The sequence below is a fragment of the Podarcis bocagei genome (assembly GCF_964188305.1).
Source record: "Podarcis bocagei genome assembly, chromosome: 16".
In the NCBI taxonomy this organism is placed as follows: Eukaryota; Metazoa; Chordata; class Lepidosauria; order Squamata; family Lacertidae; genus Podarcis; species Podarcis bocagei.
In genome coordinates this window covers 36,625,408-36,696,674 of record NC_138142.1, presented here as the reverse complement: position 1 = coordinate 36,696,674, position 71,267 = coordinate 36,625,408, and the positions used below count along the sequence as shown (strand labels likewise).

The 71,267-nt window shown below is 46.3% G+C and overlaps 2 protein-coding genes across 2 annotated transcripts; one reads left to right on the top strand and one right to left on the bottom strand.

Annotated features, from left to right (window-relative positions):
- Positions 1-43,642: 43,642 nt before the first annotated feature.
- On the bottom strand, positions 43,643-48,404 carry LOC308575263 (protein S100-A7-like). The gene is made up of 3 exons (XM_081173926.1): positions 48,323-48,404; positions 46,330-46,574; positions 43,643-43,869 (listed from the first exon to the last, which is right to left on the bottom strand). Exons 2-3 carry the CDS (start codon positions 46,552-46,554, stop codon positions 43,705-43,707), a joined length of 390 nt encoding a protein of 129 aa, XP_081030052.1. The 5' UTR covers positions 46,555-46,574; positions 48,323-48,404; the 3' UTR covers positions 43,643-43,704.
- Positions 48,405-59,824: 11,420 nt separating this feature from the next.
- Positions 59,825-62,549, top strand: LOC308575273 (protein S100-A12-like). The gene is made up of 3 exons (XM_081173940.1): positions 59,825-59,972; positions 61,180-61,342; positions 62,228-62,549. Exons 2-3 carry the CDS (start codon positions 61,190-61,192, stop codon positions 62,384-62,386), a joined length of 312 nt encoding a protein of 103 aa, XP_081030066.1. The 5' UTR covers positions 59,825-59,972; positions 61,180-61,189; the 3' UTR covers positions 62,387-62,549.
- Positions 62,550-71,267: the final 8,718 nt, after the last annotated feature.

Genomic DNA, 71,267 nt, shown 5'->3' with positions numbered 1-71,267 from the left:
CCTCCGGACTACGCAGCCCATATTAGCGTGGCTGCCCTTAGTCACTTGTAGAATCTGTCTGTGGGCGTTTCTTAAAGCGTTGCCAACATAAGAGTTGTTTGACGCCCAATCGTTTCCGCCTCTCACTGCGCGGGAGTCTCATGCGCAGGGTGGCCGTGGGCAGCGGGGTGCTTGGGCTCTCCTCGCTAACTTCCAATGAAGAGTCCTGGAGCCCCTGCACCTCCCTGTCCCGTTGCTCTCCTGGATCCCTGGTGTTACACTCATTCTCTTCCCCTTCTTCCCAGCTGAGTCTCCCCCTAGCGCTGGGACCTTCTCCTGCAGAATCAGAGACCCTCTCCTTCTCCCGTGCCTCTGATGGCAGTTCCCTGACATCCACCTCCCTCCCAGGGCCCCCTTCACTCCCCCTCCGACCCGGGGGCTCTATTGCAGCCTCTTCTCTGGTCGGCGAGCCAAGGAAACCCCTGAAAGAGCTCTCCTCCTCATCTGTGGGTGTGAACACCTCTTCCCACCTGCTAAGGTTCCCACCCAAGGAATGACTCTCCCAATCCGATTCTTCTTCGGATTCTGAAAACCCTTTGAAACTCTCTTCCTCCTCTGTGGTACCGAAGTGTTCCTTCCAGAATCGCTCTAAGGGCTGGGGCTTATCTGGGAACCGTCGGTGGAACACTTCCACCATATGCTCGTCGCCAACTGCCTCTGCCGGCACCCACGTGTTTTCCGACCAGGGCTCTCCTTCCCACGCCACCAAGTACTGCACCTGCCGCCCTCGCCACCTTGAATCCACTATCTCTGCGGCCGAGCTCTGGTGTTCCCTCTCTTCTACCTGTGGTTGTGGCAAGACTTCTACCTCCTGCCCCTCGAATTCCCGCCCCTCTCTGTGTGGTGAGAGCAAGGATCTGTGGAACACGGGATGTATTTTCATGTTGTTGGGCAACCTGAGCTTGAACGCCACTGGGTTTATCTGTTGTATGACTTCAAACGGGCCCAGTCTTCTGGGCTGCAACTTCTTGCACCCTCCCTTAAAGGGTAACCCCTGAGTGGACAACCACACGTGATCCCCCACCCTAATGGTTTCCCCTTCCCTCCGGTGTTTATCTGCTTGCTTCTTGTAACTGGCTTTAGCCCTTTCTAGGTTCATCTTGAGCTGTTGATGTAACGCTTCCATTTCTTCCACAAACTGTTCAGCCGCAGGCACACTCCAGCTCTGTTCCTCATTGCCCGGGAATGCCCTGGGATGACACCCATAATTGGCCAAGAAGGGGCTCATACCGGTGGACACATGTTCAGCATTATTGTACGCAAATTCTGCTAGCGCTAGTTTCTCTACCCAATCATTCTGCCTCTCGCTAATGTAGCAGCGTAAGTATTGCTGGAGTACACTGTTGGCCCTTTCTGCCTGCCCATTGGTTTCTGGGTGTCTCGCTGTCGAGAAGCTGACCTCGACTTGCAGTAGGCTCATGAGCTTCCTCCAGAACCGGGAAGTAAATTGTTTTCCGCGGTCAGATAAAACCCTTAAGGGGGCGCCATGCAGCCTAAAAATGTGTTCTACAAACAACCGTGTCGTTTCTTCCACCGTCACCTCATGGGAGCAGGCGATAAAGTGGCACATTTTGGTTAGCAAGTCTACTACTACCATCACTGCTGTTTTTCCCCTCGATTTGGGCAAATCCGTCATGAAATCAATTGACACCACCTCCCAGGGTTTGTTTGGCGTGGGTAAGGGTTCCAGCAAACCTGCTGGCATCGTGCGTTCCCCTTTGGCCCTCTGGCAGCGGTCACACCCTCTCACATATTCACGTACATCTTCCCTCACCCGTGGCCACCAAAATTGTCGGGTCACCAGCATCATGGTTTTGTGTTGCCCAAAGTGCCCCGCTGTGGGGGTGTCATGTAGTTGTTTGAGTACCCTTCTTCTTAGAGCCTCCCCCAGTACGTACATCGCCCCCCTGTAGTACAACACCCCTTCCTTCTCTTCAAACCCCTCTGGTGCTCCCCTCCCCTCTTGGAGTTCCCTGATCTTGGTCCGGGCGAATTCATCGTCCCTAGTGAGTCCTGCCAGTTCTCTCGTGTCCACTAGAGTACCCCCACACACCCATCGGTCCTCAGGTATGACGTGGCGGGTCTCCGGCGGCCCCTCTCCTTCGAAGTACTCTGGTTTCCGCGAAAGAGCATCTGCTCTCACGTTTTGCTCGCCGGGCACATACTGGATTTCGAAAGAAAACTTGGAAAACTCCTGCGCCCAGCGAATCTGTCTCTGGTTGAGCACCCGTGCTGTCCGCCAATATTCCAAGTTCTTGTGATCTGTGCAGACCTGGATCTTATGCTGCGCCCCTATCAGCAAATGGCGCCACCGACGAAAGGCGGCGTAAATTGCTAGCAGTTCTCGGTCGTACACGGTGTAGTTTTGTTCCAACTTGCTCAGCTTCCTCGAGAAGAAGGTGTATGGTTTCCATTCTTGCTGGTTCCGTCCTGGCTGCAACAGAACCGCCCCGATGGCTCTGTCTGACGCGTCCATCTCCACCCTCATTGGTTTCTCCAAATCCACATGTAGTAATTGTTCCTCCGACGCGAATGCCTTCTTCAATCTTTCAAAGGATTGCTGGGCTTCCTCCGTCCACGCAAACTTTCTTTTACTACTGAGACAGTCCGTGATTAGGGCCATCAAGTGTGCGAAGTTCTTGATGAACTTCCGGTAGAAATTGCCAAAACCTAGGAACCTCTGCACATCCTTTCGTGTCTTTGGGGTCTTCCACTCCAATACTGCTTGCACCTTGCTTGGGTCCATCGCTAAGCCTTTGTCAGATAGCATGTACCCCAGGAACTCCAGCTCTCAGGCATGAAACTGACATTTCTCTAGCTTGACCCACAACTGGTGTTTCTGCAAACGCTGTAGCACTTCCCTGACATCTCTCACATGTTGCTCCTCATTCTCTGAATAAATCAAGACGTCGTCCAGGAATGCTACACAGTTCTTGTAAAGCAGAGACCCCAACACGTGGTGCATGAACGCTTGAAAACAGCCGGAGCCTGACTGTAATCCGAAAGGCATAACGAGATATTCAAAGGCCCCCAGGGGTGTGCAGCTGGATCCTTCAGATGGAGAATGAATGACTCTTTGTTTAGAGATCAGGAGATTGTAAAGAAGGCCCAAAAAACGTTGAAAGATTACTTTGAAATAAATTTGAATACTTCGGTGGAAAAGAAAATAATCTGGGACGCGAGTAAAGCTGTTATGAGAGGGTTCCTGATACAACAGAATACCATCAAGAAAAAACTCTGGAATGGTAAAAAGGACAAGATTTTGGAGAAGATAAGCGACGGAGAGAAAAAGTTGAGACTAAATCCAAAATCAAAAGAAGTTTTAAGAGAAATAAAATTCTACCAAGCACAATATACGAAATTGATAAATCAAGAAGTTGAATGGAAAATTAAACAGATGAAACAAAGATCATTCGAATCGGCAAATAAATGTGGGAAGCTGCTGGCATGGCAGCTGAAAAAGAGACAAAAATTGAACTTTGTTACCAATCTGGAGGTTGAAGGAGAATGTATTCAGAAACCAGAAGAAATCAGAAAGTGTTTCCAGAGATACTTCAAAAAATTGTTTAGTCAAGGACCCCAAGTAGAGACCGAGATAAACAAATTTTTAAAAAGCCATGGCCTGCAAAAACTAACACAAGATAAACAAACAGCCCTGAATCACAAAATAACACAACAGGAAATTGAAAGTGCCATTCAGAATATGCAATTAGGCAAATCCCCAGGCCCAGATGGACTTACCTCCAAATATTATAAGACATTGAAGGAATATTTGACCCAGCCACTAATGGAGGTATGTAACCAAATTATGGAAGGGAAGGGGGCACCAGAATCGTGGAAAGAGACATTCATCACTTTGATACCAAAATTGGAATCTGAAAAGACTCAACTTAAGAACTACCGTCCCATCTCACTCCTAAACATGGATTACAAAATTTTTGCTGATATTTTGGCAAATAGACTGAAAAAAGTTTTAAACGAAGTAATTCATAAGGACCAAGCAGGCTTTCTCCCTGGTAGGCATTTGTCTGACAACACCAGGAATATTGTTGATGTTTTGGAGTTACTACAGACAAATTTGAGTACAAAAGCAGTTTTGATTTTTATAGACGCTGAGAAGGCCTTTGACAATATATCTTGGAAATTTATGAAGAAAAACTTGGAAGGGATGGGAGTGGGAAGGGCGTTCCAAAATGGTATTGAAGCAATCTATTCAGAACAAAAAGCTAAATTGATAGTAAACAATGTGGTGACAGAGGAGTTCAAAATTGAAAAAGGGACACGACAGGGGTGCCCCTTATCGCCCTTGTTATTCATTTCTGTCCTGGAGGTGTTGCTGAACTTGATTAGGAAGGATCAGCAGGTGGAAGGAATACAGGTCGGAGGAAAACAATATAAACTGAAGGCTTTCGCAGATGATTTGGTTTTGACATTACAGGAGCCAGAACCTAGTACAAAAAGAGCTTTAGAACTAATTTCTGAGTTTGGTCGGGTGGCGGGATTCAAGTTGAACAAAAAAAAAAACTAAGGTCTTGACAAAAAACTTGACACCTTCAGAAATAGATGGGTTCCAGAAGGAAACAGAATTAAATGTGGTTACAAAAGTGAAATACCTGGGGGTTAATTTGACCGGGAAAAATTTGAATTTGTTCAAAGATAACTATGAAAAATGTTGGTCTGAAATTAAAAAGGACTTAGAAACTTGGTCAAGATTGAAACTTTCCTTGTTGGGAAGAATTGCAGCAGTTAAGATGAATGTATTGCCAAGAATGTTGTTTCTGTTCCAAACCCTTCAGATCGTGGACAGAGTGGAGTGCTTTGGAAAGTGGCAGAGGGATATTATGAAGTTTGTCTGGCAGGGCAAAAAGCCCCGAATAAAATTTAAAATACTAACAGATGCAAAGGAAAGAGGGGGATTTGCCCTGCCGGACTTAAGGTTGTATTATGAAGCTGCATCCTTCTGCTGGATGAAGGATTGGTTTTTGTTAGAAAACACTGATGTCCTAGATCTGGAAGGGTTTAACAATGCTTTTGGGTGGCATGCATATCTGTGGTACGACAAGGTAAAGTTTCACAAATTGTTCAAAAACCATATTGTCAGGAAAGCTTTATTCATTGTCTGGACTAAATATAAGGACTTACTTGAAAATAAGACCCCGAGGTGGTTATCTCCGATGGAGGCTAAGACTAGAAAACTAATTAACATGGAGAGTGGCTGGGTAAAATACTGCGAGATAATAGAAAGAGTTGGCGATACTTGGAGGTTGCAGAGTTTTGAAAAATTGAAAGGAAAGGTGCGAGACTGGTTTCACTATGCCCAAATTCTAGAGATTTTTAAAAAGGATAAAAAAATTGGTTTCCAGGTGGAAAAATCAAAATTAGAGTCAGAACTACTTGAACCTAAGACAAAAGTGCTTTCAAGAATGTATAACTTGCTGCTTAAATGGAACACTCAAGATGAGACAGTTAAATCAGCCATGATAAAATGGGCACAAGACATTGGGTACAACATTATGTTTGAAGACTGGGAAAGGTTATGGACCACCGGTATGAAATTTACGGCATGTAGTGCCTTAAAAGAAAACATTATGAAAATGATGTACAGGTGGTACATGACCCCAGTCAAACTTGCAAAGATATACCATCTGTCTGATAATAAATGTTGGAAATGTAAGGAGGCTGAAGGAACATTCTTCCACCTCTGGTGGACATGCCCGAGGGTGAAGGCCTTTTGGGAAATGATTTATAACGAGTTGAAAAAGGTATTTAAGTATACCTTCCATAAGAAACCAGAGGCCTTCCTCCTGGGCATTGTAGGCCAGAGAGTGTCAAAGAAGGATAGAACTTTCTTTTTATATGCAACTACAGCAGCAAGAATCCTTATAGCCAAATATTGGAAGGCACAGGAGCTACCCACGCTGGAAGAGTGGCATAAGCAACTGATGGACTACATGGAACTAGCCGAAATGACTGGCAGAATCCGAGACCTGGGAGAAGAGACAGTGGAAGAGGATTGGAAAAAATTTAAAGACTATCTACAAAAACATTATAAGTTATATGAATGTTGAGAATTTGCTAAGTTTTGGGAAAAACATGCTTCAGTATTGAGATTTGAAAACGATGGAAATTAAGTTATGACTGTGAAAAGTTCAAATTTTAGAATATATAATTAGATGAAAGTACAAAAACACATGAAACAAGGTATCAATTTGCTGTTTATTTTTTATTGTAAAGAAAACAGGGGATGGAAGATGTGGGGAAGTCCAGTTGATTATGAAAAAAGATTTGGAAAAGTGAATTTTAATTTAATTTCTTCTTCCTTTCTGTAAAACCGCTTTTGTTGTGTTATTGACGATGTATTCTGACCTTGGGAAAAAAGCAAATAAAAATATTATTAAAAAAAAAAACAAAGGCCCCCAGGGGTGTGAACATGGTGGTCTTCCATTCATCCCCCTCTCTCATCCGGATTAAGTTGTAAGCCCCCCTCAGATCTAGCTTGGTGAAGATCTTTCCCTTCCTCACTCTTGTCAGAATGTCTTCGATTCTGGGCATCGGGAAAGTCACAGGTTCTGACACCAAATTTACCCCCCTAAAGTCCACGACCAGCCTCGGTTTATCAGTGTCCTTTTTGTCCACAAAAAATACTGGACTGCCCCCCACTGCTTTTGACTCTCTGATAAACCCTCTCTTTAGGTTCTTGTCAATGAAGTCCCGTAACTCCTTCATCTCTCTGTTTGACATGGCATACAGCTTACCCACCGGCAGCTGCGCCCCAGGGAGCAAATTGATCTGGCAATCGAACGGCCTGTGGGGTGGCAGTCTATCTCAGTGTTTCCCAACCTTTTTTGGGCAAAGGCACACTTGTTTCATGAAAAAAATCTCGAGGCACACCACCATGCCAGATGGGGAAAGGTCACTTTTTACTTATGTAAAAAAAAAATAAAAAAATAGTAACAGCATAGAAGGTAATGGTTAGGCTAGCATCCCTCTTCCAAATATGCTAGGTTTTTATTTGCAGGGACTGTTCTACATGGGAAAGCATTCAGCACTGTCATTCTCCCATCTGCCATCTGAATTGGTACTATTCTGGGTCAACTTACTCTGCTGCATGTGTAGATGAAAATGGCACCAAGTGTGGGGGAGGGGGCAGAACAGGTTTCAGATACAGGATATTAAGCATACACGTACTTCAGATTGAACTGGTTGCTTGCTTTGCAAGTTTTCATTTCCCAAATGACTGCCTTGGCAAGCGCAATACCTACCAGGCTCAACGCCGGTCTCGCACTGCCGCTTCCCGCGCTCTCAAGGACCCGGGAGGAGGAAGGCGTGAAGTGAATCCCGAAGGCGCGAAAAGCTCGCGCATGCGCAGGCCTTTCGCCTGCAACAGCCCAGTAGGCCGGCCAAAGCGAGCGGCGATGGGATGTGGGAGGGAGCTCGCTCGCCGCCCCGCGTGTGCCTATGTGGGGCACGTTACAGCCCCGTGACGTCAGCGCCACGCAGGCAGCCAGGCAGGCAGACGGCGAGAGCCCCGCGCTGGGCGGCCTCTCCTCGCCGCCGCTGCCCCGCCTCTCGCCGCCCGACTCGCCCGCCTCCCTCCCACGGCACACCAGGCAACGTCTCGCGGCACACTAGTGTGCCGCGGAACACCGGTTGGGAAACACTGGTCTATCTGCCTCCTTTTCACTAAAAACCTCCTTCAGATCAGTGTATTGCGGTGGCACCTTCCCTTTACCCTCCACTGCAGTGCTTGCCACTCGGGCTACGCTCATCCTTGGCGTTTCCCCTCCTAGGCAGTGCTGCAGGCAGTAGTCAGACCCAAAGCTGACGATCCTCTGATGCCACACCACCACCGGATCATGTTGCGCTAACCAGCTCATCCCTAATATTATCGGGGGACCCGCTAATGAGGCAACGTGGAAGGCGATTGTCTCTGAGTGCCTGGACACTCTCATTCTCATAGGTGGGGTCTGGTGCATAACTTCCTCCCCAATCAGTTCCCTCCCATCAATGGTGGTGACTTGCAGAGGTGCATCCAGAGGTAGCAGGTGAAGCTGATGCTCTAAGGCAAAGTCCCTGCTAAAAAAATTGCATGAGCTTCCTGAGTCCAGCATACCCTGAACCTTCACTGGGTGCCCATTTGGGAGTTCAAGCACCACCTCAATGGCAATTGCTGCTCTTGGAGAATCTGGCTTGGGCACATTTATTGGTTGTGCGCTCGGCTGCTGTGCCCGCTGATTGACAGCCAAGCGTTTCCGTTTCCCTGCTCCGGAGTCTGGGGTTCCTCCTCCTCGCCTCCCACGACCCCCACCATTCCTTGCCAGGCCTTTCTTTGTGGGCAGACTCTGGCAAAATGTCCTGGCCGTTGGCAAAGGAAACATTTCTTGGTCGTTTTTACATCCTTTCCCTCCTTTCTGCGACTCTCGCTGGAGTTTGAAACTTCCTGGGCGTGCGCACCGCCTATTTCCATTGGCTCCGCCGGCGGGGAAGGCTGCCTAGGCATTCTAGGAATGCGGTAGTCATGACAACGCTGCTCTCTCCCTTCCCGCCTCTCCTGAGCCCACACTTCCTGTCTTACTCCAATCGCAAGGACTGCCTTGGTCAGCTGATCCATAGACTCTGGGCGGGGTGCGCGCGAAAGCTCATCTTTGACCATTTGGAGGGTTTGGAATAGGTAGGTTAGTTTTGGGAGTGTGATCATTTTGATCATGGCTATTTTGTCTGCGAGAGTGAAATTCATGTTATTCTATCTCTTTAGGTCTTAGTTAATTTGTCGCCACAGGGGCTTGTAGTTGTGGAGGTACAATTTATTGAGGTTTCTGGTTATTTGTACCCCTAGGTATCTGAATTTGGTGTGGCAAAGTTTTGTTTTGGTGACCTTCGTGAGTTCTTTTTGGGTGTGAGGAGGGGTGTTGAAGCACATAGCTTCTGGCTTTGTAAAATTTACCTGTAGGCCCGACACCATTGCAAATGTGTTGAGTTCTCTGATTAGGGGGGTTGCTGTGCTTATGGGGTCTGGTGTTGTGACCATTAGGTCATCTGCAAAGAGCCCTAATTTATAGGTTCTGCCTTTTATTTCCACTCCCTTGATGTCTGTGGCTGCTCGGATGCGGATTGCTAAGGGTTCCAGAGCCAGGATAAATAAGAAGGGAGACAGTGGGCATCCTTGTATCGTGCCTCTTTGGATAGCTATAGTATTAGAATCCATATTGTTAGTTCTGCATTTTGCTGAGGCTTGGGAGTATATTTGTTTGAGGATTTGTAGGAAGTTGGGGCCAAATTTCATGTTAGTTAGTACTGCTAATATGTATTTCCACTCTAAGCAATCAAAGGCTTTGAGGATGTCTAGGGACATAATTGTCAATGGGAGTTTGGTTGCCTTGCTGTGTTCGATCAGGTTCAGTAGTTTCCTGATGGGGTCTGTTATATTGTGGCCAGGGACGAAGCCAGTCTGGTCTGGGGCTTCTAATGGGTGTCATGATACTTCTCGTTTATCCTACTAACATCCTGTTATCCCTGAGTGGACTTGCAGGAGCTCTCCAGGGTTCCAGGCTGTAGTCTTTACCAAGCCCTAACTGGGGATGCTGGGGATGCAACCTGGAGAATTGTAACCAAGAGAATTGTAACTGTAACCAAGGGAAGCGGTAAGCCAACTGAGGAACGAACAACCTTCTCACCCTCCTCACCATTGGCATGTCTGGAAGCTGGTCCTTTACCAGTTGACACAGTCCGCTCTCACTCAGCACACGGCGTTCCTTAGGCTGAAGCATTGCACACTCACTCATGCCCATTCCCCCTATTTCTATTGCATATCTAAGGAAAACATTGATTATGTCATTAAAGGAGCACTCCAGTTCAGTCTGGCTGCCTGACATGTTCTGTTACTGTGCTTCTGAAAAACACCACACAAAAGGTGATGGTTCTTTGAATCAAATAAATCTTTATTGTCTCAGGAGGGCATGAGCTTTAGAGATGGAGTTGAGTTGATGGATTCTTCACCTCCAGGTTGGTTCTTCATGGTGTGGAGTTCTCATAGGACATGATAAGCCATCTTCTTACTATATCTGTGAACTCCTTGAAGTCGACCACGCCATCGTTTCCTTCCAAAGCTTCATCAACGACAGAAGAGGCCTTTTTGTTGTGCAGTTGGGAGAGAATAAAGAAGGAAAGATGGTTACAGTGGCTGAAACCAGTGGAAAAAGGAAGCGGTCTGCTGATGAATTCAAGCACACACAAGAGTATGATACACTTAGTCATCCTTCCTGGGATGTTCTAGGAGAGCTGTGTCTCTCCTAATGGCTGCCCTTGTGTGGATCATTCTGCTAAATTAATAAAAAATGAAAAAGTACTTAACAGTTGACTAGTACCAGCCAGGACAGGGGAATGGTAAGTAATTGCTTTACAACTGAAGAGGAGATAGCTTCAAAATAAGAAATTTCTTAACCCCAAAAGGGAATAGCAAAGGGCAATCTGAGAAGTGAGAATTTTGAAAAGATGAAGAGAACAGAATTGCTTCCCCCATTGCAAGCAGTAACCCAACTGAGCAACAAACCACCCTCTCCTGCTCCTCACCATTGGCATGTCTGGAAGCTGCTCCTTTACCAGTTGACGCAGTCCTCTCTCACTCAGCACACGCCGTTCCTTAGGCTGAAGCATTGCACACTCACTTGTGCCCACTACCCGTACTTCTGTTGAATATTTAAGGAAAGTATCAATTGCGATACGAATGGCGCACTCCAGTAAAGTCCGTCTGCCTGACATGTTGACCTGTCAAGAGAACTTTCAGGTGAGTCAAGGAAGTGGAGGAAATGGGGACAGACTCCAGACTCCCTCTTGAATGGCGATTAGTTGCCACAGAATCATATTTAAGCTCCATGCTCAGAGGAATTTGGCAGAAAATCAAGCTGGGCAACCCATGCAGATGGGTGGAGTACAAGTAATATATTTAATATAGCATCATCGTCGTCGTTGACGTCATTGCCATCAAACAATCAATGTTAAGGAAATGGAGGAAATGGGGTTAGACTCTAGCCTTCCTCTTGAATGGCGATTAGTTGCCACAGAATCATATTTAAGTTCCATGCTCAGAGGAGGGTTCCAGAGGGATTTGGCAGAACATCAAGTTTCCTTAAACTTCCAGTGATGTCACTGTTAGGATATTTCCGTTCCACCTTAAAAGGGAGCAGGATGTTTGTGTCACAGCCTGCGTATTTCCTGTTCACAGGATGTTTATGTTTGCTGTTGCTTTCGTTTCTCAGTCTGTCGGAGACTCTGACGCAGGACAGTCATGTCTTTCTTTGTTCTGATCAACACTGAATAAAGCTTGTAAATAATGCTCTTCTGCAGTGCAACTTATGGCTGTGCTTTATCTGCTGATAGAGTGTGCATGAGCCCTAGAATGTGGCAAGGTATTTCCAGGAAACTCGTGTCGCTAATTGCTGAATCTGCGTGACTACGGGAGATCGGCGGACGTCCGGCAGCCGGCTTGGGGCCATGATGGACTATATCTCCCTGGCAGTATCCCAACAGTCACGCCATGAGAAGTGCTAAATTGTAATTTCTACAAAGATGGTAGATAAAAGGAGGACTCACCCAGGTCACCAGCTGTTCCCAATTGATGCCCCAGGAGTGTACAAGGAGCAGAAGGTTGGAACTGCATCCTGTATACCTGAAGAAAGTCTCCACCCCTGATTTCAGACAAGACACCGAGGTCCAGATCTGAGGGCCTTCTAGTGGTTCCCTCAATGTGAGAAGTGAAGTTACAGAGAGGGCCTTTTCGGTGGTGGTGCCCACCCTGTGGAACGTTCTCCTATCATCTATCAAAGAGATAAACAATCAAATGACCTTCCGTAGACGTTTAAGGCAGCCCCGTATCAGGAGGTTTTTAATGTCTGATGTTTCGTTGCCTTCTTTTCTGCTCTGTTGGAAGCGGCCCAGGGTGGCTGGGCAACCAATGCAGATAGGTGGGGGACAAGTAATATATCATCATCAACATCATCATTATTAAACAATCAGTATATCTATTTCTAAGTGACTCTAGAAATTATTTATTGCTTTCATTAGATGGAGCAATGGTCTCGTTAGTAAAATTCAGGTCAAATTGCTATTTTGGGGGGTGTTCTTAAAAGTTTGGAACAGATCGATCCATTTTGCATTACCTTTTATGGGAAAGTGTGCCTTGGTTTTGGTACGCTTTGGTCTTGGAACGCATTTCCGGATCAGATTAAATTTGAGAACCAAGATACCACCGTATAATCTTAATGCTCTTGCTAACTTGAAAACCCGTCTAAAGAAACAGTGTCCCATGGACCATGTTCTTTAGAGACAGGTCCTGTGAAGATTTTACTCTGAACATCCCATTTAGATACTCCAGAAGATTCTTTCTGAACCCGGGGATATGATGATCTTCAATTTGTCAATTAATTTGTCTGGCACAGGTATTTCATGGGGGGGTGGACACTGTATTAATTAGATTTAAAAATTTAAAGAATGTTTTAAAAACAAAGAGTGTTTTGCATCAATTTTCCTATGAAAAACATTGAGTTAACCAGCCTGGAATCGCCTGGATCCCCACTGGGGGCCATTTTTAAGAAACAGTGTCATGTGGACCATGTTCCAATCTTAAGAGGCAGTTCTTGTGAACATTTCAGTTCCTCAAGAGCTCATGCATAGAGCCCTTCTGGACCTGGGGATATGATGATCTTTGTCAGGCCCAGGGACCGGCACAATATCTTCTGCAGTGAAGGGTGAAGACTGATCCTAATAATTTATCCAGCTGCTCTACAATTTCCCTGTCTTCCTCTCAAAAGACCTTCTATTCCTCTTCATCCAACATTCCAGCTCCCCACGCACCACCCAGAACCAGTTTGTTCCTTCTAACAAAAAGAAACAGTATGTTATGTTGGTCTTTAAACAAGTTTTCTATTTTCTTACTAATATCTTTTTGACACTTCTAATAGGTGTCTTGATACTTCTCATTTATCCTACTGACATCCTCTTATCCATGAATGGAATGCTCCTGACCTGCAGTTTTTGCTGCAGCTAAGATTCTGTTACTGTGCTTCTGAAAAACACCACACAGAAGGTGATGGATCTTTGAATCAAATCTTTATTGTCTCAGGAGGACATGAGCTTTAGAGATGGAGTTGAATTGATGGATTCTTCACCTCCAGGTTGGTTCTTCATGGTGTGGAGTTCTTATAGGACATGGTAAGAAATCTGCTTAGTATATCCGTGAACTCCCAGAAGTCGACCTGGCCTTCATTTACTTCCAAAGCCTCATCAACGACAGAAGAGGCCTTTTTGTTGTGCAGTTGGGAGAGAATAAAGAAGGAAAGATGGTTACAGTGGCTGAAACCTGTGGAAAAAGCAAGGGGTCTTCTGATGAATTAAAGCACACACAAGAGTATGATACATTTAGTCATCCTTCCTGGGATGTTCTAGGAGAGCTGTATCTCTCCTAATGTCATGGGGCTCCCAACCCCCATTGGCCCCAGTTAGCACAGCCAGCAGTCAGAGATGACAGAGGTTGTGTTCCAGACACTCCTGGGGGAAAACACAATGAGGAAAGCTGGCTCAGAAAAATCCAAGGTTGGAAGCAGTGGTAGTTTCAGCCCAATCCTTCAATAGTTAGCAGGCTGATAACCAAAAATAACTTACAGGAGGGATGAGGAAACTGCCAACCCCACCCCCCACCCCCGAATATTGCTGGACTATCCAACTCACAGTGACCCCAGCAGTTGACAGGGAAATTCCTGCACTCAGGGACCAAAATGCATCGCAACCATTGGAACCAAGAAAACAGTAACTTGTAACATGAAATTTTTCACAGAGAACATTGTAATGCATTTTTTGTTCCAACACTGCTGGACTTTATAACACTTTGTTAAATTTTATGCCAGATTGATTCTAACAATGGTTTTCACTTTTTAAAAAGAAAGTTTGGTCTCATCTCGGGTAAACTGTTTAGAGGTCTTTGTAGATTAAACAGTAAAAGTGTTGCACCCAAGTGGGGTTTTCCTTTCCTTTTCTGTCTGTGGAACAACTTCTGCAAGCATAACAGAACATCCCCTCCTTCTCCTCAACGCAGTCACAGAAAATCCACTCTGGAAGGTTGTGGAGAGGGAGCAGAGGGAGGAGAGAGGGAGGAGGCTTGGCTGCCCTTGTGCGGATCATTCTGCTAAATAAATCAAAAATGAAGAAGTACTTTAACAGGTGACCAGTACCAGCCAGGATGGAGGAATGGTAAGTAATTGCTTTACAACTGAAGGGGAGATAGCTTCAAAATAAGAAATTTCATAATAATAATATTAATAATAATAATAATAATAATAATAATAATAATAATAATAATAATAATATTTATATCCCGCCCTCCCCAGCCGAAGCCGGGCTCAGAGCAGCTAAAAACAGTAAAACGATAAAGCATTATAAAATCATTTCATTATAAAATTAATCCCGAAAAGGGAAAAGCAAAGGGCAATCTGAGAAGTGAGAATTTTGAAAAGATGCAGAGAACTGAAGTGCTTCCCCCATTGCAAGGAGTAACCCAACTGAGCAACAAACCACCCTCTCCTGCTCCTCACCATTGGCATGTCTGGAAGCTGGTCTTTTACCAGTTGACGCAGTCCTCTCTCACTCAGCACACGGCCTTCCTTGGGCTGAAGCATTGCACAGTCACTCGTGCCCATTCCCTGTGGTTGTTCTGCATAACTATTGAAAACGGTGATTGTTAGATGAATGCAGTACTGCAGTTCAGTGCGGCTGCCTGACATGTTGACCTGTCAAGCGAACTTTAAGGTGAGTCAAGGAAGTGGAGGAAATGGGGACAGACTCCAGACTCCCTCTTGAATGGCGATTAGTTGCCACAGAATCATATTTAAGCTCCATGTTCAGAGGGATTTGGCAGAAAATCAAGCTGGGCAACCCATGCAGATGGGTGGAGTACAAGTAATATATTTAATATAGCATCGTCGTCGTCGTTGACGTCATTGCCATCAAACAATCAATGTTAAGGAAATGGAGGAAATGGAGTTAGACTCCAGCCTACCTCTTGAATGGCAATTAGTTGCCACAGAATCATATTTAAGTTCCATGCTCAGAGGAGGGTTCCAGAGGGATTTGGCAGAACATCAAGTTTCCTTAAACTTCCAGTGATGTCACGCCATGAGAAGTGCTAAACTGTAATTTCTACAAAGATGGTAGATAAAAGGAGGACTCACCAAGGTCACCAGCTGTTCCCAATTGATGCCCCAGGAGTGTACAAGGAGCAGAAGGTTGGAACTGCATCCTGTATACCTGAAGAACGTCTCCACCTCTGATTTCAGACAAGACACTGAGGTCCAGGTCTGAGGGCCTTCTAGTGGTTCCCTCAATGTGAGAAGAGAAGTTACAGAGGGGGCCTTCTCGGTGGTGGTGCCCACCCTGTGGAACGTTCTCCTATCATCTATCAAAGAGATAAACAATCACATGACCTTCCGTAGACGTTTAAGGCAGCCCCGTATCAGGAGGTTTTTAATGTCTGATGTTTCGTTGTCTTCTTTTCTGCTCTGTTGGAAGCTGCCCAGAGTGGCTGGGCAACCAATGCAGATGGGTGGGGGACAACTAATATATTTAATATATCATCATCAACATCATCATTATTAAACAATCAGTATATCTATTTCTAAGTGACTCTAGAAATTATTTATTGCTTTCATTAGATTGATCAATGGTCTCGTTAGTAAAATTCTTGTCAAATTGCTATTTTGGGGGATGTTCTTAAAAGTTTGGAACTGATCAATCCATTTTGCATTACCTTTTATGGGAAAGTGCACCTTGGTTTTGGTACGCTTTGGTCTTGGAACGCATTTCCGGATCAGATTAAATTTGAGAACCAAGATATCACCGTATAATCTTAATGCTCTTGCTAACTTGAAAACCCGCCTAAAGAAACAGTGCCCCATGGACCATATTCCAGTCTTTATAGACAGATCCTGTGAAGATTTTACTCTGAACATCCCATTTAGATTCTTTAAGAGTTCCAGAAAGATACTTTCTGGTGTTTTTTTTATAAAATATTTATTGCAAATTTTAAACAAAGAAAAATCACCAGACATATACAATACCATCACCAAGAAAGTACAGACAAAAGAGAACATAAGTAAACAAAGAAATAAACATAGAATAGACAAAGAAATAAACATAGAATAAAGAAGATTACAACTATCCATACATCATTTTTTCATGACCTTTGGACTTCCTCACATCTCCCTTTCCTGCGTTCTCGATAATAAAGTTAATAACAGCAATTTATTACCTTATTTCGATTCTTATTTTGTAGTTCTCATATATTATGCCTCAAACTTTAAATATTTTTATCAAGTACTTAACCGCTTGGTTTAGACATAATATTGCTTCAAATTTCATCTTTCTCTTAAACATCACTTATTCTCCTAATATCTTTCAACTAAATTGCTGATGCCATGTTGTTTTCAATCATGCATTCTCTTAACATTCATACAGCTTATAATGTTTTTGTAAGTAGTCCTTAAACTTTTTCCAGTCCTCTTCCACTGTCTCTTCTCCCAGGTCTCGGATTCTGCCAGTCATTTCAGCCAGCTCCATGTAGTCTATCAGTTGCGTCTGCCATTCTTCCAGTGTGGGCAAATCTTGTGTCTTCCAATATTTTGCGATGAGTATTCTTGCTGCTGTTGTTGCGTACAAAAAGAAAGTTCAGTCCTTCTTTAACACCTTCTGGCCGACAATGCCTAAAAGGAAGGCCTCTGGTTTCTTAGTGAAGGTATACTTAAATACCTTTTTTAACTCATTATAGATCATTTCCCAGAAGGCCTTAACTCTCGGGCAAGTCCACCAAAGGTGAAAGAATGTTCCTTCAGTCTCCTTACATTTCCAACATTTATTGTCATGCAAATGATATATTTTTGCAAGCTTGACTGGGGTCATGTCCCACCTACATATCATTTTCATAATATTTTCTTTCAAGGCATTACAAGCCGTGAACTTCACACCGGTGGTCCATAACCTTTCCCAGTCAGCAAACATGATGTTGTACCCAATGTCCTGAGCCCAGTTTATCATGGCTGATTTAACTGTTTCCTCTTGAGTATTCCATTTTAACAGCAAGTTGTACATTTTTGAAAGTACCTTAGTCTTAGGTTCTAACAATTCTGTTTCTAATTTCGATTTTTCCACATGGAAACCTTTTTTTTTTTCCAAATTAAAAGTCTCCCTAATCTGAGCATAGTGTAGCCAATCTCGCACTTTGTCCTTTAATTTCTCCAAACTCTGCAACCTCCAGGTATCTCCAACTTTTTCTAGTATTTCCCAATATTTCGGCCATTTGGCCTCCATATTGAGTCTTTTCCGAGCCTTAGCTTCCATTGGTGACAACCACCTTGGGGTCTTGTTTTCTAATAAGTCTTTGTATTTTATCCAGACATTAAATATTGCTTTCCTGACAATATGGTTCTTGAAAGCCTTATGAACTTTTACCTTGTCGTACCACAAATAACCATGCCATCCAAAAGCATTGTTAAACCCTTCCAGATCCAGGACATCAGTGTTCTCAAGAAGTAACCAATCTTTCAGCCAGCAGAAAGCTGCTGCTTCATAATACAACCTTAAGTCCGGCAGGGCAAACCCCCCTCTTTCCTTAGCATCGGTTAATATCTTAAATTTTATTATGGGCTTTTTGCCCTGCCAGATAAACTTGGAGATGTCTCTCTGCCACTTTCTAAAACAATCCACCTTGTCCACAATCTGTAGGGTCTGAAAGAAAAACAGCATTTTTGGCAACACATTCATCTTTATAGCAGCAATTCGGCCCAACAAGGAAAGTTTCAATCTTGACCAAATTTCTAAATCTTTTTTGATTTCTGACCAACACTTCTCATAATTGTCCTTGAATAAATTCAGATTTTTGGCAGTCATATTAACCCCTAGGTATTTCACCTTTTTAACCACATTTAGATCTGTCTCTTTCTGAAACCTTTCTGATTCCAAAGGTGTCAATTTTTTTTCCAAAACCTTAGTTTTTTGCTTGTTTAATTTAAATCCCGCCAACCGACCAAACTCATGAATCAATTCTAAAACTCTTTTCGTACTAGATTCTGGCTCCTGTAGTGTCAAAACCAGGTCATCTGCAAAAGCTTTAAGTTTGTACTGTTTGGCTCCGACCTGAATCCCTTCAACCAACCGGTCCCCTCTAATCATATTCAAGAGCACCTCCAGGACTGAAATAAATAACAAAGGGGAAATAGGGCAACCTTGTTGTGTTCCTTTCTCTATCTTGAACTCTTCTGTCACCACATTGTTAACTATCAATTTAGCTTTTTGTTCTGAATAGATTGCCTCTATACCATTCTCAAACCCCTGCCCCACTCCCATCCCTTCAAGATTTATCTTCATAAACTTCCATGAGATATTATCAAAGGCCTTCTCCGCATCTATAAAAATCAGCACTGCTTTTGTATTAATATTCGTTTGCAAAAGTTCCAAAATGTCAATGATGTTCCTAGTGTTGTCAAGCAAGTGTCTACCTGGGAGAAAGCCTGCCTGATCTTTATGAATTACTTCATTTAACACTTTTTTAAGTCTACTTGCCAAAATATCTGCAAAAATTTTGTAATCCACATTCAGGAGAGAGATGGGACGGTAGTTTTTAAGTTGTGTCTTTTCAGTTTCCAATTTAGGTATCAATGTGATGAAAGCTTCTTTCCACGATTCCGGTGCCTTCTTCCCCTCCATAATCTCATTACAAACCTCCATTAATGGTTGTGTCAAATAGTCTTTCAATGTCTTATAATACTTGGAGGTAAGCCCATCTGGCCCTGGAGACTTGCCCAATTGCATATTCTGGATGGCACCTTCAATTTCTTGTTGTGTTATTTTATAATTCAAAATTGTCCTCTTTTCTTGAGACAGTTTTGTTAATCCATTTCTTTTTAAAAATTGGTCTATCTCAATCTCTTTTTGCGGCCCTTGCATATAAAGTTGTTTAAAGTATCTCTGGAAGCACTTTCTAATTTCCTCAGGGTTCTGGATGTTTCTCCCTTCGATCTCTAAGTTTGTAACCGTGTTCAATTTTTGTCTCTTTTTCAACTGCCATGCTAGCAGTTTCCCACATTTATTTGCTGATTCAAATGTCCTTGTTTCATTAACTTAATTTTCCACTCAACTTCTTGATTTATCAATTTGACGTATTGTGCTTGATAGAGTTTAACTTCTCTCAGAATCTCCTGTGACTTTGGTTTCGATCTTAACTTTTTCTCGCCTTCCCTTATTTTCTCCAAAATCTTGTCCTTTTTCTCATTCTGTGCTCTTTTCTTTATCGTATTCTGTTGTATCAGAAACCCCCTCATAACAGCTTTACTTGCATCCCAGATTACTCTTTTTTCCAATGTGGTGTTCAAATTTATTTCAAAATAGTCTCTTAAGGTCTTTTGGGCCTTCTTAGTAATCTCCTGGTCTGTTAACAAGGTGTCATTCATCCTCCATCTGAAGGAGCCGATTGGAGTTAGTCTCATTTCCATTTTCATTGCGTTATGGTCGGAGCAGGTTTTTGGGCAGATTTCCACTTTTCTGATCTTAGGTGCCAGTCCTCTAGTTATCCATATTTGGTCGATTCTTGTCCACCAGAAAGATACTTTCTGAACCCGGGGATATGATGATCTTCAATTTGTCAATTAATTTGTCTGGCACAGGTATTTCATGGGGGGGTGGACACTGTATTAATTTGATTTAAAAATTTAAAGAATGTTTTAAAAACAAAGAGAGTTTTGCATCAATTTTCCCATGAAAAACATTGAGTTAATCAGCCTGGAATCGCCTGGATCCCCACTGGGGGCCATTTTTAAGAAACAGTGTCATGTGGACCATGTTCCAATCTTTAGAGGCAGTTCTTGTGAACATTTCAGTTCCTCAAGAGCTCATGCATAGAGCCCTTCTGGACCTGGGGATATGATGATCTTTGTCAGGCCCAGGGACCGGCGCTATATCTTCTGCAGTGAAGGGTGAAGACTGATCCTAATAATTTATCCAGCTGCTCTACAATTTCCCTGTCTTCCTCTCAAAAGACCTTCTATTCCTCTTCATCCAAAATTCCAGCTCCCCACCAACCACCCAGAACCAGTTTCTTCCTTCTAACAAAAAGAAACAGTATGTTATGTTGGTCTTTAAACATGATTTCTATTTTCTTACACAAATCTATTTGCCACTTCTAATACATGTCTTGATACTTCTCATTTATCCTACTGGAATCCCCTTATCCTCGAGGGAATGTCCTGACCTGCAGTTTTTGCTGCAGCTAAGATTCTGTTACTATGCCTCCGAAAAACACCACACAGAAGGTGATGGATCTTTGAATCAAATCTTTATTGTCTCGGGAGGACATGAGCTTTCGAAATGGAGTTGAGTTGATGGATTCTTCACCTCCAGGTTGGTTCTTCATGGTGTGGAGTTCTCATAGGACATGGTAAGAAATCTGCTTACTATATCCGTGAACTCCCAGAAGTCGACCTGGCCTTCATTTACTTCCAAAGCCTCATCAACGACAGAAGAGGCCTTTTTGTTGTGCAGTTGGGAGAGAATAAAGAAGGAAAGATGGTTAAAGTGGCTGAAACCTGTGGAAAAAGCAAGCGGTCTTCTGATGAATTAAAGCACACACAAGAGTATCATACATTTAGTCATCCTTCCTGGGATGTTCTAGGAGAGCTGTGTCTCTCCTAATGTCATGGTCTCCCAACTCCCATTGGCCCCAGTTAGCACAGCCAACAGTCAGAGATGACAGAGGTTGTGGTCCAGACACTCCTGGGGGGAAACACAATGGGGAAAGCTGGCTCAGAAAAATCCAAGGTTGGAAGCAGCGGTAGTTTCAGCCCAATCCTTCAATAGTTAGCAGGCTGATAACCAAGAATAACTTACAGGAGGGATGAGGAAATCTGCCCCCCTCCCCGAATATTGCTGGACTCTCCAACTCACAGTGACCCCAGCAGTTGACAGGGCAATTCCTGCACTCAGGGACCAAAATGCATCGCAACCATTGGAACCAAGAAAACAGTAACTTGTAACTTGGATTTTCACAGAGAACATTCTAATGCATTTTTTGTTCCATCACTGCTAGACTTTATAACACTGTTAAATTTTATGCCAGATTGATTCTAACAATCGTCTTCACTTTTTAAAAAGAAAGTTTGATCTCATCTCGGGTAAATTGTTTAGAGGTCTTTGTATTTTAAACAGTAAAAGTGTTGCACCCAAGTGGGGTTTTCCTTTCCTTTTCTGTCTGTGGAACAACTTCTGCAAGCGTAACAGAACATCCCCTCCTTCTCCTCCTCAACGCAGTCACAGAAAATCTACTCTAGAAGGTTGTGGAGAGGGAGCAGAGGGAGGAGAGAGGGAGGAGGCTTGGCTGCCCTTGTGCGGATCATTCTGCTAAATAAATCAAAAATGAAGAAGTACTTTAACAGGTGACCAGTACCAGCCAGGATGGAGGAATGGTAAGTAATTGCTTTACAACTGAAGGGGAGATAGCTTCAAAACAAGAAATTTCATAATAATAATAATAATAATAATAATAATAATAATAATTGTCAGAGCCGCTTCCAGGTCCCAGCTCACAGAGGACCACGCTAGCCGGCAGTACTGTACAAAAGTCTTTATTGAGTTACAGTTTCCATTCTCAAGCCGCAGCGCGCAGCTCTACGTCTTAGAAGCTAGACCGGCGAAGCTCCGTCTGAGTCTCCGCCTCCTGTACACCAACTTAATACTCTAGTCTTACTCCACCTCTTCCGTCTTTCCTTCCTCCTCTGGGTCCCTCTACCCCCCGTGGTCTCTTCCTTCCTGGACTCTTCTGACGCGGACCCCCCGGACTCTTCTCCCTCCTTGCGGTGGGCTTTAGGACCTGGCTCCCTATCCGGGCTGCTTACTGTGCCGCCTTCCTGTGCATTTGAACTTGGCGCGCGCGCCCAGCCTTCAACCTTCCTCTTGACCATTTCCTCGCTCCCCGATGGAGGTGTGGCCACTCCTGACTCATGCCCTCCCACTTGCGGCGAGCCGCCAGATCCCGATACCTGGGACCCCTGCCCCCTACTGCGCTCTGGCGGGGAAGCTGGTCCCGATTTCCAACTGCTGCTCTCTGAGTCCCCTCTGGTCCCTTCTTCCTGGGGTGTCCCCCTAGGCGCCCCCCTTGCTCTGACCACTGGCGCCCCTTTCTGTGAATCTTCCGATTCACTGGAAAGACTCAGAGATCTCGGGCCGCTGTCATCGCTCATATTTCCTTCGGATTCCTCCCCCTCGCTCTCTGTTTCCTCCCTTTCCTGTGCCTCTGCTCCTGAACCCCTGACAATAATAATAATAATAATATTTATATCCCGCCCTCCCCAGCCGAAGCCGGGCTCAGAGCAGCTAAAAACAGTAAAACGATAAAGCATTATAAAATCATTTCATTACAAAATTAATCCCGAAAAGGGAAAAGCAAAGGGCAATCTGAGAAGTGAGAATTTTGAAAAGATGCAGAGAACTGAAGTGCTTCCCCCATTGCAAGGAGTAATCCAATTCAGCAACAAACCACCCTCTCCTGCTCCTCACCTGTGGCATGTCTGGAAGCTGCTCCTTTACCAGTTGACGCAGTCCTCTCTCACTCAGCACACGGCCTTCCTTGGGCTGAAGCATTGCACAGTCACTCGTGCCCATTCTCTGTGGTTCTTCTGCATAACTACTGAAAACGGTGATTGTGAGATGAAGGCACTACTGCAGTTCAGTGCGGCTGCCTGACATGTTGACCTGTCAAGAGAACTTTCAGGTGAGTCAAGGAAGTGGAGGAAATGTGGACAGACTCCAGACTCCCTCTTGAATGGCGATCAGTTGCCACAGAATCATATTTAAGCTCCATGCTCAGAGGCGGGTTCCAGCGGGATCTGGCAGAACATCAAGCTCCCTTAAAATTCCACTGATGCGACGCCATGAGAAGTGCTAAATTGCAATTTCTACAAAGATGGTAGATAAAGGGAGGATTCACCAAGGTCACCAACTGTTCCCAATTGATGCCCCAGGAGTGTATGAGGAGCAGATGGTAGGAAATGCATCTTGTATACCTGAAGAATGTCTCCACCTCTGATTTCAGACAAGACACTGAGGTCCAGGTCTGAGGGCCTTCTAGTGGTTTCCTCAATGTGAGAAGTGAAGTTACAGAGAGGGCCTTCTCGGTGGTGGTGCCCACCCTGTGGAACATTCTCCTATCATCTATCAAAGAGATAAACAATCACATGCCCTTCCGTAGACGTCTAAGGCAGCCCCGTATCAGGAGGTTTTTAATGTCTGATGTTTCGTTGTCTTCTTTTCTGCTCTGTTGGAACCTGCCCAGAGTGGCTGGGCAACCAATGCAGATGGGTGGGGGACAAGTAATATATTTAATATATCATCATCAACATCATCATCATCTGTAATGGGAATTGGGGTTGCTTGTGCGTAAACTGCAAACTTCTCCAAGCTATCCGTATAGCTAAAACTTTCCCTGGTTGACAGCCCTTGAAAAGCGACGGTCTTAGTCACTGGCAGAATCCGTGAGTGGGCGGGACCTAAATTTGCGCCAACATAGAAGTTGTTTGACTCCAAGTCTCCTCCTAGATTCCCTGCGTGGAAGCCTTCTGCGCGGCATGGGCGTGCCAAGCGGAGGTCCTGTGCTCTCTCCGCTGATTTCACTGGAACAGTCTCTGAGCCTCCCCTCCGCCTTGCTCTCGGCTTCCCCTTTCTCCCTGGTGTCCCCTGGATTTCTTTCCCCCGTGGGAACCCTCTCTCTCTCCTTGCTAGTTCCCTCCCCTGCATCACTGGAGCGACTTTCCTCTCCTCTTCCCTCTGATGGCAGTTCCCTGACATCCACCTCCCTCCCAGGGCCCTCCCCCTCTCCCCTCCGTTCCTCGGACAGCGATGCGGGAAACCCCTGGAAGGAGCTCTCCCCTTCCTCAGAGGATTCAAACACCGCTCTCCATCTGTTGCTATCTCCTTCTGCTGCCCAATCTCCCCAGTCGGATTCCTCTCCCTCGGCTTCCCCTCCTTCCTCCTCTTCTGAGGCTGGCCACCCCTCAAACTCTTCTTCATCCTCCGTGGTGCCAAATTGCTCTCTCCAGAACCTACCAAGGGGTTTGGGCTTCCTTGGGAACCTGCTATGAAACTCATCCTGTAGATACTCATCCCTGATCTCTTCCGCAGGAACCCAAGCGTTTTCCGACTCTGGTTCCCCTTCCCAGGCCACCAAATATTCCACCCTTCTCCCTCTCCACCTTGAATCGAGGATTTCTGCTGCCTGCCCACTGAATTCCCTTTCCTCCACCTGTGGATGCCTGGGGATTTCTCTTTCTCCTCCCTGCCATTCCCACCCCTCCCTGTACGGTGAGAGCAAGGACCTGTGGAACACCGGGTGTAGCATCATTTTGGTGGGCAATCTCAGTTTAAAGGTTACCGGGTTTACCTGCTGCGTTACTTCAAAAGGTCCCAGTCGTCTCGGTTGTAATTTCCTACACCCCCCTTTGAACGGTAACCCTTTGGTTGACAACCACACCTGATCTCCCACCCTTATAGTCTCCCCTTCTCTTCGGTGCTTGCCTGCCTGCCTCTTGTATACTTCTTTAGCCCTCTCCAGGTTAACCTTAAGTTGTTGGTGTAAAGCTTCCATTCCTTCCACAAATTGTTCGGCCGCCGGCACACTCCACCTCCCCTCCACCTCCCCTGGGAAGGCCCTGGGGTGACACCCGTAATTGGCCATGAAGGGACTCATCCCCGTGGACACATGTTCAGCGTTATTGTATGCAAATTCGGCCAGCGCTAGCTTTTCCACCCAATCGTTTCCCCTTTCGTTGACGTAGCACCGAAGGTACTGCTGAAGTACGCTATTAGCTCTTTCTGCTTGTCCGTTGGTCTCCGGGTATCTGGCCATTGAGAAGCTCACTTCAATGTCTAGCAGGCCCATGAGCTTCTTCCAGAACCTGGAAGTAAATTGTCTGCCTCTGTCGGACAAAACCCTCAAGGGTGCGCCATGCAACCTGAAAACGTGATCTATAAACAGTTTAGCTGTCTCCTCTGCTGTCACTGCATGCGAGCAAGCAATAAAATGGCACATTTTGGTCATCAAGTCCACTACCACCATGACTGCTGTTTTCCCCCTGGACTTGGGCATCTGCCCTGACGTTTTCCTTTCCCGGCACATACTGAATTTCAAAGAAGAACTTGGAAAACTCCTGTGCCCATCGCACCTGTCTTTGGTTGAGAACTCGAGCAGTCCTCCAATATTCCAGGTTTTTGTGGTCCGTGCACACCTGGATCTTGTGCTTCTCGCCTATCAGGAAATGTGTCCAATGTCGAAAGGCTTCATGAATTGCCAGTAATTCCCGGTCATACACTGTGTAGTTCTGCTCCGACTTGTTCAGCTTCCTAGAAAAAAAAGCACACGGCTTCCACTCTGATCGATTTCCTGGCTGGAGCAGCACGGCTCCGACCGCTCTGTCTGACGCATCTGTCTCCACCCTCATAGGCTTTTGCAGATCCACATGTAAGAGTTGCTCCTCCGAAGCAAACACCCTCTTTAGCTTTTCAAAAGACTCCTGAGCTGCTGCTGTCCATTCGAACTTCTTCTTGCTGCTGAGACAATCAGTTATGGGTGCCGTCAGGTGGGCGAAGTTCTTGATAACTTTCTATAGAAGTTGCCAAACCCCAGGAACCTCTGCACGTCCTCCCGGGTCTTAGGAGCCTTCCATTCTAGTACTGCCTGCACCTTGCCTGGGTCCATTGCCAGACCTTTGTCTGACAGCCTGTAGCCCAGGAACTCCACCTCTCTGGCATGGAATTGGCATTTCTCCAGTTTGACCCACAGCTGATGCTCCTGCAGCCTTTTCAGCACTTCCCTGACATCTTTCACATGCTGCTCCTCGTTCTCTGAGTAGATAAGCACGTCGTCCAGGAAGGCCACGCAATTCTTGTACAGCAGGGACCCCAGCACGTGGTGCATGAATGCTTGAAATGTGCTGGATCCCGATTGTAATCCGAAGGGCATAACGAGGTACTCAAAGGCCCCCAGAGGGGTGAACATCGTGGTTTTCCATTCATCCCCCTCCCTCATCCTTATCAAATTGTACGCCCCTCAAAGGTCCAACTTGGTAAAAACCTTCCCTTTCCTTACCCTGGCCAAAAAGTCATCAATCCTGGGCACTGGGAAGGTCACTGGTTCCGACACCCGGTTGACGGACCTATAATCTACGACTAAGCGGGGTTCCTTGGAGTCTCTTTTGTCCACAAAGAACACTGGACTGCCCCCCACCGCCCTTGATTCATGTATAAAGCCCCTCTTCAGATTCTTGTCAATGAACTTCCGCAACTCCTGCATCTCCCTGTCTGACATGGCGTACAGCTTACCCACTGGTAACTGACCCCTGGCAGTAGGTTGATCTGACAGTCAAAGGGCCGGTGAGGGGGTAGTCTATCCGCCTCTTTCTCGCTGAAGACTTCTTCCAGGTCTGCATACTGAGGTGGTACTCTCACCTTTTCTCCCACCGCCATCCCTGCCACCCTGGCTACTGCCATCCTCGGGGTTTCCCCTTCGTGGCAGTGCTCTACGCAGTGAGCTGACCCAAAGGTGACTGTTCGCTGGTGCCACCCCACTACTGGATCGTGCAGTGCTAGCCAGCTCATTCCCAGTATGATTGGTGGCCCTGCTAATGTGGCAACGTGAAAGGCAATTGTCTCAGTGTGTCTGGAGACCCTCATTTTCATGGGAGGAGTCTGGTGGGTCACTTCCCCCCCCCCAAGAGTTCTCTCCCATCAATGGTTGTTACTTGCAGTGGGTGTTCAAGAGGCACCACCTGGAGTTGGTGTTCTGGTGCAAAATCCCTGCTAAAGAAATTGCAAGAGCTGCCAGAATCCAGCAATGCCTTCACCTTAGTAGGGTGTCCGATTGGGAGCTCTAGCACCACCTCTATGGCTATGGCTGCCCGGGGGGGGTCTGGTTTGGACACCTTCACTGGTTGCTCGCCTGGCTGCTGTGCCCGCTCTCCTGCAGCCAAGCCTTGCCGTTTCCCTGCTCCTGCTCTCCCCCAGCGGCCCCCCTCCATTCCTTGCCACGCCTTTCTCTGAGGGCAGACTCTGGCAAAATGTCCCGGCTGTAGGCAGAGAAAACACTTCCTGGTCGTTTTCCCCTCTTTCTTGCGAACCTCGCCAGAGTTTGAAACCCCCCGCGCGCACACTCCTCCAATTTCCATTGGTTCCGCGGGCGGCACGGGTGGTGCAGGTGGCTCAGGCATGTCTGGAATGCGCTTGTCACGCCAACGCTCCGCTCTCCCTTCCCGCCGTTCCAGAACGCGCACCTCTTGGCGTACTCCCACAGCCAGCGCCATTTTAGTCAGCTGGTCCATCGATTGCGGGCGGGGCGAGCGGGAAAGTTCATCTTTTACCCAAGAGGATAAGCCCTCCTCAAATAGCATTTGTACTGGTTCGGAACCCAGCTCCCACCCGAGTTTGTGGATTAGCATTGCAAATCGTGACCAGTACTCTCTCACTGATTGGTTCCCTTGTTTGCACGCCATCAGCTCTGTGCGTGTCACGCTTTGCTCCACGTCACTTGAAAACATATGATCCATCGCGCTAAAAAATTTCCTCAAGTCCTTTAAGGCGGCATTCTCCGATGCCATTAAGGGCCTAATCCATTCTCTGGGCCCCCTCTTCCAGGTGCCCTATCACAAAAATGACCCTCCCCCCATCGTCTTCAAAGTCCCCATATTGCAAGTCCAGCGCATATTGCACTTCTGTCTTAAATGCATTATAGTCTCTGGGGTTGCCTGAAAACTTCTGTACAAGTCCCGGTACCTTCCTCGCGATGGGGGTGGGCTTTCCCCGAGCATCCTGAGTCCTCCTTTCATCCAGCCGTGCCGCTAGTATAGCCAGTTCCTGCTCCAACTCTCTGTTTCTCTCTTCAAGCGTTGGTTCCTTCCTGGCCCCCTCTCCGGTGCCTGCTCCTCCAGTTTGACTCATGACGCTGCCTCTGCTGCTCTCCGCACAAGCAACGAAGGGACTCACGGATTGCTGTAATGGGAATTGGGGTTGCTTGTGCGTAAACTGCAAACTGCTCCAAGCTATCCGTATAGCTAAAACTTTCCCTGGTTGACAGCCCTTGAAAAGCGACGGTCTTAGTCACTGGCAGAATCCGTGAGTGGGCGGGACCTAAATTTGCGCCAACATAGAAGTTGTTTGACTCCAAGTCTCCTCCTAGATTCCCTGCGTGGAAGCCTTCTGTGCAGCGTGGGCGTGCCAAGCGGAGGTCCTGTGCTCTCTCCGCTGATTTCACTGGAAGAGTCTCTGATCCTCCCCTCCGTCTTGCTCTCCTCTTCCCCTTTCTCCCTGGTGTCCCCTGGATTTCTTTCCCCCGTGGGAACCCTCTCTCTCTCCTTGCTAGTTCCCTCCCCTGCATCACTGGAGCGACTTTCCTCTCCTCTTCCCTCTGATGGCAGTTCCCTGACATCATCATTATTAAACAATCAGTATATCTATTTCTAAGTGACTCTAGAAAATATTTATTGCTTTCATTAGATGGATCAGTGGTCTCGTTAGTAAAATTCTTGTCAAATTGCTATTTTGGGGAATGTTCTTAAAAGTTTGGAACAGATTGATCCATTTTGCATTACCTTTTATGGGAAAGTGCACCTTATGGGAAAGTGCACCTTGGTTTTGGTACGCTTTGGTCTTGGGACGCATTTCCGGATCAGATTAAATTTGAGAACCAAGATACCACCGCATAATCTTAATGCTCTTGCTAACTTGAAAACCCATCTAAAGAAACAGTGTCCCATGGACCATATTGCAGTCTTTAGAGACAGATCCTGCGAAGATTTTACTCTCAACATCCCATTTAGATTCTTTAAGGGCTCCAGAAAGATTCTTTCTGAACCCGGGGATATGATGATCTTCAATTTGTCAATTAATTTGTCTGGCACAGGTGGACACTGTATTAATTTGATTTTAAAAATTAAAGAATGTTTTAAAAACAAAGTGTTTTGCATCAATTTTCCCATGAAAAACATTGAGTTAACCAGCCTGGAATCGCCTGGATCCCCACTGGGGGCCATTTTTAAGAAACAGTGTCATGTGGACAATGTTCCAATCTTTAGAGGCAGTTCTTGTGAACATTTCAGTTCCTCAAGAGCTCATGCATTGAGCCCTTCTGGACCTGGGGATATGATGATCTTTGTCAATTAATTTCTCAGGCCCAGGCTGAGATGGGAGTAATCAGCCTCCCAAATTCTTCCCGGTGTAAGGGAAGATGCAGACCTGCGCTATATCTTCTGCAGTGAAGGGTGAAGACTGATCCTAATAATTTATACAGCTGCTCTACAATTTCCCTCTCTTCCTTTCAAACGACCTTCTATTCCTCTTCATCCAAAATTCCAGCTCCCCACCCACCACCCAGAACCAGTTTCTTCCTTCTAACAAAATGAAACAGTATGTTATGTTGGTCTTTAAACATGATTTCTATTTTCTTACAGAAATCTATTTGCCACTTCTAATAGGTGTCTTGATACTTCTCATTTATCCTACTGACATCCTCTTATCCCTGAGTGGAATGTTCCTGACCTGCAGTTTTTGCTGCAGCTAAGATTCTGTTACTGTGCTTCTGAAAAACACCCCACACAAGGTGATGGATCTTTGAATCAAATCTTTATTGTCTCGGGAGGACATGAACTTTCCAAATGGAGTTGAGTTGATGGATTCTTCACCTCCAGGTTGGTTCTTCATGCTGTGGAGTTCTCATAGGACATGATAAGCCATCTTCTTACGATATCCGTGAACTCCTTGAAGTCAACCTCGCCATCGTTTCCTCCCAAAGCCTCATCAACGACAGAAGAGGCCTTTTTGTTGTGCAGTTGGGAGAGAATAAAGAAGGAAAGATGGTTACAGTGGCTGAAACCAGTGGAAAAAGCAAGCGGTCTTCTGATGAATTCAAGCACACACAAGAGTATGATAGATTTAGTCATCCTTCCTGGGATGTTCTAGGAGAGCTGTGTCTCTCCTAATGTCATGGGGCTCCCAACTCCCATTGGCCCCAGTTAGCACAGCCAGCAGTCAGAGATGACAGAGGTTGTGGTCCAGACACTCCTGGGGGAAAACACAATGGGGAAAGCTGGCTCAGAAAAATCCAAGGTTGGAAGCAGCGGTAGTTTCAGCCCAATCCTTCTATAGTTAGCAGGCTGATAACCAAGAATAACTTATAGGAGGGATGGGGAAATCTGCCCCCCCCCCCAATATTCCTGGACTCTCCAACTGACAGTGACCCCAGCAGTTGACAGGGCAATTCCTGCACTCAGGGACCAAAATGCATTGCATCCATTGGAACCAAGAAAACAGTAACTTGTAACATGGAATTTTTCACAGAGAACATTCTAATGCATTTTTTGTTCCATCACTGCTGGACTTTATAACACTTTGTTAAATTTTATGCCAGATTGATTCTAACATTGGTTTTCACTTTTTAAAAAGAAAGTTTGGTCTCATCTCGGGTAAACTGTTTAGAGGTCTTTGTATTTTAAACAGTAAAAGTGTTGCACCCAAGTGGGGTTTTCCTTTCCTTTTCTGTCTGTGGAACAACCTCTGCAAGCATAACAGAACATCCCCTCCTTCTCCTCAACGCAGTCATAGAAAATCCACTCTGGAAGGTTGTGGAGAGGGAGCAGAGGGAGGAGAGAGGGAGGAGGCTTGGCTGCCCTTGTGCGGATCATTCTGCTAAATAAATAAAAAATGAAAAAGTACTTTAACAGGTGACTAGTACCAGCCAGGATGGAGGAATGGTAAGTAATTGCTTTACAACTGAAGGGGAGATAGCTTCAAAACAAGAAATTTCTTAATCCCGAAAAGGGAATAGCAAAGGGCAATCTGAGAAGTGAGAATTTTGAAAAGATGAAGAGAACTGAAGTGCTTCCCCCATTGCAAGGAGTAACCCAACTGAGCAACAAACCACCCTCTCCTGCTCCTCACCAGTGGCATGTCTGGAAGCTGCTCCTTTACCAGTTGACGCAGTCCTCTCTCACTCAGCACACGGCGTTCCTTAGGCTGAAGCATTGCACTCTCACTCGTGCCCATTCCCTGTGGTTCTTCTGCATACTTACTGAAAATACTGAGTATGTTAAAAACGGCGCTCTCCAGATCAGTCCAGCTGCCTGACATGTTGAACCGTCAAGACAACTTTCAGGTGAGTCAAGGAAGTGGAGGAAATGCGGACAGACTCCAGACTCCCTCTTGAATGGCGATCGGTTGCCACAGAATCATATTTAAGCTCCATTCTCAGAGGCGGATTCCAGAGGGATCTGGCAGAAGATTAAGCTCCCTTAATTTGCCAGTGATGCCACGCCATGAGAGGTTACGAGTTGTACTTTCGAAGAAGATGGTAAATAAAGGGAAGAGTCACCAAGCTCTCCATCTGTTCCCAATTGATGCCCCAGGAGTGTACACAAGTATTATCTGTACTGAGTTTGTTTGTTGGCTCTCATCTTGTCCATTACCGAAGCAAGACATTGGTTCAGCACTTCCACTGCCCCAGCAGCATATGCAATGGAGAAATAGAGCTGAGTGTAATCAGCATACGTACTACGAACCTCCGGATAAACCCACCCAGTGGTATATATATATATATATACACACACACACATTTTTATTGGTTTTTTTACATATCATTTCCAAAAATCATTTAACATTACCGTATTTTTCACCCCATAGGGCGCACTGCCCCATAGGATGCACCTAGTTTTTTGGGGGGGGAATAAAGAAAAAAATATTATCTCCCCCCTAGGCGCAGGGCTGGCGCGGTGGAAGCCTGAGCTTCCCCCAACCCCAGCCCCGAGAACAGCCTGCTATCCGCAAGCCTAGGGAGCCCGGCGGGAAGTCGCGCCGGTCTCCCCAGGCTTGCGGAAAGCTGTGCGAAGCCCGGGCGCGCTCTTCAGCACACCCCAGACTTCGGAATGCAGGCAGCTCTGCGCAGCCCTAGGGAGCCCGGCGAGAAGTCCTGCCGGTCTCCCAAGGGTTGCGCAGAGCTTCCTGAAGCCTGGAGAGCGAGAGGGGTCGGTGTGCACCGACCCCTCTCGCTCTCCAGGCTTCAGCGAAAGCCTGCATTCACCCCATAGGACGCACACACATTTCCCCTTCATTTTTGGAGGGGGGAAAGTGCATCCTATAGGGCGAAAAATACAGTAACTTTGTGGATATTTCACCTCTCCCATTGCAAGAATCTACTGACAATGTTTTCAGAAAGGAGGGGGCAGAATCTGCTCATCACTTCTTCCGAGAGCCAGTGTGGTGTAGTGGTTAAGAACAGTAGACTCATAATCTGGTCAACCGGGTTCGCTTCCCCGCTCCTCCACATGCAGCTGCTGGGTGACCTTGGGCCAGTCACACTTCTTTGAAGTCTCTCAGCCCCAATCACCTCACAGAGTGTTTGTTGTGGGGGAGGAAGGGAAAGGAGACTGTTAGCCGCTTTGAGACTCCTTCGGGTAGTGATAAAGCGGGATATCAAATCCAAACTCTTCTTCTTCCTCCTCCTCCTCTTCTTCTTCTTTCTTCTTCTTCTTCTTCTTCTTCTTCTTCTTCCACTCCAGCCTGACTCTGTGGAAGTCTGAGTGTTATCTGTGTACAGTGGTGCCTCAGGTTACATATGCTTCAGGTTACAGACTCCGCTAACCCAGAAATAGTGCTTCAGGTTAAGTACTTTGCTTCACTGTAGAGATAAGATGACTGCTTAAGCAACTGTAACACTCATGCAGTCCAGTAGCCTCTGTTAGTCTTTAGTTTCTAGTTTATTTTTAGTTTGCAGCAGCTGTAAAAGAATACAGTGGTGCCCCGCAAGACGAACGCCTCGCAAGACGGAAAACCCGCTATACGAAAGGGTTTTCCGTTTTGGAGGCGCTTCGCAAAACGAATTTCCCTATGGGCTTCCTTCGCAAGACGAAAGCCCATAGGGAAATCTCCGGGACAGCGGGGAAGTGCAGCGCTTCTTCCCCACTGTCCTCGGACCTCCTCCGAAGGCTGGCAGTGGGGTGGAAAGCCCTTCTCCCCGCGCCAGCCTTCGGAAGGCTCCTCCGAAGGCTGGCGGTGGGGAGAAAAGCCCTTCTCCCCGCGCCAGCCTTCGGAAGGCTCCTCCGAAGGCTGGCGGTGGGGCGGAAAGCTCTTCTCCCCGCGCCAGTCTTCGGATGGCTGTCCTGAAGACTTGCGGTGGGAGGAGGGTTTTCCTTCCCACCGCCAACATTCAGAATGCTGTTCTGAATGTTGGCGGTGGGGAGGAAAAACCCTCCTCCCACCGCAAGCCCCGGGAACAGAGGAGAAGCGCTGCGCCCCTTCCCCTCTGTTCCCGTACCTGTCCTGAAGGCTTGCGGTGGGGAGAAAAGCCCTTCTCCGCACCGCCAGCCTGGCAAGCGGTTTCCATAGGAACGCATTAATTGATTTTCAATGCATTCCTATGGGAAACCGTGCTTCGCGAGACGAAAAACTCGCAAGAAGAAAAAACTTGCGGAACGAATTAATTTCATCTTGCGAGGCACCACTGTAAAGAAGATATGCTTCAGAGCCGTCATTCGTGTAGTTCATATTCTGCTGTGCTCTGCGGACTTTGGCACTGAGTTTGGTGCTCACAGCTCAAAGTTGTGAGTCCATAGCAGTTAGACCTGCTTCGCTTCAGTGGAAGGTCTCTGGAAGTGCTTTCCCAGCTCTCCTGGCCCAGTCGGGGCTGGGCACCGGCTCAAAGGCGAAGCTGACATCATTTATGGGGCCCAGTGGCTTCTGACGCTGATGCCGGATGGCAGAACAGAAGCTGCAAGTTGGATTTATTTGCGGTGCCCAGAAGCAGAGTTTTTGGAGCTGTTTTCCACGCTGCTGCTGCTGCTTGTTTTATGGAGGTATGTTGCTGGCTGCCAAGAAAAGAAGATAGCGTCCCTGTTTGACTGTTAATTGTGAGAGTGGAGGAAGAGAGTGGGAGAGAGAGTTGCTGAAGGAGTCCCAAGTGTAATGGCTTGGCTCTCCAACAGAAGCAAGACACGGGCAGTCATTATCTCAGGTTTATTGCTCAAACACATAAATCACTCCAGAGCTCCTTCACTCAGACTCTGTCTGACTCCAAGTTTGCAGTTGCCGAGCCTAAACTCCACCCCTTCCTCTTCTTCCAACAGGGGAAAAAACCCTTCGAGTTTTGGGGCTGGCTATTCCTGGCCTCTCTCCATCTGTTTCTGAGCTAAGATTGATATTTTGTGTCTCCCTGCTCTGGCTCCCCCTTCCTTGACCACTATCTGCTGCCTGCCCTCTGTTCTCTGAAGCCATGCCGCTAGGCTGTCCCTCCTCCCTCTCACATTCCAGTGTTCTTATCTCTCTTTCTCTGGCCTCATTCCCAGCCCCTGTCAGCTCCAGAACAAAGCTGTCAGGGGACTGCCATTGGCTCAGGGGCGAGAGGGGAAAAGCAGGGTGGATTACAGAGAGCCCCCAAAGATCGTGGGAAGCAGCACCTCCTCAGCGGAGGAGAGTAACCACGCCTCCGGTGGAGAGGAGCTTCAGGGCTCAGAGGAGGCGAGACGGTGCCAGGACACCTTGCCTGAGCAAAGCGGGTAGGAGAGAGGTCCTCCGTTACCCACGCTCTCCTTGCGCAGTAGGCTTCCGTGCAGAGAGGGGAAGCAGAGACTGGGCGTCAAGAAACTACTCTGCAGGGGAAGGTTTAAGGACTGCCCACTCTCAGATTCTGCCAGTGAATGAGTGAGCCACAGAATAGTGGAGCTCTGCATGGTGAAGGTTTTTTTGGCACCAATAACAAGGCTTTTTTAAGGGACGTGGGTGGCGCTGTGGGTTAAACCACAGAGCCTAGGGCTTGCCGATCAGAAGGTCAGCGGTTCGAATCCCCGCGATGGGGTGAGCTCCCGTTGCTCGGTCCCAGCTCCTGCCAACCTAGCAGTTCGAAAGCACGTCAAAGTGCAAATAGATAAATAGGTACTGCTCTGGCAGGAAGGTAAACAGCGTTTCTGTGCACTGCTCTAGTTCGCCAGAAGCGGATTAGTCATACTGGCCACATGACCCGGAAGCTGTCTGCAGACAAACGCCGGCTCCCTTGGCCAGTAAAGCGAGATGAGCGCCGCAACCCCAGAGTCACTCACGACTGGGCCTAATGGTCGGGGGTCCTTTTACCTTTACTTTAACAAGGCTTTACAGCCGACCAGGGAGGCATTTGCCTGATTGCTCTCGAGCAACCCCCTGATACCCTTACAGAAGCTGACACCAAGACTTTCTTTGTGTTGCACGTAGGGAAGTGTCTTGCTTTAATTAACAGCAGACATGGCCTGTGCACATTCCGGCCAAATGGCTCTATCTTTTCCTCTACTCACGCCCGAGACCTAGCCAACGTGGCAGGTCAAAATGAAAACGCTTTTACAGAGGGAAATGCTATTCCACACCATAGAAGATGACCCCCCCCCCCAGGAGGATGCAGATGAATGGCCTGAGTGGCACGTTGCAGACATGAGAGCCCAGGGGACAATTGTTTTAAGTGTCTCAGACCACTTGTTGGTAAACTTAGAGGGTCAATTACAATTGCTTTTCAAATAGTTCATATATTTACTCCAGTCTTCTAAGAATCTCTGGTTCGCAGGTTTCGAACCTTTCCTGTTAATTTATGTAATTCTGCACAGTCCATTAATTTCATCCGCCATTCTGCTTTCATCGGTAATTCTTCTTGCTTCCATTTTTGTGCCCCCACCCAGTGGTTTCATGTAGATGTTAAACAACATGGGGATAGGATTGAGCCCTGTGGAACCCCACATTGAAGGTTCCATGGGGCTGAAAAGCATTCCCCAAGCAACAATCTCTGGGAACGGCCATTCTAGTTGGACTGGAAGCAGCACAAAGCAGTGCCACCCACTTTAGTTTGGAAAGTTGCTCCAGAAGGAAACCATGGTCGGTGGTATCAAAAGATGCTGAGAGGTCGAGGAGAATTAACAGGGACATGTTTCTCTTCTCTCTATCTCAACAGAGGTCATCATACAGGGCGACCAAATCAGTTTCTGTGCCTAAACCCCGATTGAAATGATCCAGAAAATCAGTTTCTCCCAAAAAGCACCTGGATCTGGTCTGCGACCACTCACTCCAGAACCTTGCTAGGAAAGGTAGATTAGCAACTGGCCCGTAGTTAGTTAGGTTTTTCGAATCCGGGGAAGCTTTCTTAAGGATTGGCTTTACCACCACCGCCTCCAAACAGGGAGAGACCACCCAATCTCGCAAAGAGGCATTGATCAACTCCCTGGACCAGCCAGCTGTATTTCCTTTCCTTCGATGGACTTCCAACTTCACTCTTGCAGTTTAAATGGGAACACTTCTTACAAATTTTGTCAGTGTTTTTAACTAAAAGCTAAGGATGGGGCAATGCGCCCTATGTGGGGCTACCTCTGAAGGTGCCCCAGAAAATGCAATTAATCCACAATGTGGCAGCTACGCTGGTGACTGAGTTAAGAGCTCCAGAAAGATTCTTTCTGAACCCGGGGATATGATGATCTTCAATTTGTCAATTAATTTGTCTGGCACAGGTATTTAATGGGGGGGTGGACACTGTATTAATTTGATTTAAAAATTTAAAGAATGTTTTAAAAACAAAGAGTGTTTTGCATCAATTTTCCCATGAAAAATATTGAGTTAACCAGCCTGGAATCGCCTGGATCCCCACTGGGGGCCATTTTTAAGAAAAAGTGTCATGTGGACCATGTTCCAATCTTTAGAGGCAGTTCTTGTGAACATTTCAGTTCCTCAAGAGCTCATGCATAGAGCCCTTCTGGACCTGGGGATATGATGATCTTTGTCAATTAATTTGTCAGGCCCAGGGACCTGCACTATATCTTCTGCAGTGAAGGGTGAAGACTGATCCTAATAATTTATCCAGCTGCTCTACAAATTCCCTGTCTTCCTTTCAAACGACCTTCTATTCCTCTTCCTCCAAAATTCCAGCTCCCCACCCACCACCCAGAACCAGTTTCCTTCTTCTAACAAAAAGAAACAGTATGTTATGTTGGTCTTTAAACAAGATTTCTATATTCTTACTTAAGTCTTTTGGCCACTTCTCGTTTATCCTACTGGAATCCTCTTATCCTCGAGGGAATGTCCTGACCTGCAGTTTTTGCTGCAGCTAAGATTCTGTTACTGTGCCTCCGAAAAACACCCCACAAAAGGAGATGGGTCTTTGAATCAAATCTTTATTGTCTCAGGAGGACATGAGCTTTAGAGATGGAGTTGAGTTGATGGATTCTTCACCTCCAGGTTGGTTCTTCATGCTGTGGAGTTCTCATTGGACTTGAAAAGAACTCTTCTTAATATTTCCGTGAACTCCCAGAAGTCGACCTGGCCTTCATTTACTTCCAAAGCCTCATCAACGACAGAAGAGGCCTTTTTGTTGTGCAGTTGGGAGAGAATAAAGAAGGAAAGATGGTTACAGTGGCTGAAACCTGTGGAAAAAGGAAGCGGTCTGCTGATGAATTCAAGCACACACAAGAGTATGATACACTTAGTCATCCTTCCTGGGATGTTCTAGGAGAGCTGTGTCTCTCCTAATGGCTGCCCTTGTGTGGATCATTCTGCTGAATTAATAAAAAATGAAAAAGTACTTAACAGTTGACTAGTACCAGCCAGGACAGGGGAATGGTAAGTAATTGCTTTACAACTGAAGAGGAGATAGCTTCAAAATAAGAAATTTCTTAATCCAGAAAAGGGAATAGCAAAGGGCAATCTGAGAAGTGAGAATTTTGAAAAGATGAAGAGAACGGAATTGCTTCCCCCATTGCAAGCAGTAACCCAACTGAGCAACAAACCACCCTCTCCTGCTCCTCACCATTGGCATGTCTGGAAGCTGGTCTTTTACCAGTTGACGCAGTCCTCTCTCACTCAGCACACGGCGTTCCTTGGGCTGAAGCATTGCACAGTCACTCGTGCCCATACTCTGTGGTTCTTCTGCATAACTATTGAAAACGTCGATTGTGATGTAAAGGGAGCGCTCCAGTTCAGTCCGGCTGCCTGACATGTTGACCTGTCAAGAGAACTTTCAGGTGGGTCAAGGAAGTGGAGGAAATGGAGTTAGACTCCAGTCACCCTCTTGAATGGCGATCACTTGCCACAGAATCATATTTAAGCTCCATGCTCAGAGGCGGATTCCAGAGGGATCTGGCAGAATATCAAGCTCCATGCTCAGAGGGATTTGGAAGAACATCAAGGTCCTTTAAACTTCCAGTGATGCCACGCCGTGAGAAGTGCTAAATTCTAATTTCTACAAAGATGGTAGATAAAAGGAGGACTCACCGAGGTCACCAGCTGTTCCCAATTGATGCCCCAGGAGTGTACAAGGAGCAGAAGGTGGGAACTGCATCCTGTATACCTGAAGAAAGTCTCCACCCCTGATTTCAGACAAGACACCGAGGTCCAGATCTGAGGGCCTTCTAGTGGTTCCCTCAATGTGAGAAGTGAAGTTACAGAGAGGGCCTTTTCGGTGGTGGTGCCCACCCTGTGGAACGTTCTCCTATCGTCTATCAAAGAGATGGTTACAGTGGCTGAAACCAGTGGAAAAAGCAAGCGGTCTTCTGATGAATTCAAGCACACACAAGAGTATGATACATTTAGTCATCCTTCCTGGGATGTTCTAGGAGAGCTGTGTCTCTCCTAATGTCATGGGGCTCCCAACTCCCATTGGCCCCAGTTAGCACAGCCAACAGTCAGAGATGACAGAGGTTGTGGTCCAGACACTCCTGGGGGGGAAACACAATGGGGAAAGCTTGCTCAGAAAAATCCAAGGTTGGAAGCAGCGGTAGTTTCAGCCCAGTCCTTCAATAGTTAGCAGGCTGATAACCAAGAATAACTTACAGGAGGGATGAGGAAATCGCCACCCCACCCCCCGAATATTGCTGGACTCTCCAACTCACAGTGACCCCAGCAGTTGACAGGGCAATTCCTGCACTCAGGGACCAAAATGCATTGCAACCATTGGAACCAAGAAAACAGTAACTTGTAACATGGAATTTTACAAGTCAGTGTTTTTAACTAAAAGCTAAGGATGGGGCAATGCGCTCTACGTGGGGCTACCTTTGAAGGTGACCCAGAAAATGCAATTATTCCACAATGTGGCAGAGCTAGGCTTGCGACTGTGAGTGGCTGCAGGGACCATTTAACACCTGTCCTGAGAGATCTGCATTAGCTCCCAGTACGTTTCTGAGCACAATTCAAAGTGTTGGTGCTGACCTATAAAGCCCTAAACAGCCTCGGTCCTGTATACCTGAAGGAGCGTCTCCACCCCCATCGTTCTGCCCAGACACTGAGGTCCAGCGCCGAGGGCCTTCTGGCGGTTCCCTCATTGCGAGAAGCCAAGTTACAGGGAACCAGGCAGAGGGCCTTCTCGGTAGTGGCGCCCGCCCTGTGGAACACCCTCCCTTCAGATGTGAAGGAAATAAGCAGCTATCCTATTTTTAAAAGACATCTGAAGGCAGCCCTGTTCAGGGAAGATTTTAGTATTTAATGCTGTATTGTTTTTAGCACTCAATTGGGAGCCGCTCAGAGTGGCTGGGGAAACTCAGCCAGATGGGTGGGGTAGCGTGACTGGTTTCAAGAGAGATGACTCCCAGGAAAACATTGCATTGCGCTACCACCAGGCTGCCCTAATAAATTGGGTAGCGCATTAAATATTGCTGCTTGTGTGTGTGGGTGTGTGGGTGTGGGTGTAAAATAATGGATCCACAAAATTCCTGGACTCTTCTTGGTGGTGTTATCAGCACCTTAAACAATTCAGCAGCATCAAGAAACTTGGCTATCTCACTGCTTGCTCCTGCCCCCAGGTCAACGTGTCTAAAAGTACAAGTCCCAAAACCGGCAAGAGTATTGGAAACAAGAAGAAATTCTGATGAAAGATTACTGTTGAAAATGATATGTTAAAAAAACTAATAAAAATTATATTAAAAAATAATAATAATAAAGTACAAGTCCCAAGACCAATCCTTCTTGCACGCCTCCTTTGGAAGAACAGCCCATTAATCAAACATCCTAGCCGAGCTCAATGCATGTACCTTTTGCACCATCTAGTGGCTCAGATTGTTGTCACGGTATGATGACAATCTTGCACAAAGCACGCAGTTTCCTTGATGCTTGTCATTAACCAAACGAGCCTCCTAATTTCCTGATCTGCAGCACACGTTCTGCCTGCTCTTCTGTTGCTCTTGGTCAGGGCTGGAGTCAGATGCAGGTCAGCAATAAAGGAGGAAGATCTCCGTTGTCAGTGAAATTAACTCTTTATCCAAGGAAACAAACGTACAACTTGGCCTCTTGGCCTCAGCAACATTTCTCAGTAGGTCTTGCCCCTATGGAGCAGTTGCCAGGACTGGAGGTCCCGGCCTTCCACACCTCCCTAAGGCTCTGTCTCTCCCAGATGTTTCCCTTTTATATATATATAAATTCATCTTTATTGATTTAAAATACAAGCGGGATGGTAAACGGCATTCTGTGTGCTGCGCTGGCTCGCCAGATGCAGCTTCGTCACGCTGGCCACGTGACCCAGAAGTGTCTGTGGACAGCGCTGGCTCCTGGCCTCTAGAGTGAGATGAGCGCACAACCCTAGAGTCTGGCAAGACTGGCCCGAACGGGCAGGGGTACCTTTACCTTTACCTTTACAATCTTACAATAAAGGTAAGTACAACAAAAGTTAAGCACAGAAAAGGAAAAGGAAAGGAAAAAAGAATTCTCCACATCAAAAACTACAAAAAGTTTAAAAGTAACAAGAAAAGAAAAAGAAACAATTAAAAGTACCCAGATATTTATACAGCATCATGTCGTAAGGTTCCCCTGACTTTTCCAGTTTGCTAATTGGAAATACTCTATCATGAGTGTTTGCCATTTCTGTTATTGTTGGTGTTATTTCGCCTTTCCAACTTCTGGCCGCCAGTATTCTCCCAGTGCTCTCTCCCAGATGTTTCCCAAGCAGCCTCAACATGCGTCTACACACCTCTGGTCCCTGCTCTGCCTTCCTCATTATCCTGCACATTCTTGGAGACCAAGGGGGAGAGGAACTTGTCTGTGCTAGTCCCAGGGGCTAACCGAGAGCCGAGGTCTGAGTCCAGTCCTAGGTCGATGGTGCGGTATGGAGGCTGTCCGTCACAGCTGTAGCTGGTCCAAGGCGGGGAGTCGGGTGAGGTCAGGAACTCTGGCAGAAGAGCAGGACAGGGTGCAGGCAGGAACAGGCTAGCAACAACGTTGCTCCCGCAACCTGGGACTGGGCTGACTGGCTTTTATCTGCCCCAAGGCATAGGGCAGCCCCGGTCCACAGGTGACTCGCCTCTCCTGGCCTGAAGGTGAGCACTCCTCCTACAGGAACTTAGTTCCCTCCGTCTCTCTGCCCTGAGCCTCTGCAGCTCAGGAGAGGCTGGAGGGTTACCGGACCCAGAGGCAACCTCCTCTTCCCCTGATGGGGCTGAGAGTGGAGCACCTGCAGGCAATGGGTCCTCCATCACCTCAGGAGCCAGAGCAGACTCAGATGGTGCCTGCACCTGAGGATCCAGCACAGGTGAGGACCCTTCAGGATCATGCCCCAGCCCCAGGTCAGCTGGTTCTGGAGGCGGGGACTCCTGTGCAGGCTGGGATTCCTCAGGTTCAGCCTTTGAGTCCGAATCCCAGGCCATCACACCGTCGCAGCAAGAGAGGGAGACTTCCTGGATTTTTCAGCAGCCCCTTGACCCACCCACCCCCTTCTCTTCTTCAGCCTTGGAGTCTGAACTGCTCCCTATCACAGGCTCTTCCCGCACACTTCACCCTGTTGCCCCTTCAAGTATCTGGCACCTCCTCCCAGTCTTCTCCCTCTGATCTCTCCTTGGTATCCCATTACCTCTTCTGCACATGCTTCTGCACATGCGCAAAGTGCGATTGCAGAAACCCAGAAGTAACCCATTCTGGTATTTCTGGGTTTGGCGCGGTGCGCAACCCAAAAATGTGCAACCTGAAGCGTCTGTAACCTGAGGTGTGACTGTACTGGGGTCAGATGAAAAGTGTTACTGTTTTTGATTGTGTGTGTTCTAATGCCTTTAACTTACCTGTTATTGTTCTACAGGGAAGCTGCGTTCTGCTGCCTGTTCATTTATCTGGGGACAGATATCTTGTTTTTGGAGAAAGGTAGTGTTGTGAGTTATTTTGGGGGAGCGGGGAATCAGTTGTTATGCCTGTGGCCCCTTCTAAACTTTGCATCAAGCAGGGATGCAATTCCTGCAATATCCAGGCTAGCTTCCTGGTGTGGTAATGGCCTAAGTATGGGACATTATAGGGACACGGGTGGTGCTGTGGGTTAAACCACAGAGCCTAGGACTTGCCGATCAGAAGGTCGGCGGTTCGAATCCCCGAGATGGAGTGAGCTCCTGTTGTTCGGTCCCTGCTCCTGCCAACCCAGCAGTTCGAAAGCACGTCAAAGTGCAAGTAGATAAATAGGTACCGCTCCGGTGGGAAGGTAAACGGCATTTCCGTGTGCTGCTCTGGTTCGCCAGAAGTGGCTTAGTCATGCTGGTCACATGACCTGGAAGCTGTACGCCGGCTCCCTCGGCCACTAAAGCGAGATGAGTGCCGCAACCCCAGAGTCGGCCACGACTGGACCTAATGGTCAGGGGTCCCTTTACCTTATGGGTCATTAACGGAACAAAAGAAGTGGCTTGGCAACACAGGGCAAACAGCTGGGGGGCGGCCTTCCTCAACTAACTGATGGTGAGGAAGACAAAGCAAGTAGCAGGCTGGGAAAGCCAGAGTCAGAGCCATGCCTGATTTCAGCTTGAATCCAAGGCTGTGGCTGTGCAAGAAGCAAGACCCTCTTGGGCTGTTAATACTGCGAGCCCCTCCATCGTAGACTCAGCCAGGGGTCAGCAAACCTTTTCAGCAGGGGGCCGGTCCGCTGTCCCTCAGGCCTGGTGGAGGGCCGGACTATATTCTGAAGAAGAAAAATGAACAAATTCCTATGCCCCACAAATAACCCAGAGATGCATTTTAAATAAAAGCACACATTCTACTCATGTAAAAACACGCTGATTCCCAGACCATCCGCGGGCCGGATTTAGAAGGCAATTGGGCCGGATCCGGCCCCCGGGCCTTAGTTTGCCTACCCATGACTCAGGCTGTATATATGTGTGAATAAACCATATATCTTAAAGGCACCACAGTCTCTGCTGTCCCTCATTCCAAGGAAACTGAACCCTGGGTAAGCTCCTGGAACCCCTGGAAATTGGGGGAATTGAGGAAATACATTTGCATTTTGATTATTACAGAATTAAGCATTTCCTTCTGTAAAAAAATATATAATAATAATGTTACTTTTTATAGGCCGATGTATGTAATGGTACTGCTGGTTTTTCCTGTTATGATCAGTGTTTTTCCTATTATGAATTCATGGTAATGGATTTTGTTTTTTTTAAAAGGTATGTTCCATTGAGAAATGGTGGGATTACCTTCATGGGAGGTTTTTAACAGAGGTTGGGCAGCCCACATTGCAAGGAGCCAGACTAGATGACCCCGGGGGTCCCTACCAATGCTACAATTCTATGAACAGATGCTTTAGGGTCACACGTCTCGTGCAAATCCTTTATTTGGCAGCTTTTACAACAGGCAGTACCAATTTATGGGGGGAGCTCAATCGTGGTCTGGGCCACATCGGTCCTCGCCGTGACTCAGGCGATGGGTATCGTCTGCCAGGAGAGCAAACACTTTGGTGAACTCCTCAAAAGTCAGTTGTCCGGTCTTGTCAACATCTGCCTTTTTGAAGAGCTCTTTCATATAGTCTGGGCGGTTTCTGTTCTGTAAGGGAAGATGGGGAGAACTAGATGAAACTTTGGTTGGCAAATGCTCCTCTGAAAACATCATGATCTGCCTTATTCTTTGACCTTAGGGGACCAGATATGGCTGGACTACAGTTTCCATCATCCATCACCACTTGCAATAAAAACCATGATATAGCTCTCAAGGCTATATCCATTGACGACAGATTGCTGTTCTACAGCTCCCTCTGGTGTCACATTTTTATAACATATTTTTAACGTTTTAACTGACCATTGTAAATAATAATAATAATAATAATAATAATAATAATAATAATAATAATAATATATTTTTATCCCCCTCCATCTGGCTGGGTTTTCCCAGCCACTCTGGGTGGCTCCCAACAAAATGATAATAATAATAATAATAATAATAATAATAATAATAGAAAGCGATAAAATATCAAATATTAAAAACTTCCCTAAACAGGGCTGCCTTCAGATTTCTTCTCAAAGTCGTATAAGTTATTTATCTCCTTGACATCTGAGGGAGAGTGTTCCACAGGGAGGGTGCCACTACCGAGAAGGCCCTCTGCCTGGTTCCCTGTAACTTGGCTTCTCGCAGTGAGGGAACTGCCAGAAGGCCCTCGGTGCTGGACCTCAGTGTCCGGGCTGAACGATGGGGGTGGAGACGCTCTTTCAGGTATACTGGAAGATTAGTCCTGATTAGTCCTGTCAGTATTTTGCAGGAGGGATAAAATAAAATATAATCCTTCCAGTAGCACCTTAGAGACCAACGTACGGTAAGTTTGTTATTAGTATGAGCTTTTGTGTGCATGCACACTTCTTCAGATACACTGAAACAGAAGTCACTAGACCCTTATATATAGTGAGAGGGTGGGGAGGGGTATTACTCAGAAGGGTGTTGGGAATGGGTGATTGGCTGATAGGTGTGGTAAATCAGTTGACGACTGTTAACGACTGCAATTGGTCTTACAGGAAAAAGCAAGGGGTGAGATGGCCAAAAATAGCTTTATCATGTACAATGAGATAAGAATCCAATATCTCTATTCAGACCAGGTCTCTCCATGGTTTTGAGTTTGGTAATAAGTCCCATTCCCACCACCCTTCTGAGTAATACCCCTCCCCACCCTCTCACTATATGTAAGGTTCTGGTGACTTCTGTTTCAGTGTACAGTGGTACCTCAGGTTACAGATGCTTCAGGTTACAAACACCGCTAACCCAGAAATAGTACCTCGGGTTAATAACTTTGCTTCAGGATGAGAACAGAAATAGCGGGAGGCCCTTTAGCTAAAGTGGTACCTCAGGTTAAGAACAGTTTCAGGTTAAGAACAGACCTCCAGAGCAAATTAAGTTCTTAACCTGAGGTACCACTGTATCTGAAGAAGTGTGCATACACACGAAAGCTCATACCAATAACAAACTTCTCTAAGGTGCTACTGGAAGGATTTTTTAAATTTTATTTCAACTGCGGCAGACCAACACAGCTACCTACCTATATCTAGAATTGCAGGAGGGGTGCAGGTGCAGACTAAAAGCTCACCCGCCAGGCCTCCCCATTTGGCCCCACATGGCCTTTTGAGGGAAGCTATGCCCAGCAGCCCTGCAACTAAAATCATACATAATGTGGGGCGTTGGTGTGGCAGGGAAGGCTTCAAAGGAAGAATCAGGGATTTGAAGTGGGCCCCCAATAGTTCCTTGGGGACCACAGTTTGGTTAAAGGTCCTGAGAGTTGCTAGGGGACCCTCTTTTCCCCTCACAGCACTACAGTTCCCAGGGTGGTTTAACAGTCCATCCCTTTTCTTGGGGAACTCAGTAAAGACCAGGTCTCATCTAACCCCTGCATCACCTTTGTGCAAGCAAATCAGGATGAACTCTCGGCAAACAGGTCATCCGGATGGCCCCAACATTACAAGAAAGCTAGCATCTTAAAAAGCAAAGACATCACGTTGCCAACAAAGGTCCATATAGTTAAAGCTATGGTTTTCCCATTAGTGATGTATGGAAGTGAGAGCTGGACCATAAAGAAGGCTGATCGCCGAAGAATTGATGCTTTTGAATTATGGTGCTGGAGGAGACTCTTGAGAGTCCCATGGACTGCAAGAAGATCAAACCGATCCATTCTGAAGGAAATCAGCCCTGAGTGCTCACTGGAAGGACAGATCCTGAAGCTGAGGCTCCAATACTTTGGCCACCTCATGAGAAGAGAAGACTCCCTGGATAAGACCCTGATGTTGGGAAAGATGGAGAGCACAAGGAGAAGGGAATGACAGGGGATGAGATGGTTGGACAGTGTTCTCGAAGCTACAAACATGAGTTTGACCAAACTGCGGGAGGCAGTGGAAGACAGGAGGGCCTGGCGTGCTCTGGTCCATGGGGTCACAAAGAGTTGGACATGACTAAACAACAACAACAACCTGACTCCCGATTTTTTGCAAACACATTTGCACCACCACCATTTCCTTTGGCTTCACTCACACAGGCAGCCAGGAAAGTGGGAGCTTGGCTCTTGAGAAGCTCCGTCATGTCCTTGAGGCTCAAGAAGTCATCCTTGCCTTCCCGAGGAGCGAATTGATGGTAGATGTTCACAATGATCTCGAGCGCCAACTCCAGAGTGCAGTGAGGCAAACTATCCGATGTACTCGGAGCCTTGGGATGGGTAACCGGAGGGTGTTGGTGGGTACTCGGACGATGGGTTGCCATTCTCTGCAATCTCTGCTGACCTGGAAGAGGCATAAAGCTGTTAAGATATTCCGTTCCACCTTAAGATGAACAGGCATGACTGTTGTGTGCCACATGCCTGTTTACATTCCAGCACAGCTTGCTGGGAACTTCCGTTTGTGTATAGCTTTTGCTTATGCTTCTTGCTTTGGACATGCAAGGAGAGCAGACATGTTTTTCTTTGTCCTGATGTGTGATGAATATAGGGGTTGCTCGTGCGTAAGTTGCCGCCACTCCTGGCTAAGTTGGCTTGTTAAACCTTTTCTGTCTGGACAGCCCTTCACTTCGTGGCTGCCTCAGTCGCTAGCAGTATCCGTCAGTGGGCGTTTCTTAAACCTTTTCCAGCATAAAAGCTGTTTGATGCCAAGTCTCCTCCTACTCTCCCTGCGCAGAAGTCTTCTGTGCAGGGAGTGTGTGGGTAGCGGAGGACCCGTGCTCTCCCCGCTGGTGTCCAGCGAAGAGTCCTGGAGCCCTCTCGCCGATTCCCCCATCTGCCCCCCTTTATCCCTGGTGTTGCGCTGATTTCCTTCCCCAGCTGATGAGCTGCCTCTCTCCCTGCTGGGTCCCTCTCCAGCATCACTTGAGAGCCTTCCCTCCGCCTCTGGCTCCGATGTCAGTTCCCTGACATGATGTATGCTAAATAAACTGCTGTGAATATGCTTTACATATGCCTCTATCTGCCCTTCTGTTGAGAAGAGTTTTTTTACTCTGCTGGCTTGCGTGCTCAGCTTCTGAAAGGTTTCTGAAGCCCTGAGTCACAATTTGATGCAGAACCAAGGACTGGAGTTTGACTGGCAACCAGCCGGTGGGCTGGAGCCAGCTGGGGGCCTGCCAATTGCCCCCGTTCCCTTGGACACATCTCAACAGAAACGTGTTCATAATCATGCGCCTTTTTGGCCACTAAAGCTATTAAGAATTTAGGAAGCCGCAAGCCAGCAAGATATTCCAGTTCAGCCACCAGCAGCAGATAAGGATGTGTGAATATGTCCGTTTCGGTTTCTCAGTTCTCCAAAAGACTATACATTGAAAATACTATGATAACACTGAGAACAGTCATGGATTCCTGCCCATCGCCCCTTGCAAAGAAAGAACCACGGCAATTGTAGATTGTTAAGGGCTGGAAGTCTCTCCTTGTTCCTATGTTTCAGTCATGTTCCACAGGAATACCTTGCAGGCTGTCCACACCCAGATGGACTCGCACAGGACGATGAAGAGAAATGAGGCCGGGGAGAGGCTGGCACTGCAGCATAAAGGCTGCTGGACACGCCCCCCCCCCATGGCACCTGGTTGGGCGGCCACCGGGGGGGGGGGGCGTGAGTGCCAGCCAGGTGAGCTGGAGGCAGGGGGCAATGCCCCCTGCTAGGAGCGGTGTTCGGGCTCCCGCCCACAACCACTCCCCTCTCTTTCAGGGAGGAGAGTCTTTGTACGAACAGCTGTGGAGGCTGCAGGGCCTGAGAGGAACATGCCCAGACCCCTGGTCCCTCTCACAGAACTCTAGGTTAGGTAAAATCGTCACCTAACTCTCCGAAATTATAAAGACCTCCTAAAGGACTCTGCAAATGAGGCAGAAAGGCAGAGGCCTCTTTTGTGGGGTAAGGAAACATTTGAGAAACTGTTACTACTATCATCATCATAAACGCCACCACATTTATAACTCGCCCTTTACCACCAAGTTACAACCATTTAAGATTTAAAAAACAGTTAAATCAGATTACAGGCACAGGAACAGGTGGAACCAGAAAACACACACCTTGGGTGTCAAAGGCCAGGTGAAGAAAACTGTAAAGTTGTACAGTAAGCCTGCAATTTACACAGGGGTTACTTTCTGAGGATTGCGCCTAAAGCTAAAATTACGTATAGTCAAAACACATTTGGTTCAATGGCGGTTGGGTTTGCCAAAGTCCCCTTTTGGCCACTTAAAAACATATTGCCAAAACTTAGATAGCTTGAGGGTTTACCGGGAAGCGAAAAGCCAGATGAACCTCTGTGAGGCGGGAATTCCACAATTTCAGGGGCTGCCACAGAGAAGGCCCTCTCCTGGGGGACCACTACCCCAAACCTCTGAGGGAGGGGGGAGCTACCAAAAGGGTCACCTCTGCTCATTTTATTACCGGGGGGGTGGTCCTTTAAGGAGGAAGAGGGCCTTTCAGATATTTGGCGCCTAAGTCGTTTAGGATTTTAAACACAAATGGGCGGGCCCTGAATTGGGCCCAGAAACAGACCACTAGCCAATCTAACGCTTTTAGAACAGACCTTATGTGACATCTAAAAGCAACCCCAGCCAGCAGCGGAACATTTTACCCCGCTGCCCAGGGCGGGCACGCACCCAAGGGGGGCGGGGCACGGAGGGTGCCCTCCCAGGCGCAGGATAGCCGCTCTGGTGCATGGAGCGGCACACATGCCCTGCAACCAGGGGCGGAACGAGTCACCGATGGCAGACATTTGGCGCGCTGCCCACCCGCAGCTGCCAAATGTCACCCCCCTCAGCGAAGACACCCAGGGCGGTACGCCCCCACCATAACCCCCTTCCTCCACCCCTGACTCCAGCCACTGTGTTTTGGACCTGTGGAAGTTTTCTGAGACATTTCCAGTGGCAGCACCATGTACCGGTTATTGCAATCACTGGAGGACAGGTTTTGGCGCAACATTTCTCTAAAGAGAGGGGTTATAAGAGAGAGACTCACCAAGCTTGCCAGCCGATTCCTAGCCGTGGGTGTGATGTAGGGCTCTCCTGGCACTGTTTATATATACCTCCCTGAGTCTGGATTTCAGCGATAGTGATGACACAAGATTCAGCTGCTTATGAGGGAGTGACTGGGTGCCACCGAGGAATTACCATACAACCTGTTTCCTGATGGGAAGTCATTAATCCTGACCAAATTCCATATGCGTCTGAAAACACCTTTCATTTTGTCACCTTCCACTCTTGTGCAATGATTAAGAGCCAAAGTTGCCCTGATTGCAGTTGTGTTTCTTGTATCCATGCCTTCTAGCCTGCACTGCAACAGTCGAGGGAGGGCAGGAAGCCAGGCAGAGAAAGTTAGACTTCGTCTTTAGCTTCGCTGCCACCGCTAAACAGCCCTTTCAACCTTCTTGGACTAAAAGTGGTCCAGCCTATTCCCAAGAGTGATTTGAGCAGGATGACAATCAGTTGGTGGCTTAATAACCTTTGAAGGTGACTAGGAAATAACTAATCCAGAATGTGGCAGCTAGACTGGTGACTAGGGGCGGCCACCGGGACCACATAACACGGGTCTTGAAAGACCTACACTGGCTCCCAGTACGTTTCTGAGCACAATTCAAAGTGTTGGTGCTGACCTTTAAAGCCCTAAACAGCCTTGGTCCAGTATACCTGAAAGAGTGTCTCCACGCCCATTGTTCTGCCCGGACACTGAGGTCCCGCACCGAGGGCCTTCTGGCGGTTCCCTCATTGCGAGAAGCCAAGTTACAGGGAACCAGGCAGAAGGCCTTCTCGGTAGCGGCGCCTGCCCTGTGGAACGCCCTCCCACCAGATGTCAAAGAGAAGAACAACTACCAGACTTTTAGAAGACATCTGAAGGCAGCCCTGTTTAGGGAAGCTTTTAATGTTTAATAGGTTATTGTATTTTAATATTCTGTTGGAAGCCGCCCAGAGTGGCTGGGGAAACCCAGCCAGATGGGCGGGGTATAAATAATAAAGTATTATTATTATTATAATTACTATTATTCTGATCTTGCAACGCAGCTGTGCAATTTCATTTTGCAAAGGTCACCTTCCTGGGGCAGGTGATGATTAAAAGCAATATAAAGGTATAATTCCTGCAGCAAAGATAATCCTATGTAAATGCACCTGAGAGTAAGCCCAATTGTATACAGAGACAGATTTCCTTCTGAGTGTTGCTGCAGGAAGGCATAGGATATGGGAGGGGGTGTCTGTCTGTCTTCTCTCACTGCTACCTCTCTCCCCTCCACTTCCAGTTTTATCTATTTATGCTAATTGAAAGAAAGCTGGTGCAAAACATGCCAGTGTAAAGGGACAAAAAGGGGCATGTGGATGGTAGGAAGTGGGATTATTATTATTATTATTATTGTTATTATTATTGTTATTATTATTATTAATTGAATTTTTGAATTTATATACCACCCTATACCCCAAGGTCTTGGTGCACTTCACTGAATAAAATCAAAATATAAAACCACAAAATACATAATCAAAATAAAAACAACAACCGTAATAACCCCCCACCCCCAAAAACCACGTTTTAAAAGGGCATAGGATCATCACAACATTTAAAGTAAGACAATTAACAAAGCCACTCGTTAGAAAGAGCATGATCTCAGAAATGTCTGCAGGAATATTTAGGGGCAACCAAATTGGCTGGGTGCCTTTCTGATACAGTTAAGCTGCATCCTAACTGTTTACTGGTTCTTTGTTCATGTTTCCTGTTTTCTTTTCCCAAGCAGAGATAATGTCTTGGCATGGTGGCAGCTCCCTAGAAAAAGGTCAGCAACTTTGGGGTTCCCCCCTTTAAAAAGGTCAGCAACACTGGGAAATAGGGGGGTGCCCCGCCGGAAGGATCTTTGCACCACAGCGCCGGATATGCAAACTGTTGTGGACATGCTGGGAGCTGGATTTGAGACGGGGGAAACGAATAACCGAAGGAAACTGTCAGGGAACTGCCATCAGTGCTGGAGGGAGAGAGAGAGCTCCAGAGGGATCCCAGAGAGCGTCACAGGATTGGGAGAGGCAGCCCATCTTCTGGGGAAGGGAATCAGCCCAGCTCCAGTAGAGAAGGGGGGCAGATGGGGGAATCTGAGAGGGAGTCACAGGACTCCTTGCCGGGGACCAGCGGGGGGAGGAAGGGTCCTCCGCTGCCTACTCCCTCCTTGCGCAGAAGGCTTCCGCGCAGGGAAAGTAGGAGGCGACTGGGCATGAAATAACTTATTTGCTGGGAGAAGTTTAAGAAACGCCCACTGACGGATTCTGCCAGCGATTGAGACAGCCACGGGTGAGTGGCTGTCCGGACAGAAAAGGTTCACTTAGGCAACCCAGCCAGGTGTGGGCACCGGCTTACGCACGAGCAACCCCTTGAACCATTACAGAAACAGAAGTAGACAAATTGGCCCATCCGTCCCTTTGATAGGCAAAATCCCATTAGCAAGAAGGTGGTGAGCTCAGCTGTACAGAAAGGATCCCCAGGTCCCAAAGTTCCCAAACTTGTTCTACCAAGGGTTTTGCAATCCACTGTTGAAAACCCTTTGGTTCCAATACACAGAGAGGCGTCCTTGTTGTTGAAATGTGGTACCCGGAAGGAGAACCAATGGAAGTCCTCATCTACATCCCAAATCACTTACTGGAACTCTGAAACAGGTTGATCCTTTGAGGAGACTGACTCATCTTCAGGCAGCTTTGGCAATTATTTCCCAATCGTGAACTTAGCAGAGTCAGACCCTTGACACACCTAGATCAGTAGCATCAACACAGATTGGCAGCAGCTCTCCGTGGTTTTGGGCAGAGCCATTCTCAGCCCAGCTGGAAATGCCGGGAATTCGACCTCCGGCCTTTGTCCATGCAGAGACGGCTCTACCCAGTGGCGTAGCATGGGTTGTCAGCACCCGGGGCAAGGCAAGTAATTTGTGCCCCCTAACCCGTGGATTTGCGCCCCCTAACCCGTGGACTTGCGCCCCCTAACCCTAACCCCCAGATGTTGTGCCCGGTGCGGCCGGGGCCCCCTGCACCCCCCACGCTACGCCACTGGCTCTACCAATGAGCTGTAGCCCTTTGTCAAACAAGCACATTTCCAAAATGCAGTCACAGACTAGACACATTTGTGGGGGCCATAACTAGCCATTCAAAGAAAGGAGGTGCTCTTTGTTGTATTATAGAATTGTAGAGTTGGAAGGGACCCTGAGGATCATCTAGTCCAGGCATGTCCGGGTTCAAGTAGGCTGTGATCTACTATCCAGTATCAAAAACTGGCAGTGATCTACCACACTCTCCCTTTGTCATTCTTCAACTTCTTCGCTTTAGGGGCAAGGGGTTAAGGCGTTGTTGGCGGCCAGAGAAACCCTGAAATATACTCGGAGTCAAGTGTGGATTTCATGCTCTTTATTCAGCTCATAGTAGGGAGGAAGGCCAGTTCCCCCGAAATGTCTGCTTTATATACATTATTTACACAATGGGCCCCATGTGATTGGCTAATTCCGGGATTCTCCTGTAGATCAATCAGGTTGCGGATTCACTTCCACTTGGAGTTGGATTGGGTGGCTCCTGTGGACCAATCAGACTGCTGCATTTTGGATCCTATTGTTCTAGGACCAATCAGACTGCTACATTTTGGATCCTATTGTTCTAGGACCAATCAGACTGATGCATTTTGGATCCTATTGTTCTAGGACCAATCAGACTGCTGCATTCTGGATCCTATTGTTCTAGGACCAATCAGACTGCTGTATTCTGGATCCTATTGTTCTAGGACCAATCAGACTGCTGCATTTTGGATCCTATTGTTCTAGGACCAATCAGACTGCTGCATTCTGAATCCTATTGTTCTAGGACCAATCAGACTGATGCATTTTGGATCCTATTGTTCTAGGACCAATCAGACTGCTGCATTTTGGGTCCTATTCATCTCAGTACATAACAGGATCCCTAACTGCTCAAAAGCCAGGGGAGTTTGAAAATACAAGAGAAGCATTGCTGGGTTTTTAATAATCCCACTCTCCAGCTTCTTGTTCAGAGATTGGCAAGAACTGAACATGAACAGAGAGCTGGGCACCACGAAGGGAAGGAGGCATGCTAAAGAGCTGGGAGATGGCAAGGCAGCTATGTAGGGCAAATGTCTTGGAAGTGTGCAGGTAGATGCATGCTTCTTTTTGTATATTGTGAAAATAATTATTAATAGTTTAGCTTATTAAATGGCAATGTTATTAAATACACTAATGATGTTCATTGGCCCTTGGACATTTGATTAAGCTCGATGAGTTGACTTGCTTAAATACACGATGAGTTTAAAGGAGTAATAGAGTTTCCTGGAAGTTGCCATCAAGACAGACAAGGCGGTTTCTGAAGGGGCAGCAGCAAACCAGTGGGCATTACAAAGCCCAGCTACACTTGTAACATTCAATATTTTTCTTACACTCGTCCATTATAGTGCTTTTGTTATTTTTCTCGTTGAATAAAACGTCACGGGATTGGGAGAGGCAGCCCATCTTCTGGGGAAGGGAATCAGCCCAGCTCCAGTAGAGAAGGGGGGCAGATGGGGGAATCTGAGAGGGAGTCACAGGACTTCTTGCTGGGGACCAGCAGGGGGAGGAAGGGTCCTGAACATTCAATATTTTTCTTACACTCGTCCATTATAGTGCTTTTGTTATTTTTCTCGTTGAATAAAACACGGTGAACCATGTGTGTCATCGTCATGGATTGCTCTGAAGTCATTTCTTCACCAGGTAAAGTCATTTTAGCCCCCACCCCCTATTCCTCCCCCAATCTGTCCTGTACTTTGCCTGGCCAAAGGCAGCAACCCTGAGTCAAGCCAGTAGTCCATCTAGGCCAGTATTGTGGACACTGACTGGCAACAGCTCTCCAGGATTTGCAAGTGTTATGGAAATTACGGGGGGGGGCACATCTTTAAAGTTGTTAAATGGTACAAATATTATGCATAAATGTATCCTTTCAGCTTGACAGCTCAGGGAAGTTACCTAGCTTTAAAAACCACATAAAATCAACTCCTTTGCCAGTTTCCTTCATTCCACCCCCAATTTGTTTCATTGGTCAAGGACTTGGAAACTACTTGATCCCCGCCATAATCCCTCAAGCAGGAGGTCACGTACTCACAGGAAGGTACTCATAGGTGTCAATCGCTGGGCAAAAGCACTCCTTTGGACTTGCCCAGGTGGCAGACTACGCAAATCAAAGTTCTATCGTCCCTTTGTAGTAGGTGCTTAGAATGTACTTCCCAATACATATCCTGTATCCACCTGTTGCCCCAACACATCCTTCCTATATTCATCATGTATAACCTTCCCCTTTTCTGATATAGCAATGATGTAGTGATGATGCTTAATGAACTGTATGCTGGGATAAAAATTTTGTTGTTGTTGTTTAGTTGTTTAGTCATGTCCAACTCTTTGTGACCCCCTGGGCCAGAGCACGCCAGGCACTCCTGTCTTCCACTGCCTCCCACAGTTTGGTCAAACTCATGCTGGTAGCTTCGAGAACACTGTCCAACCATCTTGTCCTCTGTCATCCCCTTCTCCTTGTGCCCTCCATCTTTTCCAACATCAGGGTCTTATCCAGGGAGTCTTCTCTTCTCATGAGGTGGCCAAAGTATTGGAACCTCAGCTTCAGGATCTGTCCTTCCAGTGAGCACTCAGGGCTGATTTCCTTAAGAATGGAGAGGTTGGATCTTCTTGCAGTCCATGGGACTCTCAAGAGTCTCCTCCAGCACCATAATTCAAAGGCATCAATTCTTCAGTGATCAGCCTTCTTTATGGTCCAGCTCTCACTTCCATACATCACTACTGGGAAAACCATAACTTTTACTATACGGACCTTTGTTGGCAAGGTGATGTCTCTGCTTTTTAAGATGCTGCCTAGGTTTGTCATTGCTTTTCTCCCAAGAAGCAGGCGTCTTTTAATTTTGTGGCTGCTGTCACCATCTGCAGTGATCATGGAGCCCAAAAAAGTAAAATCTCTCACTGCCTCCATTTCTTCCCCTTCTTTATGCCAGCAGGTGATGGGACCAGTGGCCATGATCTTCGGGTTTTTTTTTATGTTGAGCTTCAGACCATATGTTGCGCTCTCCTCTTTCACCCTCATTAAAAGGTTCCTTAATTCCTCCTCACTTTCTGTCATCAAGGTTGTGTCATCTGCATATCTGAGGTTGTTGATATTTCTTCTGGCAATCTTAATTCTGGCTTGGGATTCATCCAGCCCAGCCTTTCGCATGACGAATTCTGCATATAAGTTAAATAAGCAGGGAGACAATATACAGCCTCGTTGTACGCCTTTCCCAATTTTGAACCAATCAGTTGTTCCAAAGTCCTTGTGACCCCATCCTCAGGGTTCAAAATTCCTCTTTGAACCTGTTGCGCAATAAACTTTGGTCTACAGCTATTTGCTCCGGTTGGTGGCTGGACTCCTTCCTTTATTCCGCAGGGACCTGCGGGCTCTGCCCAATGAGCTGGGTGACTGAGCAGCCTCGCACGTAGATATTTCCGTAACATCAAGTAAGGGGTGTCTCTCTCCGAGCCCTACATGGGGATGCCAGAGACCAAACCTGAGACTTCTGATTGCGCCAAACAATAGCCCTTCTCTAGTTCCTGCTTGCACTGGCTCCGCCCACTGGCCCATGCCCCCCAAAAAACCTCGCTAAGGAGGGAATGTGGCCCTGGGGCTGAAAAGGGGTTCTCCAGCCTTATATGCACCATGAACCTGAAACTCGGGCAATTGAACTATGTTTCACAACACCCCATAGACTTCAGGAACGTTGTGAGTTGATCATGAAGGCAAACTTCTCTTCCTTGTTACTGTATTTGTTCCAAGCCAGTGCCTGGTATCTGCCTGTCCTTCCTGTTAGTGTGGTTCCTTTAATTATCCACTGCTCTTAGCCATTGATATGCAATCCTCCATTGATATGCCAAGCAAGTTGTTCTGTGGCTCCATTTGCACAATCCAGGTTACCAGATTCGACAAGCAATAGCTGGCTTTTCCAAGGCTTGCAAGGCGGCCTGAGTTATTAGTCGTGGGTGGGCGGGCGTCGCTGCTTTCCGTGTTTTCATACCCCCAAAATGTTGGGTGTTCTCATAATGGACCACGTTGCACCAGCCACAATGCTGATGTTTACTCATTTAGACGTAAGTGCATAAAAAGAGGTTGCTGGATCAGGTCAATGGCCCATTGAGTCCAGCGTCCTGTTCTCACAATGGCCAACCCAGATGCCCCAATGGGAACCCACAAGCAGGACTCGAATACAGGACCCCTCTCCCCTCCTGCTGTTTCCGGCTATTGGTATTCAGAAGTATTCCTGAGGCATAGCCATCGTGGTTAGTAGGTATAGGTCGCCCTAAATCACATGGCGTTAAGTACAGTGGTGCCCCGCAAGACGAATGCCTCGCAAGACGGAAAACTCGCTAGACGAAAGAGTTTTCCGTTTTGGAGGTGCTTCGCAAAACGAATTTCCTATGGGCTTGCTTCGCAAGACGACAATGTCTTGCAAGTTCCTGCTGGGGTTTTTTCCCTTCCCCCCCCCCTTTTTCTAAGCCGCTAAGCCGCTTATCAGCTGATCCGATCAGCAGATAAGCCGCTAAAAGCCGCTAAATAGCGCTAATAGCGCTAATCCGCTAATCCGTCAATGGGCTTGTTTCGCAAGACGAAAAAACCGCTAGACGAAGAGAATCACAGAACGGATTCTTTTCGTCTTGTGAGGCACCACTGTAAATTAAACTCTTTCTTAAAAGATACAAGGCTGCTCAGCCCAGGCCTGGTGAGCACATCAATTCATCCCAGTAGATCTTGCCCATATTATGCCGTTGTGGGGGTCTCTGCCTTCCCATAGCTACCTAATTCTCCTCCTCCTCCAAAGTCCTTCCCAAGCAATCTGAGACTCCATCGCCGTGCCTGTCTCTGTTAATAATAATAATAATAATAATAAATTTTATTTATACCCCACCTGCCCCAGCCAGAGCCGGGCTCAGGGCGGCTAACACCAATAAAATTTCAGTAAAAACATAATAAGAAAAAAGAAAAAGAAACAATTTAAAATACAGGTTAAAATGCAATTTAAAATGCAGCCTCATTTTAAAAGTCAAAACCATAAGGGGAGGGAAACGTAAGGGTCAGACTGAGTCCAAACCAAAAGCCAGGCAGAACAGCTCTGTCTTGCAGGCCCTGCGGAAAGATGTCAAGTCCCGCAGGGCCCTGGTCTCTTGGGACAGAGCATTCCACCAAGACGGGGCCAGTACTGAAAAGGCCCTGGCCCTAGTTGAGACCAATCTAATCACCTTGTGACTTGGGACCTCCAAAATATTGTCATTTGTGGACTTTAAGGTCCTCCACGGGACAAACCTCCATCTCCGTCATGATTTGTGATCGGTTCCTCACTAATTTGGAATATTGGTGTTAATTATGAGGCGCTCCTGCAACGGCATATTATAACAGGCTGCAATCAATCAGCTGCCAAGATCTTCTCTTTGGATCTTTGAAGGTATTTGAATGATTTTTATGAAGATTGAAACCCCTTACAACAGCTAGCAAAGAAGGAGGACAAGGTGCTTTTTTAAATTCTTGACCTCTCATGCAAAATAGATGTGCGTAGTTGTAGCTATATTATTCTGTCTGACACTGAGGGAAAGATAGGGGAGGCTCTTGATTTCTGCTGAACAAGGAATTTAACAATGTTTTATTATGCCCTCCCCCCTCAACCGAGGTTGAATGGACTTTATTTAAAATTATCTTTGGTCCAGGAGTAAAAAAGTAAAGGTAAAGGTACCACTGCCCGTACGGGCCAGTCGTGTCCGGCTCTGGGGTTGTGCGCCCATCTCACTTAAGAGGCCGGGGGCCAGCGCTGTTTGGAGACACTTCCGGGTCACGTGGCCAGTTTGACAAACTGCATCTGGCGAGCCAGCGCAGCACAGAGAAACGCCGTTTACCTATCCATTCTGAAGGAAATCAGCCCTGAGTGCTCACTGGAAGGACAGATCCTGAAGCTGAGGCTCCAATACTTTGGCCACCTCATGAGAAGAGAAGACTCCCTGGAAAAGACCCTGATGTTGGGAAAGGTTGAGGGCACAAGGAGAAGGGGATGACAGAGGATGAGATGGTGGGACAGTGTTCTTGAAGCTACCAGCATGAGTTTGATCAAACTGTGGGAGGCAGTGGAAGACAGGAGTGCCTGGCGTGTTCTGGTCTATGGGGTCACAAAGAGTCGGACACGACTAAACGACTAAACAACAAATGATACTTTTTGCAAGGGGCAAAGTCCGCACGCTGTAGTTTGTGCAGCCGCCAGTAGGGGGCCATGCACATGGCAGCATGGCAACAATGGGCAGAAAGGGGGAAGCAGGCAGGTTGGTGCTGTGGGGTCGCAGGCCAGCAGAGCAAGGAGGCAGGGTCTTGCTTATCTTACTATATTATATTTTTGCAAGGGGAAAGGGCGTCACACTGTAGATCACCTGCTGCTCGCTGAGGGGAATGAAGAGGATGAAATCTCTCTTCCCTTCTCTCTTCACCTCCGACAGAAGGAAATGAGTGTCAGTGCCGGGAGAAAGACTTTCGCCTCTTCATTCCTTTCTTCTCTGAGTACGGCAGCAGCAAGAGGATTTTAGGATTGGGGCAAGTTGTGAAAAGATGGGGGGGCAGTTCTGAGTGAACAATGGAGGGGTTTGGGGTTTGGGTGAGGTGTAAAGCAGTGGCAGGGAGGTGGGTGGTGCTGTGGTCTAAACCACTGAGCCTCTTGGGCTTGCCGATTAGAAGGTCAGTGGTTCAAATCCCCGCGACAGGGTGAGCTCCTGTTGCTCTGCCCCAGCTTCTGCCAACCTAGCAATTTGAAAGCACACCAGGGCAAGCAGATAAATAGGTACTGCTGCGGTTGGAAGGTAAACGGCGTTTCTGTGCGCTCTGGTTTCCGTCATGGTGTTCCATTATGCCAGAAGCGGTTTAGTCATGCTGGCCACATGACCTGGAAAGATGTCTGTGGACAAACGCCGACTCCCTTGGCCTGAAAGCAAAATGAGCACCCCAACCCCATAGTCGCCTTTGACTGGACGTAACCACCCAGGAGTCCTTTACCTTTACTTAATGCAGTGTTCCTCTAAGTGGGATTACTTAGGGGAGTGTTAAGAGGCAAGGGGGTGGGTTGTAAACGCTGCGGGTTGCGAACGTGCCTTCCGCACGGATCACGTTAGCAACCCAAGTGTCCACTGTATCATCATCATCATCATCATCATCAATCCTGTTTGGAGCTGCCCAGAGTGGCTGGGGAAACCCAGCCAGATGGGCGGGTTATAAACAATAAATTATTCTATTATTATTATTATTATTATTTGGGAGGCAAAACAAGCAGTTCAATCAGTCACTTGACAGACATGTATCTGAACCGCCTCTCTTAAAACATAAAACGATGGAACTGCAGAGTTTCAAGGGGCCCGGAGCGTCATCTATTCTAGCCCTCTGCAAGGCAGGGATCTCAACTAAGTCACACTTGACAAAATGCATTCTTGATTTCATCAAGGCGGGTGTGGCAGGTGCTTATTTGACATTTCGCAATGGGAGGCTCTTTCCAGAGGGGAGGAAATCAGCACAAGCCGGGGATGATTTGCAAGACTCTTCCGCAGCTGAGGAGGCTATAAAAACCGGCCTGCCTCGACGCCTGCATTCACATCACCTCTCTTCTCGGATCCTGCTCCCTTTGGAAACTCAGGTAAGTCCTCATCTCTTGGCAGCCGACCTGGAGGCGGTTTGGAAGCAGCCTCCCATGGGAACTGCTCCTCCTCTGCCTGCTTTGGTTTGCTGCTAGCTGCCAAGGAAGGAGAGGGCAGTAGCTGACCAAGGGATATTCAGAGTCAGCCCATTGAAAGGAATGGAGCTAAGCTAGTCCAGTCCATCCATTACAATGGGTCTGCTCTGAGTAGGGCTAACCCAGAGTCCCTTCCTCCATTACCAATGCAGAAATACCTAGGGCTACTGGAGGGAGTCTAGAACGAACCTTCTTTCCATCTTCTGACAACCTGCTCAGTTAAAGGTAAAGGGACCCCTGACCATTAGGTCCAGTCGTGGCCGACTCTGGGGTTGCGGCACTCATCTCGCTTTATTGGCCGAGGGAGCTGGCATACAGCTTCCGGGTCATGTGGCCAGCATGACTAAGCCGCTTCTGGTGAACCAGAGCAGTGCACGGAAACGCCGTTTACCTTCCCGCCAGAGTGGTACCTATTTATCTACTTGCACTTTGACGTGCTTTCAAACTGCTAGGTTGGCAGGAGCTGGGACAGAGCAATGGGAGCTCACCCCGTCGTGGGGATTTGAACCGCCAACCTTCTGATCAGCAAGTCCTAGGCTCTGTGGTTTAACCCACAGCGCCACCCGCGTCCCACCTGCTTGGTTAGAAAGTCCATTATCTTATTTTATTTTTCACTGCCCTGGCCACACTGGAGGCATAGCTGGAAATTTTTCAGCCTTGCTTAGCAGACTAGTAAAAACGTCTTGTAGGCAAATTTTCAGGCTCATTTTAAAAGCTGCTTCCAAGGGGCTTTGATGTGCTCTTTCTGGGTCCTGGATGCCAGCACTTTAAATCAGCCCTTCATTCAAAACCATGAGGAGTAGAATCTTACTTGATTTGGAGGAAGTAGGGCTGAGAATGTCACCCACCTGAATTCTAGGAGAGCCGCGGCCAGTAAGTGTAGCCCAGGCTTCGTCATCCCCAGATGTGAGTGGACTACAATGCCCATGATCCACAACCTGCAGAGTCCAGTGGACAAGGATGATGGGAGTTGTAGTTCAACCAACTACAGAGATTATATGTGCTGGAAATCAGCAACGTCTTGAGGCCATCATGTTGGTTACTCTGCTGACTCCCCTGAGCCTTGAACCCCTCTCCCCTTTTCCTCCCTCTCCTCTGTATCCTCCCAAAGGCTTAGCAAGATGAAAACTCTCCTGGAGAAGTCTTTGGAGTGCATAATCAACATCTTCCACCAGTATGCCATTCGGAACCCAATGGATGACTACCTGCAGTTCAATGAGTTCGAGAAGCTATTGAAGGAACAAGCTCAGGCTTTCTTGAAGGACACTCTACCTGTAAGCACGGATGGACAGCTGGGAAAACTGTGGCCACAGGGATGGGGGCAAAGCTCTTGGTCCTGGGGTGTGTGTGTGTGTGTTCCCGTGGCCCTCCAGAGGATGGTGGACTCCAACTCCCATCATCTCCTGACCCTTAGTCATGTTGGATAGAGCTGATGGGAGTTGGAGTGCAATAACATTTGTGGCTCCCTTGGCCTTTAACTAGACCCCAGTTTCCCCAACTTAGTTCTCCAGCTGTTTCGGGACTACAGTTCCCATCATCCCTAGCTAGCAGGACCAGTGGCCAGGGATGATGGGAAATGTAGTCCAAAAACAGCTGGAGAACCAAACTTGGGAAACCCTGAACTAGACCAACTCTTGCTTTTCCTGAGCCTGAGAGACCACCATCTCAGCTCTTGCCTTCTTCTAAGACCAGGGGCAGGACTACAACTCCCACAACCCCCTGCTCACTGGCCATGACTGATAGGGCTGATGGGAGCTGGAATCTGTCCCCAAATAACTCAAAGACCACCTCCTTTCCTCAAGACCCCCTTGGGTGCTGAGAAAGGGAGAGTGGGACCCCTTGGTAGTTCTTCCACCCTCAGATGTTCAGGGTGGTGGTGGTGACGCAGGACAGGGTCTTCTCTGCTGTGGCCCCAAAGCTGTGGAACTCTTGTCTCCAGAGCCTGGCACCTTCCTTATACAGCCTTTGGAGATGCTGAAGATGTATATTTTAAGAGCTCACCTTATTTCTATGGCTGGAAGTTGCATTAAAATGTTTTCATGTTGTGTTTTAATCTTGTAACCTGCCTCGGGACCTTAGGGTGAAGAGCGGGAAATTTATAATAATGATGAACAAATAAATATAACCCTTTCCTGCTTCCTCCTCAATCTTATCCGCAGCCCGGTATGAGCCAGGATGCTTACATCAAGAAGATGTTTGAAAAAGCAGACAAGAGCCGTGATGGGAAGCTGAAGTTCACTGAGTTCTTGCCTGTGCTGGAACTTGCCCTCATAGATGCTCACAACAGATCCCACCGCCTGCCTGAGACAGGGCACTGAGTTAGCCAGGGCGCACCTGCAAGGCAGCCTATTCTTGAGTCCAACCTTGACGACCATCCATTCCCATGGATTGTAGGCACCCCTGCCTGACTACATCGCCGGCACTAGAAGACTTCAAAGTCTTGTCATAAGAACAATAAAACACACTTCACTGAGAACTCTCTGGGTCGTCTCCTCATGTGTTTTGTTTCGTTTGCATCCATTTTTATTAATTTCGTTTGCATCCATTTTTATTAATTTTCATCCAGTTTTGCAAATTCAGTTCAGTTTCAATGCAATATTCCCTTAAAACCTTTTGACTTCCCATCCTTGGTGTTTCTCTCTGAATCCTTTATCTACTGCCTTAAATGTAACACTTATTTCTTTTTTTAATTAATATTTTTAATTAGTTTCCAAAATTATTACAAATCAGTCCAGATCACACAATTAATACAATTCCTTGGGGGGGGGGGGGAATCAGGTTCCCTGCTCCTGTTGCAAACATATGTCCATTACTTCCTCATGTAGCCACTTCACCCTTCTTTGATCTCCATTTAATAATCCTTCTCTTGACGTTAGTCCATTCTCGCAGCTGACTTTTACTGTTTCCTTACATACAGCACCTCTGTTGTTTTTCGTAAATATAAAGTCCATTTCACGCATGTAAGAAGGTAAAGGGACCCCTGACCATTAGGTCCAGTCCAGGCGGGAAGGTAAACGGCGTTTCCGTGCGCTGCTCTGGTTCGCCAGAAGCAGCTTAGTCATGCTGGCCACATGACCCGGAAGCTGTACGCCGGCTCCTCGGCCAATAAAGCGAGATGAGCGCCACAACCCCAGTGTCGTCCACGACTGGACCTAACAATCAGGGGTCCCTTTACCTTTACCTAGGTTTGCTAAGATGTATAAGACTGAATCAGATAAGTGCTGGAGAGGCAAAGAGGCTGAGGGAATGTTTTTTCATATGTGGTGGACCTGTAAAAGGGTAAAAGAGTGTTGGGAAATAATTCATAATGAGCTGGGGGGAAATGTTTTAAAGTACTTTTCAAAAAAAAAAAAGAGTCCTTTTGTTGGGGATAATTCAGACAGAAATTCTCAGGTGTCAGAAAAGGTTATTTTTGTATGCCACTACTGCGGCCCATGTTTCGTTAGCCCCAAAATGGAAAACGAGCGAGGTCCCAATTAAAGAAGAATGGGAACTTAAGTTGACAGAATATGCACAGCTAGCAGACTTAACCTACAGAATAAGAGAACAAGAAGAACATATGTTTAGAGAAGATTGGAAAATGTTTATTGACTATATGGGGGGGGATGATGTACACTTGAAAACGTTGGCAGCTTTAAGATAAATTCAACAGTGTAAACAAGTTTTGATGGATGTAATAATGGAAACACTGGATGGTATAGTTTATGTAAAATATGCAGGGATTTATGGTATGCAAAATGAACCACGGAAAGAGAGGAAGGGAAGTCATTGATATTATAAGGATGTTTAAATGAGTATTCAGAATCGTAAAACAGAAAATTTGATTAAAATTATATTAAAAAGAAACAGAAATGAATCAGATTTTATGCAGTCTGGAAACTGACAGGGACAGGCATGGGAAAGCATGGGAAGAACAAACAACGAACAGGAAGATGTACGAACACCCCCAAGGGAACTGATTGTTGTTGTTGTTGTTGTTTAGTCATGTCTGCCTCTTCGTGACCCTCTGGACCAAAGCACGCCAGGCACTCCTGTCTTCCATTGCCTCCCGCAGTTTGGTCAGACTCATATTAGTGGCTTCGAGAACACTGTCCAACCATCTCATCCTCTGTCCTCCCCTTCTCCTTGTGCCCTCCATCTTTCCCAGCATCAGGGTCTTTTCCAGGGAGTCTTCTCTTCTCATGAGGTGGCCAAAGTATTGGAGCCTCAGCTTCAGGATCTGTCCTTCCAGTGAGCACTCAGGGCTGATTTCCTTCAGAATGGAGAGGTTTGATATTCTTGCAGTCCATGGGACTCTCCAGAGTCTCCTCCAGCACCATAATTCAAAAGCATCAATTCTTCGGCGATCAGGACTTCCGGTCGGCGCCAGCGTTAATGGCGGTCCTCTTTCCGAGCTCCGGAGGAGGACTGCCCTGCGAGTTCGGGTCTGACCCGCTACGGCAAGCGGGGGACCCCTAAAATCACAGGCGCTGAAGCCTGTGAACAAGGAGACTCGGTGGGCACCAGAAGCGCCCCCCCTTACTGCAGAAAGAGCCTTTTTAAAGGCTCCGGAACGGCATCGGGAGAGCGCGGTGCTGAGAGTCGCTACCCAGCCCGCAGGGTGAAGCCGCGTCACCATTGACGGAGAGCGCCGATTCCTTCCTGCAAATCTGAAACTAAAAAAACCCGTGAGTAAGATTGAACGTTAATTTGGGACTTCTTTAAAGAAAATTTGGCTGAAAACGGGGAAGGTAAAAATTAAGGAAGTCTGCCTTCCCCCGACTGCATGACAGCTAAAGCAACGGAAATCTAGAGCTGCATCCGTATGAGACATCTTTTGACTACTTAAACCTGACATTGGATTTAGATCTCCCCTCTAGCAAGCAGGGCAGAGGGGAGGAAAAAGGGACATTAAGAACTGCATGATTTATCTAAAAAAGAAAAAAGCCTTCTGCTGCCTTAATGCCCTGAAGCGGACTGCCAAATAAGACATTAAGGCACTGAACTGTCTTTAACTCCTGGGAAAGTTACATAGTTGAAGTTTTGTCTGATACAAAGTTCTTGGACCTTGTTACAGTATATTGGAGCATGCTGAAATTGTATCTACTGGAAAAAGTGCTGTAACAGATTTTTACAAGCCTCCTGATATACTTGATTTTAACTTCTTTGTCTCTATACTTGGACATTTTGGTTTGCTCCCCCTAGAGGGCTAAAGTAACGGCTGTAACAGTCTAGGACAGTGGAATTTTCCATCAGGGGACTGTTTTCCTGGGAACGACCTTGGGACATGAGTGGCCCAGCGGAAGAGATAACCACAAGAGCTAAGGCTAAGCAACAACAATACCAGCAACAGCAACAAAAGAAAAGAGGCTCAATTACTGGCGTAACTCCTACAGGAATAACAGGACAAGAAAAAGTGACAGCTGCCTCTATGGAGTCAGTGACACAAGCGCTTCTCAAAATAAATCAGTCTCTGGAGAATTTGACAAAGCAGAGTACAGAAAATACACAGAAATTAACAGAACTAACAGCAAGATTGGATTTGAATACAGAATCTATAAATAAGCTGGTCCAAGAAAATTCCGCAACACGTAAGATTGCAGAGGAAGCTAGAACTATTGCTGGAGAGACTCAAGAGAATTTGGAACCGATTGCTAAAAAAGTACATGAACATGATACAACTCTGGCTTTGTGGGAATTACAGAGAAAGGAAAGAAATTTGAAATTAAGATTGATTCCCGAGAGCGAAGGAGACAATCTAGTGGAGTTTTTAACACGAGAGTTTGCTGATTTCTGGGAAGACCTGGAGGAGGAAGAAATTAAAATAACAACAGCATTTAGACTGGGCAGAAGACAGAACAGAAAGACCCCGAGGGACTGTTTGATTACCCTTAGATCGAAGGAAGAAAGAGATAAAATATTAAATTTACATTACCAAAGGGCCTTGCAAATTGAAAATTCATCTATACAGATTTTTAAAGACATCCCTAAACATATTTTGGAGTTGAGAACTTTCTATAAGGACCTGGTCTATCTGTTGAAGAAGAACACCATCCTTTTTAGGTGGGAGTACCCACAAGGACTGTCTTTTGACTACAAGGGAAAGAAGGTGAAAATAAAGACAATACAAGATAAAGAAAGATTCCTGGAAAGAAACCAAGAGGATTTACAGAAGGGAACTGTGGACCCAATTGCAGAACAAAGGAGAGCACTGGACATTCTCAACCTATCGTACGGACTTAACCCAGCACCATCAGAGGAGGAGCAACAACTTGGAGCGGTTGGAGTAGTAACAGAAAAATAACAAGATGGCCCTGCAATTCCTTAGCTGGAATTGTAATGGGCTGAACATGCCTTTGAAGAGACGCCAAGTATACCACATTTTGAAAAGAGAGCAATTGGACTTGATTTGTTTACAAGAAACCCATGTAACCAGAGCACACAGGAAACTACTTATAAATAAAAGATTAGGACAAGAATTCATCTCATCGGACAAAGTTAAGAAAAGAGGAGTCGTGATTTATGTAAAAGAAAAATGGGTCCCAAAAATGATGTTTAAAGACGAACAAGGAAGATATCTGGCAGTGGAAATACAAGTACAAGGAGAAAAAATTTTAATAGTGGGAATTTATGCACCAAACGAAGGCAAGGCGGAATTCTTCAAGAAACTCCATGAAACTCTGATGGACTATTTGGATTACAATATGATAATTATGGGAGATATGAACGGTGTGGTTTCTACAAATATGGACAAGGCACAAAGACTGACAATTTCCAAGGAAGGGAGACTTCCGAAGACCTTCTTTGAAATGACGGAGAATATGGACCTAATAGACATATGGAGAACAAGGAACCCTCTTGAGAGAGAGGGAACTTTTTTCTCTCAAGCAATGATGACCTGGACCAGAATTGATCAAATTTGGATTACTAGTGGGATGGCTCCAAAGATTAAGAAGGTAGAAATCTGCCCAAAAACTTGCTCCGACCATAACGCCGTGAAGATGGAAATGAAACTTACAACAACTGGTCAATTTAGATGGAGGATGAATGACACCCTGTTTCGAGATAAAGAGATCCACATGAAGGCCCCAAAAACTTTAAAGGACTATTTTGAAATAAATCTTAAGGCCGATGTGGAAAAAAGAGTGATCTGGGACGCAAGCAAAGCCGTGATGCGAGGATTTTTGATTCAACAGAACTCAATAAAAAAGAGAAAGCAGAATGAGAAGAAGGAAAAGATTTTGGAAAAGATAAAAGAAGGAGAGAAAAAATTAAGATCGAAACCAAAGTCCCAGGAGATTTTGAGAGAGATTAAGTTATATCAAACACAATATATGGAATTGATGAATCAAGAGATTGAGTGGAAGATAAAGCAAATGAGACAAAAGACATTTGAATCTGCAGATAAATGTGGCAAACTTCTGGCATGGCAATTGAAGAAAAGGCAGAAGTTAAATACAGTTACAAGTCTAGAAGTGGATGGAAAGAACATATCTAAACCCAATGAGATTAGAAACTGCTTTCTGAGTTACTTTAAAAAACTTTATTCTCAAGGACCACAAAATGAAGAGGATATAGATAAATTCCTTAATAAATATGGATTACAAAAAATCTCTCATCAAAGTAAGGTGGATTTAAACCAGCGAATAACAGAACAAGAGATAGAGGGTGCCATTCAAGACATGCAATTGGGCAAATCTCCAGGGCCAGATGGACTGACTTCCAGATACTATAAATCTTTGAAGGAGTGGTTGGTTCATCCGTTAAAGGAAGTCTGTAATGAGATCTTAGAGGGGGAAAAGGCACCAGAATCGTGGAAAGAAGCGTATATTTCACTCATACCAAAGACAGAGACTGAAAAGACTCAACTTAAGAACTACCGCCCAATATCATTACTTAATGTGGATTACAAAATTTTTGCAGACATTTTGGCAAAAAGATTTAAAAGAGTGTTGATGGAGAAGATTCATAAGGACCAAGCAGGCTTTCTCCCAAAAAGGCACCTATCAGACAATGTAAGGAATATAATAGATATTCTGGAATTGCTAGAGGTGAAAATAAACACTAAAGCAGTGCTGATCTTTGTGGACGCGGAGAAAGCCTTTGACAATATCTATTGGAGTTTTATGAAAAAGAATCTTCAGGGGATGGGGGTAGGCCAAGGATTTGAGAACGGTATGGGTGCGATATACTCTGAAAAAAAACCAAGTTGATTGTAAATAATGTGATAACTGAGGAACTTAAGATAGAAAAAGGAACACGACAGGGATGCCCAATTTCCCCATTGCTTTTCATTTCTGTTCTGGAGGTGTTGCTGAATATGATTAGGAATGACCAGCAGGTTAAAGGTGTACAGGTCGGAGCTAAACATTATAAGTTAAGGGCATTTGCAGATGACTTAGTATTGACCCTACAAGAGCCAAACACTAGTACGAAAAGGGTGTTGGAGATAATTCAACAATTTGGCCAGGTAGCCGGATTCAAACTGAATAAACAAAAAACTAAAGTCTTAGAAAAAAACTTATCAGTTATGGGAAAGGAGAAATTTCAAGAAGAGACAGGTTTGACAGTGGTTAAGAAGGTGAAATACCTAGGGGTTTATTTGACATCTAAAAATTTGAACTTGTATAAGGACAATTATGAAAAATGTTGGTCAGAAATTAAAAAAGATCTAGAAATATGGTCAAATTTGAAATTGTCAATGTTAGGCCGAATTGCAGTTATCAAGATGAATGTATTGCCTAGAATGTTATTTTTGTTTCAAACCTTGCAGATTCTTGACAAGATGGAATGTTTCAAGAGGTGGCAGAAAGACATTTCTAAATTTGTCTGGCAGGGCAAAAAGCCCAGAATTAAATTTAAAATACTGACGGATGCTAAAGAAAGAGGGGGATTTGCCCTGCCGGATTTAAAATTGTACTATGAAGCAGCAGCGTTTTGCTGGCTGAAAGAGTGGATGCTCCTCGAGAATACAGACATTTTGGACTTGGAAGGTTTTAATAATGCATTTGGTTGGCATGCATATTTATGGTATGATAAAATTAAGGTGCATAGGGCCTTTAAAAAACATATTGACAGAAAAGCATTGTTTAATGTTTGGATAAGATATAAAGATTTGTTGGAAAACAAAACCCCTAGATGGTTGTCACCCTTGAAGGCTAAGGCATTGAAGAAACTCAATATGGAGGTCGGATGGCCAAAGTATTGGGAAATTTTGGAACAGGATGGAGATAAATTGAAATTACAAAGTCATGAGAAATTGAAACCTAAAGTACAAGACTGGCTTCAATATTACCAAATAATGGAGGTTTATAAACAGGACAGGAAAATTGGCTTTCAGGTGGAAAAATCCAAATTAGAGACCGAACTGTTAGAATCCAATACTAAGAATTTGTCAAGAATGTATAATTTGCTGCTGAAATGGAATACACAAGATGAAACAGTTAAATCAGCTATGATTAAGTGGGCACAAGATATTGGTCATAACATTATGTTTGCTGACTGGGAATGGTTGTGGAACACCGGTATTAAATTTACGGCATGTAATGCCTTAAAGGAAAACATTATGAAAATGATCTACAGGTGGTACATGACCCCAGTCAAGCTAGCAAAAATTTACCATTTGCCTGATAATAAGTGTTGGAAATGTAAAGAAACTGAAGGTACTTTCTATCACCTTTGGTGGACATGCCCGAAGATTAAGGCTTTCTGGGAAATGATATATAATGAAATGAAAAAGGTACTTAAATGTACTTTCCCTAAGAAACCAGAGGCCTTTCTCTTGGGCATTGTCGGCCAATTGGTCTTAAAGAGAGACAGAACTTTCTTTATGTCTGCTACAACAGCAGCAAGAATACTCATCGCAAAGTATTGGAAGACACAAGAACTACCCACCCTGGAAGAATGGCAGATGAAAGTGATGGACTACATGACACTAGCCGAGATGACTGGCAGAATCCGTGATCAGGGAAAGGAGACGGCGGAAGAAGAATGGAAGAAATTTAAAATCTACCTTAAGGACTATTATAAACTTGATGAATGTTAGAATGTTGAGGTTTTGAGTAAGAAAGGGCTACAGCGATATAAGACTAGACTGAAGGAAAGATTAAGAGGACAGAGGATTGATAGAAACATTTAGAGTTGCTAAAAACTTTTGGACATTGGGATGCAGAAAGGGGAGGTATGGGGGAGTCTGAGAAACAAGGTTTGGAAAAAAAGGTTATGAAATTATACGTGTTTGTATGTCTTTTTATATGTTTGTATTGTTTTAAAAAAAAATTGTAAAACCAATAAAAAATTTAAAAAAAAATTCTTCGGCGTTCAGCCTTCTTTATGGTCCAGCTCTCACTTCCATACATCACTAGCCACTCCAGTATCCCTGCCAAGAAAACCCCATGGACAACTACAACAGGGAACCGATATGAATGCTCATTAGCAGGCATCCCCAACCTTCAGCCCTCCAGATGTTTTGGACTACAATTCCCATCATCCCTGACCACTGGTCCTGTTAGCTAGGGATCATGGGAGTTGTAGGCCAAAACATCTGGAGGGCTGCAGGTTGGGGATGCCTGTGTTATAGGATAGGTAGATAAGTGATGAAGTAGTTGCTACTTCATTGCACCACTAGGTGGCAGTCTGAGACCAGCTCACTTTCCTTTCATTAGTTTTAAATAGATTTGGTTTGTGCCTTGTTTTAATTCCGTTGGAGTTTAATTGCTGTTTAACAGTTGTCTTTTGTATGTCTTAGCTTCTCCCTCCCCCCCCCATTTTATCTGTGTCATTTCAACTTGCGTAAGCCACCTTGAGTCCCAATCTGAGGAAAAGGCAGGATAAAAGTTAAGATAATATTAGTGATAATTCATGGGTCTTTTCCATATTCTGAGGTTGTTATCTGGTCCAAAAAAACCACCAAGAACCAGGCCAAAGCTGTTCTGCCCAGGTTTGGAGCATTGCCTGTTAGGTGTTGTAAAGGCACATACAGTATGTAAACTTTGAAGTTACTTAGAATATGTTTCCTAGTGGGAAAGGAAGTTACTTTCGATGCAATGGGAAATTCCTAATGGGGAGTGTTATATACTGAAGTTCTCACCCTGGGCCAGCAGGGGGATACTGTAGATACTTTTCACTCAGGTCCGCATATGCAAATAAGGAACTGAAAGTGACATTCAGTGATTGGATAGTTACAGAAAGTGGTTACTGTTGCGTTGTACTGGAGCTCTA

What these genes read in the sequence shown, in the direction of transcription:
- LOC308575273 (XM_081173940.1), top strand. Translation starts at nt 61,190, where the DNA reads ATGAAAACTCTCCTGGAGAAGTCTTTGGAGTGCATAATCAACATCTTC. An exon ending in TCTTGAAGGACACTCTACCT is followed by an intron (nt 61,343 to 62,227) that starts GTAAGCACGGAT and finishes TCTTATCCGCAG; the next exon opens with CCCGGTATGAGCCAGGATGC.
- LOC308575263 (XM_081173926.1), bottom strand. Translation starts at nt 46,554, where the DNA reads ATGGCAACCCATCGTCCGAGTACCCACCAACACCCTCCGGTTACCCAT. An exon ending in CCACTTTCCTGGCTGCCTGT is followed by an intron (nt 43,870 to 46,329) that starts GTGAGTGAAGCC and finishes CTTCCCTTACAG; the next exon opens with AACAGAAACCGCCCAGACTA.